Here is a 72,089-nt window from a genome sequence, read left to right on the forward strand (position 1 = left end):
CCCCGCATTTCCTTGCTAATCTTATAGGATTCAAGTGGGCAGGCCACTACAATTCCTATTCCTATGTTTACAAAATCCTACGAATCAAAGAGGCCCGAAGAGTTCAAAGTGTCCATCACAACCGACCGTATAGACCTCTACACTGCAAATGTCCCTGCTCATCTTCACTACAAGGAACATACTGTACTACTATCATACTCCCTCCGTTCCAAAATATAAGTCTTTGTAGAGATTTCCACTGTGGACCACATACAGATGTATACAGATACATTTTAGAGTGTAGATTCACTCATTTTTCTCCATATGAAGTCCATGGTGGAATCTATACAAAGACTTGTATTTAGGAACGGAGAGAGTATTTATTAAAGAAGAACGGAAGAGGAACATGCTAAAGAAGAGCAAGCAGATTTTTGATACTAAAATGTTCGTTGTGCAGTGCCCACACATGATGAACCAGAGCACATTAAGAATGCAACTCCCTGCTGTCTCTCTATATGTTGTGCACGTGCTTTTTGAAAGTAAGTAGGAACATTAGCTGACCAATTAAACGTTATCTGTTTTAGTAATATTAGCATCATATCAGATTCGTATTTGAGCAACAAGTTTGGAATTATGAGTGGCACGTTGTTTAGCTTGATGGATTCAGAAACAGTGCTAAGCAGCTACGATGATGGTACCGAATATAAAGGCATGTTTGCATGCAAGTCGCGTGACTTTTGTCATTTGGGTCAGTCGACCATTTCAGGCGGTTGGATGAAGATCCTACGTCTCCTAACCCTTCTTCTTCCTCGTCTCTGATTCTTCCCATACAGAACACCGCACGGGCCGCCGGCCGAACCACCGGCCCCGATCCCCCCCGCCCTCCCGTGAACCGCCCCCACCGCATGTGTTCCTCCGCCACCCCCAACCCCACCCTCGCCCCAACCGCGTCGAGTTTTCTTCGTTCGGCGAGGCCCCACCACCGCCCCCACAACCACCATCCCCACCCGAGCCCCTTCCTTCGCACCGGCGAACTCCGGCGAGCTCTCAAAAATCGACTGACCCAATTTTGAAATTTAGTCTACTGTCATTTAACTAGTGTGGAATATAAAAGGGGAAAACCATAAGCATTGCGAGTATAGTGTTGAGCGTGCCATGGCAGATCTGAAGGTGCAAACCGGACAAAGGCAACTTCGCAACCAATGTTTGCTTTCAACTAACAAGTAAGTGATGGACAAGAAATCAGAGTAAAGCAGTGGCGATCTATTTTCTTGCTGCGATAAATAAGTTGAGCAGATACGAAAGAGTACCGCCTCCGGTGCGGCGTCATGTATGCATCTGCTGAAAATTTGACGGTGCTGCGGTAGCGATGGCTGTCGGCGGCGTGGAAGCAGATCTAGGAGGGTAGACGGTGGCGGCAGGGTGCGGTGGATGAGACGGTCGTAGGAGCGGTGCCGGCAAGGTGGACGACAGCGGGGATGAAGCGAGAGGACGGGATGCAAGGATCCCGGTCCGAAGCCGTGGATGAGAGAGGTCGATCTCTTGTAATGGACAATGGCGTCGTGGTATCACCTCCAGCATGGTGGAGGAGGACGGCGGTGGATGGGGTGGCGGATGGAGGAGGCTGGGGTGGAGAGGGTGTTTTGGCGCCCACGGAGTACGAATGGGGAAATGGAGGGAGAGAGGAAGGGGGAACCATGTCTTCATGGCGCGCTTGTCTCAAATGCGAGGAAATTTACAAACTTAGCCCCCGTTTAAAATTTCCTACATCACAGCAATATTAGTCGGTTGGGGATAGGACGGTAATCTCGCATACACCGAATATTTGCCGACGAGAGTTTGTTTTTGGCGCCCATCGTGTATGAATCGGGGAGGGAGTCGATTTCGGCCGAGGAGACACTGTGTTTTGGCGCCCACCGTGTATGAATCGGGGTGAGAGGCAGTTATGTCACATTTGAGTGAAATTACAAAGCTACCCCTATCGAAACCTATAGAAATCGAGCCGATAGGCTTTGCGTGGCAGGGATAGGCAGTAATTTCCATCTCGCAGATTTGGTTTCGGGCGGTTACTGCGACTTTCCCCGCTTCGTTCAAATTTTTGCAGAGCAAGAGTGCACGTTTACCGTGCCAACTCAATTCGAATCCAGTTTGTGTTCTATTTTTGTTCAGGCAGGATCCATTTTCGATTGGAATAAAATTCTATATACATCATTTTTTATATATACTTTCAAAAGCACAACACCCTTTATACATAAATATGGTTTACAAATGGCATGATCTCAGATTCATAAGGCTGTATCCATCTTAATTTGGATTTTCAAATATTTGAAACCACTTTATGTTGAAATCCAATGTATGCATTCCTCGCTAACTGTCTCCAATTAATGTGTGTTTCATGCGGTTTTTTTACTTCTCAAACATGTATAATGTGTTTCACACACGCAACATATAGTGTAATCCCGTTTAGACATTAATTGCATATAAACCATGCATTGTCTCTAATTAAAGAATCTATGGATCACTAATATTGATAAACTATATAACATTACACGTGTCCCCAAATTCAAATGAATATGCATGTTTGATACACCAATTTGCGTTATGATATTATCGATGTCGTGATCTCCAGTTTAAATATTTGAATCCCCTTTAATCCAGATATTCGTCTCATATAGCTATCACTCATGCTTATATAGGAGTATCTCTCTAGACCTATACGCGTTCATCGTCTCTCGGGTATCTCTCGTGCTACCTGTATGTCGACAATGATCTTTTATCTTCGTAACACACTGACGGTACTCTCTCCCTCGACCTTCATCACTCTATCTCTCTCTAAGTATATCTCGCTCCCTGCTATGTGTCTCTAACTATGATTCTCCATGTGAAATCTCTTTCTCTCACACAAACACAAACTTCGTCTCCCGGGGTCTCATTTCTCTCTACTATTCCCCTGTGTGCCACTCGCACACCCCCTCTCACACAGAGATGTCTTTCGCTCCTTAGGTATGAGAAGCTACGACTCTTCCTCTTAAATATCTCTTTCTCACACACAAACACAAACTATGTCTCCCAGGGTCTCATATCTCTCCACCATTCTCTTGTATGTCGCTCACACACACTCTTTCTCCCTAGAGATATCTTGCGTTCCCTCATATGTCTCTCTAGCTATCACTCACGTTGTGAAATATCTTTCTCTCTCGCAGACACAAAACTCCGTCTCTCGGGATCTCATTTCTCTCTGATATTTGTTTTTATGTGACTCGCATGCACCCACTCTCTATCTCTCTCACACCCACACACATAACTCAGCCTTCTGATCCACTCGACTCCTATCTCTAACGCACACTAGCTAGCATCTTTATCTTTCTATTTATCTGTTTCTCCATCAACCTTCTTTCTCGCCCTCACTCTTGCTTCCTATCACACACACTATACATGTTTCTCTCTACATGCAGTCAAGTTCCCTCTTTTTATCTTTCTCTCACACACACATAACTTCACCCTCTGAACCACCCGGCGGTCATCTCCAACACTCAAACTAGCTGATGTCCATCTAGCTAGCATCTCTATCTCTGTATCTATCTGTAGTTTCTCCGTCAACATTTCTTTCTCGCACACACTCTTGCTTCCTATCACCCACACTATATATGTCTCTCCATACATGCATTTATAGGTTGATCTCTTTTGCACAATCGTTGTGTCTCGGTCCCTCTGCTCGCCATAGATGCATTCTCCAGCCCACGCCACTATCTCTTAAAGACAACACACATCCCACGTATACATGTATACCTCTCGCACATGCATGTTCAAGGTCTCCTATGTCTCCATACGTAGTTAATTACCCTCAACCCTAACGCCACATCGAATCGTTCTCTTCTTGTGTGCACATAACTTCCGCGTGGATGGGTAAAACACACACTCACACTTAAAAATCTCCTTCTAGCTACCCCCTATCTCACTCTTCCCCTATATCCCCGAAGCCAATAAGACCATCCCTTCGTTTAATTCCCGCCTACATGCACCATCGATATATAGTAGTCTTCCTCGGTGTCTCTCTAACAAACACGTTCTCTCGATGTCGACTCCTCTCACGCGCACACGCCTTCTCTTCCCTCTCTACGGGCCTTTTCTCTCTCGCACCCCCTCGTTGGTGGCTTGTGCCATACACATCACCTCTCTATGATGAAGCCACGCACACTTAAATTACATCCGTCACCGAGGACCCCGCGTCACACACACACACACACACCCCCACGCTCCCAGCCCCCCACACACTAAGACTCCATCTCACACACACATGCTCTAGGCGGAGCATTTGTTCCTACCACACTTCATCCAACCTTACCTGTATGATAAACAATCACCTTAATTTACTTGTATAACATGGACAAATTCCACTTTACTTTTGTAGTTAGCAAACTTATCATCTCTACTCTTATAAAAAACCTAGTTGGTGATGATGGTGTGCCTGCCATCTTGTAATATAGACCGCCCGATCTATATCTGACGGATAGAAAACAAACTATGATAATTTTACAAAAGATACCCGCACCTTTCTCCACATCCTTATCTCCCACAACCTCATTGCCGAGCAATTAAAAAAGGAAGTCTCTGGAACAATCTAGCATGGTGGCCGCTGCCGCCTGCCGGCGCCGTCCATCCCCATGCCTCCACCCAGTCCGACCACCAGTCACCACCACGCTCCACTCCTCCTCACCTTATCTCTCATCTTTCATTTTTTTCGATGAAATTCTCGAGATATCAGTTTTCCGATAAAATTCTCGAGATATCATTAGTTTTTACACATGGGATTACTCCTGCATGGGTCAATCACAACAGATGTTTTGTAAAAAAATGCATATTGATGTTCCGTGCAATGCACGAGCATCTTGCTAGTAATTATATAACGCAAATCACGAGCAGGAAGTGACATTTTTTTACACAACCACGTTAACATGGCCACGTAAATCACTAGCTAAAGTGTAATACCATTATACTTATACCCCGATGCAAAAGGTTTAGTACATGTCCGAAGAGTAGAGTCGCACACGCGCACTCTGTCTCTCAGAATCTCTCACATACACCATTTACGTGACGCCCACTTAAGCAGACACGTATGTTACAATTTGTGCGCCCGCGGGTACACGTGATGGTGCGCATTTATTTAAGCCGGACGGCGAACCCAAACGGTAGCTGTATTCATTCCCCTCCCGCTCCCTCTTCTCTGGTCGCCATTGCCCGGTAGCCATGGCCGGCCGAAGGTAACGACATACGCCATACTCCCGCCGGAGCGGCGCTTTAATCTTGAAATTTTAGTGGTCATGCATGCATCTTTTTGTGCTAGCACTCCTATATAAGGGTTGACCGGTCGCTTCCCGTGAACGTGCGCGGGCGGTGGAAGAGGAAGGAGAGGGGAAGCGGGCTGTGGAGTAATGTTTTTTACCACAATTTCTTAGGAAACTGAGTGCAATAATTGAGTAGTTTTGCAAACTACCAGTACTACACCTAAAACGGTTCAAAACCAATACCACCACCACGCCCACGTCTGACCGCCCTGGCCGACCCAACCCCCTCCCTTGCCGGCGCGCGCTTCCCGCGTGAAACGGTCAGCGTTGCCCCGGAGCGTCAGTGCCGCATTAATGCCCGGCAAGAGCAGAGGCGACCTCTCACTGGCGCTGGCTTTGAAGCAGCGCGACGGCTGAGATAGCGCCGCTTCCTGGTGCACGCGACTGCTCCGCGTCGAGGCTGGCCATAGTTTGGATGAGTCTCCATCGTGGGGAGCCACACTAACTGCGATGATATGGACTCCCGTTGCCCACAGTTATGGATCGTTCCATCTATGAAGAACACGTGGGATTGGAACTACGAGACGGACATGTACCCAGGAGTGGACGTACAAACCTGAGTAATGTAGCGCAGTAAGTGAAGTAGAAAGGCACAAATAGTATGAACATGCGTGGCATATAGGCATTTGTCTCTTACTACCACTAAATGTTGTACGTGCAATGCACGGTGATGTTATGGAGTACGTGCCTAAGTACTCTACTACTAGTACTATATTAATTGGAGGCACATATTAGGTTTCATATTTATTTACGTGTATGCCCCGAGACCTTCCAACTAGACGTGTCTTTATCTTCGGGTCGCACTTTGTATCGTTCATACCACTAGTACTACTATGTGTGATCTCCGACCCAGAAGTGGAAGAAGTGGAGACGCTCTACCACGCTGTTCATGTCCCACTCCTTTCGCTGACGTGTGGGACATCCAGCACGTGCTGTGTTTGGCACTCCTTCGTCGTAAGAGTTGAAACACTAGCATTCATCAGAAATAAAAAATAAATATAAATCAGCAGTGATACTATACCACACGGTTTCCTTGCTCCTCGATATCGGAAAGAATACTTCCGTCCGCTGACATGTGGGACGTCGATCATCCTGGTCCACTTGCCATGCATGCAGAACTCCAAGAGAGAGTCACCCCGGTCGTCGCGCCGCAGTAATAATGACTAATGAGCCGTCAAATCACAGACCCAACCTTTCCCACTATGAAGTTGCTCGGACGAAGGAACCATCATGACTTCGTTGAATTCTGCTTCTTGAAGAAAACTAATGTACTAGCAGTACTGCTAGCTACAATAGTTACTCCAGCAGATGCCTCCTTTGGTTCATAGGATAGGAATTTTATAGGAATATGAAAATCATAGGAAGTGAGATGACATGCATGTCAATTCCTAGAGAAAGAGATGCCATTTGATGCATAGGATTGGAATTTTTCCATTGAGTCTAGGCAAATGTACTGGTAATTTGCTCTAAAAACTACAGTAGCAACTAGTACTGGTACATGCTCGTTCTCGGTGTCAAAACCGGCGGATCTCGGGTAGGGGGTCCCGAACTGTGCTTCTAGGTTTGATGGTAACAGGAGATGGGGGACACGATTGTTACCCAGGTTCGGGCCCTCTTGATGGAGGTAATACCCTACTTCCTGCTTGATTGATCTTGATGAATATGAGGATTACAAGAGTTGATCTACCACGAGATCGTAATGGCTAAACCCTAGATGTCTAACCTGTATGATTGTGATCGCCTCTACGGACTAAACCCTCCGGTTTATATAGACACTGAAGGGGCCTAGGGTTGTACAGAGTCGGTTTACAAAGGAAGGAATCTACATATCCAAACGCCAAGCTTGCCATCCACGCAAAGGAGAGTCCCATCCGGACACGGGAAGAAGTCTTCTATCTTGTATCTTCATAGCCCAATAGTCCGGCCCATGTTACATAGTCCGGACGGCCGAGGACCCCCTAATCCAGGACTCCCTCAGTAGCCCCTGAACCAGGCTTCAATGACAATGTATCCGGCGCGCTGATTGTCTTCGGCATTGCAAGGCGGGTTCCTTCTCCGATCACTTCAAAGTACCTGACCTGAAAAGCTGTACTCGGTTTGTGTTTTAATGTCACACCCTTTGGCTTCTATGCCTCCATTGCTTCTGCTTCCACGTGTCGAGCGAATACGAGAGGTCAGGGTATTTTTGCACATAACACCCCGGCCATGTAAGAAAGGCATCTATTTAAAGAGATTGGATCTCAGATCCCATTCCACGCCAAGCGGAAAATCCTTAGAGCTCGCTAGGAGAAACCATTCCAACATGGCTAGTGTTCCTAGTTCTTCCTCCCGCCCCCACGGCTCCGAGAAAGGCGATTGGGAGAGATGTTCCGTATCCCATGATAAGCTGATTAAGCTTCAAACGCAGGGATTTCTCCCCCCCCCCCCCCCCCCCGCGGATCTGGTCCCTGTTCGGGCAGGATTGTCCTCCTTCGATGGCGAAGCCCAGGCGGAAAATTTCCCCAATCCAACCAGGGGGAACGAGTGTGCTTCGTTTCCTACCTGTTAAGAGGCGTCGGGTTTCCAATCCACCCTTTCCTCTGAGGACTCCTGGAGTATTACGGTCTCCAGTTGCACAACTTCACTCCTGCCTCCATCCTGCATATTGCGGTTTTTTTTGCTCTTTGCGAGCTATTCCTGGGCTGTGAGGCCCATTTTGAGTTATGGAGAAAACTATTCTGCCTCGTCCCTCGCACCCAAAAGGGTTCCATATTCGAGGTGGGCGGTGCCGAAGTATGGCGCATAGCCGGGACCTGATACCTGTCCGGCACGCTGAAGAAGGCGTCCGAGGAGTGGCCCTCAGAGTGGTTCTATATTGAGGATGTCGCTCTACCTGACCTGGTCCGAATGGGTCTTCCTGAATTTTCCAGTGCTCCCTTGAAGAAACGCCAAAGCTGGCGCCCTCGGAGCCTCGAGGAGGAGGATAGTGCGGAAGTCCAACAATTAATGGGCAAGATAAGGATACTCACCCAGTCCGGAATATCAATAATCGAAGTAATGGCCACTTCCATAGCGCGAGGTGTTCAGCCGCTCCAATTCAAGGGGCTCCCTATGTGGCACTATAGTGGGGAAGATGACGCCTCCCGCTGTGGACGTAAAGGTCCGGATTCCCTCACCACCCTGGCTGCAATATTAGCCGACCTGTATAAAGGGGAAAAAGAGGAGTTCACTCGTCTTACGCGTCGAGAGGGATTTTCCATGTAGAATTCTCCCAGCTGGGTGAGTTTTAATCCCACCACTTTGCTTCAACCCTCTCCTCGAGCTATGTTTAATTGACAGTAACTCGTCCATTCATAACAGGAATGGCGGAAAGTTACCGCGGGGATCTATAGCCCCGCCCCACAGCCGGAGGACCATAACCGGGACCTTGACCCCGGATTCAAAGAGGATCCGAACATATTTGTAGAGCTTGAGGAGGGAGTATTCTACCAGGTGAGCTATGATGGCACAGAAGTGGCCATCATGGCCGACTATCCCGGCCTCCTTCCTGCCTCACATGTAAGTAATCAGGAGATATCTCCTCCAAAAGAGCTTCCTCGTTATGCCTCACCCACCGCACTATCTCGTGCTCCAAAGGGGAGGCACTCGGCGCGCCATGCTGCACCAGTGGCGTCTCATAAGAGAACAGCGCCCGCACCGGGCAACTCTTCTAAGAGGAAGGCAAATGACAATACGGCCGAGCCTTCATCAAAGAGGTATGGCTTTTTTAAATGTGCCCTCTAGCAGTCACATCGAACTATGACCCCGCCTGCTGTGTCTTATCAGGAAGAGCGTTCGCCAAACTATGTCCAGGGATCCTGCCGGTCGCACCTCCACCAGTCAGGTTCCAGACCCTGCCTTAAGGACGGAGGCTAACACAGGAGTGACGCCGGATTGTCCTTCCGCAGAGGATTCGGATGACGTGTCCATCATGAACTCTGAAGTGGAGACTGCCATGAATCATCGGCGCCGGAAGGCTGCTCTCCGTGACCCTGACTTTTCAAAAGAGGCATTCAATGCCTTCAGCTCGGCCGATGCATACATCCGAGCTGCACGGGATGGGCTTGCCAGAGCCACGGACCAGCATCTAAAAGATATGCGGGTAAGTACAGATTTGGTAATCATATACCAGTAGCCCCCGAGACTTGAAGCAGTTGATACAACTGATTTAAGGATCATTGTATAATCAGGCACTCACGGAGAAGAATAGCCTGCTGTCTCGAGAGCTGGAAAAGTGTCAGACCCGACCGGCTGCGGTTACCGCCGAACTGGAGAATCCAAGAAGGCAACGTCTGGTAATATTCCCTTCCATCCAGAAAAATGCAATCATATACCAGTAACATACTGTTGCATTTCCGATGAGAGGATCAGCAGATCAACTGGAAGGGGAACTGAAAGTCGCGCAGGCGGGTGAACAAGAGGCCAAAAGGCAACTGGCCGCAGGCGAATGTGTGTTGACACGGGTCAGGGATGAAAAGAACAAGCTGCAGGATTCCAATACCCTGCTGGGCGAAGAACTAAAAGATTGTTGGAAATATGCCCTAGAGGCAATAATAAAATGGTTATTATTGTATTTCCTTGTTCATGATAATTGTCTATTGTTCATGCTATAATTGTATTAACTGGAAACCGTAATACATGTGTGAATACATAGACCACAACATGTCCCTAGTAAGCCTCTAGTTGACTAGCTCGTTGATCAATAGATGGTTATGGTTTCCTGACCATGGACATTGGATGTCATTGATAACGGGATCACATCATTAGGAGAATGATGTGATGGACAAGACCCAATCCTAAGCATAGGACAAGATCGTGTAGTTCGTTTGCTAAGAGCTTTTCTAATGTCAAGTATCATTTTCTTAGACCATGAGATTGTGCAACTCCCGGATACCGTAGGAATGCTTTGGGTGTACCAAACGTCACAACGTAACTGGGTGGCTATAAAGGTACACTACAGGTATCTCCGAAAGTGTCTGTTGGGTTGGTACGAATCGAGACTGGGATTTGTCACTCCGTATGACGGAGAGGTATCTCTGGGCCCACTCGATAATGCATCATCATAATGAGCTCAATGTGACTAAGTAGTTAGTCATGGGATCATGCATTATGGAACGAGTAAAGTGACTTGCTGGTAACGAGATTGAACGAGGTATTGAGATACCGACGATCGAATCTCGGGCAAGTAACATACCGATTGACAAAGGGAATTGTATACGGGATTGATTGAATCCCCGACATCGTGGTTCATCCGATGAGATCATCGTGGAACATGCGGGAGCCAATATGGGTATCCAGATCCCGCTATTGGTTATTGGCCGGAGAGGTGTCTCGGTCATGTCTGCATGGTTCCCGAACCCGTAGGGTCTACACACTTAAGGTTCGGTTACGCTAGAGTTGTTATCGGAAATAGTATGTGGTTACCGAAGGTTGTTCGGAGTCCCAGATGAGATCCCGGACATCACGAGGAGTTCTAGAATGGTCCGACTGTGAAGATCGATATATTGGACGAAGAGTATTGGAGTCCAGAAGTGTTCCGGGGGTACCAGGCTATGGCCAGCATGACCGAAAGGTGTTTCGGGAGCCCCGACAAGTGTTGGAGGGCCTCATGGGCCAAAGGGGAAGGGGCAAACCAGCCCACTAAGGGGTGGTGCGCCCCCCACACCCTTTCCCACGTTACTTGGGGAGGTGGGGCGCCTCCACCTGGCTTGGGAGGCAAGCCTCCACCTGCTTGGCTTGGGGGGCAAGTCTCCCTAGGATTTTCCCTAGGGAGATCCAATCTGCTTGGCCGCCGCCCCCTAGGGGAAACCCTAGGGCGCCTCCCCCTCTCCCCTTGCCCCTATATATAGTGGAGGGGTGGGAGGGCAGCTGCACCTCTTCCCTGGCACAGCCCTCCCTCCTCATACACCTCCTCCTCCTCCTCCTTCGTAGTGCTTAGCGAAGCTCTGCCGGAGAACCACGAGCTCCATTGCCACCACGCCGTCGTGTTGCTGGAGTTCTCCCTCAACTTCTCCTCTCCCTTGCTGGATCAAGAAGGAGGAGACGTCCCCGGGCTGTACGTGTGTTGAACGCAGAGGCGCCGTCCGTTCGGCGCTAGATCGGATCTTCCGCGATTTGAATCGCCGCGAGTACGACTCCATCAACCGCGTTCTTGTAACGCTTCCGCTTAGCGATCTTCAAGGGTATGAAGATGCACTCCCTCTCTCTCGCTGCTAGCATCTCCTAGATTGATCTTGGTGACATGTAGGAAATTTTTGAATTATTGCTACGTTATCCAACAAAGATGTGCGAGCCCATCTAGCTGACGCCGTCAAGGAGAATAGGAGGCTACGAGGCAGCATATTCAGTATGCTTTTGACCTTACCTTTATGTAATTCAGCGAAGAAATGACCTAACAGATTTATGTCTGCAGGTATGCTGACTGGCCTTCCCGAAGAGGAAATGTCCGGTTCTCAAGGCGACCTGCTGCAAGAGCTGTCCCAACTACACGAACGAGCTCGCAAGCAATGCGGAGCATTGCCAAAGCTTTGTGGCCATCCGCCTCTCCTCCAGGAAGTATGGAGGAGCTTGTGAAGCTATTCCAGGGAGCTCGGCGGCGCTTCTGAATATGGCAGATATCGGCCTGCTGAGAAGGTGCGCAAGAGGCCTGGGCCGTGGTAAAAACATGGTACACCAAGCTTGATCCGAATCATATGGCCCGGGTCAGACCTCGGGGGTCAGATGGACAAGAAATTCCAGTTAGTCTGGTATATGACCAAGTAAAGATAGTTGTCAAGTATTCCTAACAGGATTTTAAGCTAGATAGCCTGTTAGATGGCATAGAGGAAGAAGTTTTTGAGTCCAAGTGACTATGTACTTTGATTGACAAATTTGTCCCTAGCCGGATTGTAAAACGATTGTCATGGCGGACCTTTTCGCTTCGACCTCTGGACCCGTAGGCTCGGAGTGTTTCCGAATACCGTACCGGTAATATAGACCGGGGTATGCGTGGAAACCAGGCGTAGGGGTCATAGTTGCTTGAACAGACAAGTTGTATCCGGCTAGCTATGTTATATTACATGTTGATTGTAAGAAACATCTTCCAGGGAGATTAGTTCCGTTAAGGTTCCTTTCCCTGGGTGAACATGCGTTAGTATGCATGTCCGAACTGTGATCAAAAAATCGCAGTGTACGTATCATCTGGGGGTTCATGATGTAAACAGGGTATAACGTCTTTAGTCCGCCGACCGAATATTCCCTTAAGAACGCTAGCTTTCAACTTCACCCAGTCTGAGGTACAAGTCTGGATGGTCCGGTTGTAACAATCGCAGAGGTGCCCCCTTTATGCCCTAGCCGAACAAACGGGAATGTAGGGCATAAGCATAGGAGCCAGGCAACCCAGCTTGGCAAAAACTTAAGTCATAACGGTGCATATAATGGCGAAGAAAAGGTACATGTGAGAAAAAAAGACACATATGTGGGGAGCTTGATGCTCGTAAAATAATAAAAATAAGCTTCTATAAGAGAAGCCCCCAGGTATTATGAGCGTGTACATTTAAGGATGTGTACGTCATAGGTGTGCGGTGTAGCCGCACGAGAGCTTAAAGCTAGAAAAAGGTTAAAGAGAGGAAAAAATGGAGACAGAGGGAGAAGAAAATGAACAAAGAGTCCGGCTCTAGGCGTAGAATCTTTGGAGTCTGGCCGCATTCCACGGGTTCGACTCTAGGCGATTGTCCGATACATCACGCAGGCGGTACGCTCCTCCGGTGAGAACTTCGTCGATGATTAAGGGACCCTCCCAGTTGGGATTGAGTTTGTCCTTTTTCTTTTCTGGCAAGCGGAGAACGAGCTCACCAACATTGTAAGTCTTGGCCCACACTTCTCTGCTTTGGTATCTGCGAGCCTGCTGTTGATAGGATGCAGAACGGGCTTTTGCAATGTTGTGCTCCTCCTCCAGGGTATCTAGACTGTCCTGCCGATCAAGCTCGACCTCTCTCTCTTCATACATGTGCACTCGAGGTGAATCATGAATAATGTCGCAGGGCAAAACGGCCTCTGCGCCATACACCATGAAGAATGGTGTGTATCCGGTAGTGCGATTGGGCGTGGTCCGCAACCCCCAGAGTACGGATTCGAGCTACTCAACCCAGTGCTTGTCTAATTCTTTCAAAGACCACACTAGTCTAGGCTTAATGCCGCTCATAATAATACCATTAGCTCGTTCGACTTGACCGTTTGTTTGTGGATGATAGACCGAGGCGTAATCGAGCCTAATGCCCAATTTGGCACACCAGGATTTCACTTCAGCGTCAGTGAAATTGGAGCCATTATCGGTGATGATGCTGTGTGGGACACCATAACGGTGCACGACACCAGATATAAAGTCTATCACCGGTCCAGCTTCGGCCGTTTTCACTAGTTTGGCCTCTATCCATTTGGTGAATTTATCTACCATGACTAGCAGATATTTTACCTTATGGCTTCCTCCTTTAAGGGGTCCGACCATATCAAGCCCCCATATCGCAAAAGGCAAAGTAATGGGGATTGTTTGTAGAGCAGTAGGCGGCATATGGCTTCGATTGGCGAAGAGCTGGCATCCGACGCAACATTGGACCAGGTCCTGTGCATCTGCTCGGGTCGTCGGCCAAAAGAAACCTGTACGGAAGGCCTTACTTACCAGGGCCTGAGCCACGGCGTGGTGACCGCCGAGACCAGCATGGATTTCAGCCAGGAGCTGCCGTCCCTCTTCTTCGGAGACACATCTTTGAAGGACCCTGGTAACACTTTTCTTATAGAGCTCTCCGTCATGGACCTTGTAGGCTTTCGAACGCTGAACAATGCAGCGAGCCTCATTCTGGTCCTCAGGGAGCTCTCGCCTATTAAGGTAAGCCAAGAAGGGTTCGGTCCAAGGGGCAATTACTGCCATTATTAGATGGGCTGATGGTGTCATTTCGGTGGCTGAGCCCCCGATGATATCGGTATTGTGTTTGGAATCTGGGGGTATAATCGGATCCGGACTAGTGTTGCCGCTCTCGTCTTGCCACACCACGGATGGCTTGAAGAGCCTTTCCAAAAAGATGTTAGGCGGGACGGGGTCACGCTTGGGGCCCATGCGAGCAAGGACATCCGCTGCTTGATTGCTTTCTCGAGCCACATGATGAAACTCGAGTCCCTCGAACTGAGCTGATATTTTGAGTACGGCGTTGCGATAGGCCGCCATCTTCGGATCCTTGGCGTCAAAGTCTCCATTTATTTGGGATATTGTGAGATTTGATTCTCCGCGCACCTCCAGGCGTTGTATGCCCATGGAGGTAGCCATCTGAAGACCGTGCAGTAAGGCCTCGTATTCGGCTGCATTGTTGGAGTCTGTGTATAATATTTGGAGTACGTACTGGACTGTGTCTCCAGTGGGGGACGTTAATACGACGCCTGCTCCTAATCCGGCCAGCATTTTAGAGCCATCGGAGTACATGACCCAGTTGGAATATGTGCCATACTCTTTAGCAAGTTTGGCCTCTGTCCATTCGGCGACGAAGTCAGCTAATACTTGGGATTTAATGTCCCGGCATGGTTTGTATGTTATATCAAATGGCAGGAGCTCAATGGCCCACTTAGCAATCCGGCCCATAGCATCGCGGTTTTTTATTATGTCATTGAGTGGTACTTCGGAAGCCACCATGACCGAGCAATCTTGGAAGTAGTGTCGTAGCTTCTGGGATGCCATGAAGACCGTGTATGCTATCTTTTGGTAATGAGGGTACCGGGATTTGCATGGTGTGAGGACGGTGGATACGTAGTATACCGGTTTTTGAAGCGGGAATTTGTGTCCGTCCTCCTCTCGCTCAACGACGAGCACCGCGCTCACCACCTGGTGAGTTGCAGATATGTATAATAACATTGGTTCACCGACGTTTGGCGCGGCCAGGATTGGCTTGCTCGCTAAAAGAGCCTTTATTTCTTCCAGTCTGGCCGTTGCCGCATCCGTCCACTCGAAGTGGTCGGTGCGTCGGAGAAGGCGATAAAGTGGCAATGCCTTTTCCCCTAGTCTGGATATAAAGCGGCTTAACGCTGCTACGCATCCGGCTAGCTTTTGGACCTGTTTAAGGTCTGTTGGTGTAGCTAATTGTGACAAAGCTCGGATTTTGGCTGGATTTGCCTCAATTCCTCTATTGGAAACGATGAAGCCTAGCAGTTTTCCAGCGGGAACGCCAAAAACACACTTTTCCGGATTGAGCTTGATGTCATATGTACGGAGGCTGTCGAATGTGAGACGCAGATCCTCTATTAATGACTTGACATGCTTAGTCTTGATGACGACATCATCTACATATGCTTCAACTGTCTTGCCGATTTGCTTCTCCAGGCACGTTTGGATCATGCGTTGGTAGGTGGCCCCGGCGTTTTTAAGCTCAAAGGGCATAGTGTTGAAGCAGAAAGGCCCGTATGGGGTAATAAATGCCGTTGCGATTTGATCGGATTCCTTCATTTTGATTTGATGGTATCCGGAGTATGTGTCGAGGAAACACAGTGAGTCGTGTCCTGCAGCAGCATCAATGATCTGATCGATGCGGGGAGGGGGAAGGGATCCTTAGGGCAGGCCTTGTTGAGGTCTTTGAAATCGACGCACAGGCACCAGGATTTATCCTTCTTTGGCAGCATCACTAGGTTTGCTAGCCAGTCCAGGTGTTTTATTTCTCTGATGAATCCGGCCTCGATTAACTTGGCTAGCTCCTCCCCCATAGCTTGTCGTTTGGGTTCAGAAAAGCGCCGTAGTGTTTGCTTCACTGGCTTATAACCCTTCAATATATTGAGGCTGTGTTTGGCCAAACTGCGTGGGATTCCTGGCATATCAGAAGGGTGCCAGGCAAATATGTCCCAGTTCTCGCGCAGGAACGTTCGTAGTGCGGCGTCGACCGCTTGGTCCAGCTGTGCCCCGATGGAAGCTGTCTTCTTGGGGTCCGTCGGGTGGACTTGAAATTTGACTATTTCGTCTGCTGGTTTGAAGGAGGTGGATTTGGACCGCTTATCAAGGATTACGTCGTCTCTATCCACCGTGGAGCGTAGTGCGGTTAACTCTTCGGCCATGAGGGCCTCGGACAGTGCCTCGAGGGCCAGGGATGCGGTTTTGTTTTCGGCGCTGAGGGCTATGTCCAGATCACTGGCGAGAGTGATAATACCGTTAGGCCCGGGCATCTTGAGCTTCATATACCCGTAGTGAGGTATGGCTTGAAAGCGTGTGAATGCATCTCGCCCCAACAGGGCGTGATATCCACTGTTAAAATGGGCCACTTGGAAGGTTATCTCTTCGGACCGATAATTCTCCGGCGTGCCGAATACCACGTCAAGTGTAATTTTCCCCGCACATCGCGCCGTCCGGCTGGGAATAATTCCTCGGAAGGTCGTATTACTTTGCTCGATGCGGCTCCTGTCTATTTCCATTTTATTGAGTGTGTCCTCATAAATGAGGTTTAGCCCACTGCCGCCGTCCATGAGCACTTTAGTGAGCCAAAAGCCGTCCACAATTGGATTGAGGACCAAGGCAGCTGGTGCCCGGACTGACCGGAGTCTTGGTTCGTACTGGCATTGAAAGTTATGGCTGTGTCGTTCCAGGGGTTTATTGCTGCTACTTGGTAGACTTCGGCGAGGTCGCGGAGTGCCCTCTTGCGCCGATTGTTTGAAGCGAAAGTCTCAAAGACCATCAATACTCTGAGGTCGTTGTCCTCCGGGGGGTGTTGCTCTGAGGTATCTTTGGTGAGGATATCCTCGCTGCTCTTGGCCACTTGCCGGAGTATCCAACATGCTCTAAGGCTGTGGGCTGGTACGGTATCCGGTGTCGTGTGTATTTTACATGGCCTATCGAGCCATCCCTCCAGAACGGTTCCGCATCCGTAGTGGGCTTAGTTTTCTTCACTATGTGGTCGGGTGCCCCGCGAGGGTGCATCCTTTTTGCTCGCCAGGGGGGTTGAGTGGAGATCGGTGGTTCCCAGCGAGCTGTCTGAGTTTTCCATGCACTTTCCATTGCGCAGTACTTTTGTACTATGGTTGCCAAGTCAGCGAAGTGTAATACGCAACGGTGGTTTATGGCGTTGAGGATTCATTCGTCCGTGCAATTATTGCAGAATATCGAAATCGCGTCCTCGTCGCGGCAATCTTTAATCTTGTCTTTGACAACGAGGAATCTGGCCCAAAAGTGATGGACTGTTTCCTGAGACTGCTGTCGTACGTACATGAGGTCGCATATATCCGGAGGGCCGGAATTGCTTGGTGAATATTGATTGCGGTGGGTGGGTGGCTTTAAATCCAATCCCTGACCCAATTTTGAGTCCGGAGTTTGAAGAACTTCCGAGCTTAATAGTTCGGGCTCCGGGATGTTGAGTGATTTCCCGGGCTCGACGCCCGATTCTAGATTCGGGAGACTGGGCACGTCATCCCGCAGGCCAGTGTCCGGTTTTTCGAGTTCGGAAATCCGAACACAATTTGTCTTCAACGTAGGGGAATAGTTGTTGTTTTGCTCTTCTACGACCGCTATCTGATGGGTGATCGGCGGAGATTTGATTTCTCTCTGATCGGGCTTAAGCCCGATCCGATCATAGTCTGTAGCGACCCCCAGGGCGGCGATGCGATCCTGGAGTTCATTTAAAGATGACAACTCCACCGGATCCATCCGTTTGGAGTATTCGGAGTCAACACGGAGGCGATTTTCGACGACCTGAGAAGTCATCGTCGGCTTAACGGCCGAGCGGGCGGTCATGGTAAAGTCGCCCAGCCGGAGGGTTTGGCCTGAGGCCAGGGCTCCTCCGGAAGTGATGTTGTCCTTGATAACAAGGCGAGCCATCAATCCTGTCTTCGACGTCATAGCGGAACTCTCAACGGAAGCATCAATGTCATTGTCAAAACCGGCGGATCTCGGGTAGGGGGTCCCGAACTATGCGTCTAGGTTCGATGGTAACAGGAGACAGGGGACACGATGTTTACCAAGGTTCGGGCCCTCTTGATGGAGGTAATACCCTACTTCCTGCTTGGTTGATCTTGATGAATATAAGGATTACAAGAGTTGATCTACCACGAGATCGTAATGGCTAAACCCTAGATGTCTAGCCTATATGATTGTGATCACCTCTATGAACTAAACCCTCTAGTTTATATAGACACTGCAGGGGCCTAGGGTTGTACAGAGTCGGTTTACAAAGGAAGGAATCTACATATCCAAACGCCAAGCTTGCCATCCACGCAAAGGAGAGTCCCATCCAGACACGGGAAGAAGTCTTCTGTCTTGTATCTTAATAGCCCAATAGTCCGGCCCATGTTAAATAGTCCGGACGGCCGAGGACCCCTAATCCAGGACTCCCTCACTCTTACTCAGACACAGACACACACACTCACTAACTACTAGTACTTCTACTTCTCACATGCTGGCCAGACGCCGTCGTTCTCCTTCCCGGCTTTGTCGGCGACACCCCACCGTGCTTGGATCTCCGCCGACCTCTCCGCAGCAGTTCATGCGTCCTCTTCTTTCTTGCAGCGGCGGGCTGCTACCTCTTGAGAATGCATTGGTTTTCCCTTGAACAGGAAAGGGTGATGCAGCAAAGTAGAGTAAGTATTTCCCTCAGTTTTTGAGAACCAAGGTATCAATCCAGTAGGAGACTACATGCAAGTCCCTCGTACCTGCACAAACAAATAAGAACCTTGCAACCAACACGATAAAGGGGTTGTCTATCCCTTCACGGCCACTTGCAAAAGTGAGATCTGATAGAGATAATAAGATAAATATTTTTGGTATTTTTATGATATATATTGGAAAGTAAAGATTGCAAAAAAAAAACGACGGCAGAAATAGCACGTTGGCGGGAGATTAATATGATGGAAGATAGACCCGGGGGGCATAGGTTTCACTAGTGGCTTCTCTCAAGATAGCATAATTTACGGTGGGTGAACAAATTACTATCGAGCAATTGATAGAAAAGCGCATAGTTATGATAATATCTAGGCATGATCATGTATATGGGCATCACGTCCGTGACAAGTAGACCGAAACGATTCTGCATCAACTACTATTACTCCACACATCGACTGCTATCCAGCATGCATCTAGAGTATTAAGTTCATAAGAACAGACTAATGCATTAGGCAAGATGACATGATGTAGAGGGATAAACTCAAGCAATATGATATAAACCCCATCTTTTTATCCTCGATGGAAACAATACAATACGTGTCTTGCTGCCCCTGCTGTCACTGGAAAGGACACGGCAAGATTGAACCCAAAGCTAAGCACTTCTCCCATTGCAAGAAAGATCAATCTAGTAGGCCAAACCAAACTGATAATTCGAAGAGACTTGCAAAGATATCAAATCATACATATAAGAATTCAGAGAAGAATCAAATATTGTTCATAGATAATCTTGATCATAAACCCACAATTCATCGGATCTCGACAAACACACCGCAAAAAGAATTACATCGAATAGATCTCCAAGATAATCGAGGAGAACTTTGTATTGAGATCCAAAGAGAGAGAGAAGAAGCCATCTAGCTAGTAACTATGGACCCGAAGGTCTGTGGTAAACTACTCACACATCATCAAAGAGGCTATGGTGTTGATGTAGAAGCCCTCCATGATCGATTCCCCCTCCGGCGGAGCGCCGGAAAAGGCCCCAAGATGAGATCTCACGGGTACAGAAGGTTGTGCGCTGGAAATAGGGTTTCGTGGTGCTCCCGGATGTTTTCAGGGTATATGAGTATATATAGGCGAAAGAAGTAGGTCGGTGGAGCCACGATGGTGGGGGGCGCGCCTCCCTACCTCGTGGCCGCCTCGTTGCTTCCTTGACGTCCACTCCAAGTCTCCTGGATTGCGCTTGTTCCAAAAATAACTCTCCCGAAGGTTTCATTCCGTTTGGATTCCGTTTGATATTCCTTTTCTGCGAAACACTGAAATAGGCAAAAAAACAACAATTTGCACTGGGCCTTTGGTTAGTAGGTTAGTCCCAAAAATAATATAAAAGTGCATAATAAAGCCCATTAAACATCCAAAACAGATAATATAATAGGATGGAACAATCAAAAATTATAGATACGTTGGAGACGTATGAAGCATCCCCAAGCTTAATTCCTGCTCGTCCTCGAGTAGGTAAATGATAAAAACAGATTTTTTTGATGTGGAATGCTACCTAGCATAATTCTCAATGTAATTTTCTTTATTGTGGCATGAATGTTCAGATCCAAAAGATTCAAGATAAAAGTTTAATATTGACATAAAAATAATAATACTTCAAGCATACTAACAAAGCAATCATGTCTTCTCAAAATAACATGGCCAAAGAAAGTTATCCCTACAAAATCATATAGTCTGGCTATGCTCTATCTTCATCACACAAAATATTTAAATCATGCACAACCCCGATGACAAGCCAAGCAATTGTTTCATACTTTTGATGTTCTCAAACTTTTTCAATCTTCACGCAATACATGAGCGTGAGCCATGGACATAGCACTATATGTGAAATAGAATGGTGGTTGTGGAGAAGACAAAAAGAGAAGATAGTCTCACATCAACTAGACGTATCAACGGGCTACGGAGATGCCCATCAATAGATATCAATGTGAGTGAGTAGGGATTGCCATGCAACGGATGCACTAGAGCTATAAGTGTATGAAAGCTCAACAAAAGAAACTAAGTGGGTGTGCATCCAACTCGCTTGCTCACGAAGACCTAGGGCATTTTGAGGAAGCCCATCACTGGAATATACAAGCCAAGTTCTATAATGTAAAATTCCCACTAGTATATGAAAGTGACAACATAGGAGACTCTCTATCATGAAGATCATGGTGCTACTTTGAAGCACAAGTGTGGTAAAAGTATAGTAACATTGTCCCTTCTCTCTTTTTCTCTCATTTTTTTATTTGGGCCTTTTTCTCTCTTTTTTTGGCCTCTTTTTTTTTCTTTTCGTCCAGAGTCTCATCCGGACTTGTGGGGGAATCATAGTCTCTATCATCCTTTTCTCACTTGGAGCAATGCTCTAATAATGATGATCATCACACTTTTATTTACTTACAACTCAAAAATTACAACTCAATACTTAGAACAAAATATGACTCTATGTGATGCCTCCAGCGGTGTACCGGGATATGCAATGAATCAAGAGTGACATGTATGAAAGAATTATAAAGGTGGCTTTGCCACAAATACGATGTCAACTACATGATCATGCAAAGCAATATGACAATGATGAAACGTGTCATAACAAACGGAATGGTGGTAAGTTGCATGGCAATATATCTCGGAATGGCTATGGAAATGCCATAATAGGTAGGTATGGTGGCTGTTTTGCGGATGGTATATGGTGGGTGTATGATACCGACGAAAGGTGCGCTGTATTAGAGAGGCTAGCAATGGTGGAAGGGTGAGAGTGCGTATAATCCATGGACTCAACATTAGTCATAAGAACTCACATACTTATTGCAAAAATCTATTAGTTATCGAAACAAAGTACTACGTGCATGCTCCTAGGGGGATAGATTTGTAGGAAAAAACCATCGCTCGTCCCCGACCGCCACTCATAAGGAAGACAATCAATAAATAAATCATGCTCCGACTTCATCACATAACGGTTCACCATACGTGCATGCTACGGGAATCACAAACTTTAGAAAAAGTATTTCTCAAATTCACAACTACTCAACTAGCATGACTCTAATATCACCATCTTCATATCTCAAAACAATCATAAAGAATCAAACTTCTCATAGTATTCGATGCACTTCATAGGATAGTTTTTATTATACCCATCTTGGATGCTCATCATATTAGGACTAATTTTATAGCCAAAGAAAATTACCATGCTGTTCTATAAGACTCTCAAAATAATATAAGCGAAGCATGAGAGATCAATAATTTCTATAAAATAAAACCACCACCGTGCTCTAAAAGATATAAGCGAAGCACTAGAGCAAAATTATCTAGCTCAAAAGATATAAGTGAAGCACAAAGACTATTCTAATAAATTCCGATTCATGTGTGTCTTTACAAAAGGTGTGTACAGAAAGGATGATTGTGGTAAACTAAAAATCAAAGACTCAAATCATACAAGACGCTCCAAGCAAAACACATATCATGTGGTGAATAAAAATATAGCCTCAAGTAAAGTTACAGATGGACGAAGATGAAAGAGGGGATGCCTTCCGGGGCATCCCCAAGCTTAGGATTTTGTTTGTCCTTGAATTTTACCTTGGGGTGCCTTGGGCGTCCCCAAGATTAGGCTCTTGCCACTCCTTATTCCATAATCCATCAAATCCTTACCCAAAAACTTGAAAACTTCACAACACAAAACTCAACAGAAAATCTCATGAGCTCCGTTAGTATAAGAAAACAAACCACACCCTTAAGGTACTGTAATGAACTTATTCTTTATTTATATTGGTGTTAAATCTACTGTATTCCAACTTCTCTATGGTTCATACCCCCCGATACTAGCCATATGTTCATTAAAATAAGCAAACAACACACACAAAACAGAATCTGTCAAAACAGAACAGTCTGTAGCAATATGATTTGTTCGTATACTTCTGGAACTCAAAAAATTCTGAAAAACTAGGAAAACCTGGAAAATTTGTAGATTGATGTACTGCAAAAATAATTAGCAATTTATCACATTCTGGTGAATTTTAACAATTATTTTCATGAGAGAAAAGTTTCTGTCTTTTTCAGCAAGATCAAATAATTATCACCCAAGAAGATCTTATTGGTTCTACTTGGCACAAACACTAATTAAAACATAAAATCACACCTAACCAGAGGCTATATGAATTATTTATTACTAAACAGAAGAAAAAAGCAAGGAACAAAAAATAAAATTAGGTTGCCTCCCAACAAGCGCTATCGTTTAACGCCCCTAGCTAGGCATAAAAATAAGAATAGATCTAGGTATTATCATCTTTGGTATGCAATCCATAAGTGGCTCTCATAATAGATTCATAAGGTAATTTAATTTTCTTCCCAGGAAATTGTTCCATGCCTTTACTTAATGGAAATTGGAATCTAATATTTTCTTCTTTCATATCAATAATTGCACCAATCGTTCTAAGGAAAGGTCTACCAAGAATAATAGGACATGTAGGATTGCAATCTATATGAAGAACAATAAAATCTGTGGGCACATAATTCCTATTTGCAAAAATAAGAACATCATTAATCCTTCCAATAGGTTTCTTATTGTGGAATCTTCAAGGTGCAAGTTTAAATAACAATCATCAAATTCACGGAAACCTAACACATCACACAAAGTTTTTGGAATCGTGGAAACACTAGCACCCAAATCACATAAAGCATAGCATTCATGATCTTTAATTTTAATTTTAATAGTAGGTTCCCACTCATCATAAAGTTTTCTAGGGATAGAGACTTCTAAGATTTTCTTCATAAGATTGCATTAAAGCATCAACGATATGTTTAGTAAAAGCTTTATTTTGATCATAAGCATGAGGAGAATTTAACACGGATTGCAACAAGGAAATACAATCTATCAAAGTCATAATTAAATTTCTTGAAATTCAAAATAGTGGGTTCATTGTTATGTAAAGTTTTGACCTCTTCAATCCCACTTTTACCAATTTTTGCATCAAGATCTAAAAACTCCGAATCATTGGGACGCCTTTTAACTAAAGTTGACTCATCTCCAGTCCCATCATTATCAAGATTCATATTGAAAAAACAAAGATTTAATAGGAGACACATCAGTCACTTTTAGATCTTCATCCTTATTATCATGAAAACTAGAAGAACACGCTTTCATAAAGCAATCTTTTTAGCACACATCCTAGCGGTTCTTTCTTTGCACTCATCAATGGAAGTTCTCATGGCTTTGAGAGACTCATTGATATCATGCTTAGGTGGAATAGATCTATGTTTCAAAGAATCAACATCAAGAGAAATTCTATCCACGTTTCTAGCCAACTCATCAATCTTAGGCAATTTTTCTTCAAGCAAAGCATTGAAATTCTTTTGCGAAATCATAAATTCTTTAACACTAGTCTCAAAATCAGAGGGCATCTTATTAAAATTTCCATAAGAGTGTTGTAGGAATTACCATGATTATTAGAGGAATTACTAGGAAACGGCCTAGGATTAAAGTTTCCTCTATACGCGTTGTTACCAAAATTGTTCCTACCAACAAAATTCACATCCATAGATTCATTATTATTCTCAATCAAAGTAGACAAAGGCATATCATTAGGATCAGAAGAAACACTCTTATTAGCAAACAATTTCATAAGTTCATCCATCTTTCCACTTAAAACATTAATCTCTTCTATTGCATGAACCTTTTTTACTAGTAGATCTTTCGATGTGCCATGAGAATAATTAACCATAATATTATCTAGGAGTTTAGTAGCTTCTCCTAAAGTGATTTCCATAAAAGTGCCTCCCGCGGCCGAATCTAAAAGATTTCTAGAAGCAAAGTTCAATCCAGCATAAATTTTTTGTATGATCATCCATAAATGCAAACTATGAGAAGGGCAATTACGTATCATTAATTTCATCCTCTCCCAAGCTTGTGCAACATGCTCATGATCAAGTTGCTTAAAGTTCATAATATCGTTTCTAAGAGAGATGATCTTAGCGGGAGGAAAGTACTTAGAGATAAAAGCATCTTTGCACTTATTCCATGAATCAGTACTATTTTTAGGCAAAGACGGAAACCAAGTTTTAGCACGATCTCTAAGCGAAAACGGAAATAGCTTCAATTTAACAATATCATTATCCACATCTTTCTTGTTTTGCATATCACACAAATCAACAAAGTTGTTTAGATGTGTAGCAGCATCTTCACTAGGAAGGCTAGAGAATTGATCTTTCATGACAAGATTTAGTAAAGCAGCATTAATTTCACAAGATTCAGCATTGGTAATAGGAGCAATCGGAGTGCTAAGAAAATCATTGTTGTTGGTATTGGAAAAATCACACAATTTAGTATTGTCTTGAGCCATCGTGACAAATAAGCCAACACACACGCACACAAGAAGCAAGTAAAAAGAGGCGAACGAAAAAGAGGGCGAATAAAATGGCAAAGGTGAAGTGGGGGAGAGGAAAACGAGAAGCAAATGGCAAATAATGTAATGTGAGGGATAATAGTTTGTGATGGGTACTTGGTATGTCTTGATTTGTGCGTAGATCTCCCCGGCAACGGCGCCAGAAATGGCTAGTTGCCAGGAGATCAAATCTTGGCTTGACTTGGTGCAAATCTCCCCGGCAACGGCGCCAGAAATCCTTCTTGCTACCTCTTGAGAATGTGTTGGTTTTCCCTTGAAGAGGAAAGGGTGATGCAGCAAAGTAGCGTAAGTATTTCCCTCAGTTTTTGAGAACCAAGGTATCAATCTAGTAGGAGACTACACACAAGTCCCTCGTACCTGCACAAACAAATAAGAACCTTGCAACCAACGCGATAAAGGGGTTGTCAATCCCTTCACGACCACTTGCAAAAGTGAGATCTAATAGAGATAATAAGATAAATATTTTTGGTATTTTTATGATATAGATTGGAAAGTAAATATTGCGAAATAAACGGCGACAGAAATAGCACATTGGCGGGAGATTAATATGATGGAAGATAGACCCGGGGGGCATAGGTTTCACTAGTGGCTTCTCTCAAGATAGCATAATTTACGGTGGGTGAACAAATTACTGTCGAGCAATTGATAGAAAAGCGCATAGTTATGAGAATATCTAGGCATGATCATGTATATAGGCATCACGTCCGCGTCAAGTAGACCGAAACGATTATGCATCTACTACTATTACTCCACACATCGACCGCTATCCAGCATGCATCTAGAGTATTAAGTTCATAAGAACAGAGTAACGCATTAGGCAAGATGACATTGAAAGGACATGCGGTGCCCATGTGTGGTTTTGGTAATTGATGACATTCTCTATGGACTAATGGTTGCATTGAGGTATATTTGAAGAGATTGAAAGGACATGCGGTGCCCCCATGTGTGGTTTTGGTAATTGATGGCATTCTCTATGGACTAATGGTTGTATTGAGTTATATTTGAAGGATTTGTCCATAGGCATTTCTTGAAGTCCATGTGTTGGTTTCAAGGAGTTTATGTGTTGACCAAGGTGCTATTAAGGAATTATCCAAAGATTGGTCATGTGAGTGTTGAGATTATTGCAAGCATGTCTTGGAGAAGAAGATTGTGTGATCATTCATGTTTACCTTCAAGACATCATCCAAACGAAGAGAGTTGGAAAGATTCAAGGTTGATCAAGACTAAGTCAAGAGTGAATCAAGTTGATCAACTCACAAAGCGTAAAAGATGTACCGAGAGGGATCAAGTGATCCCATGGTATGGTAAGCATTGTCCATTGCACTTTGTGTACTAACCCATGGTCTATGTGAGAGTACTATGTGGGGTTAGGTACGTGTCCATGGGCTTGCGTCAAGAGGAAGATATCATACAACCCATGGAAAGGATGACATCAAGTGGTGATCGTCATCAAGATTGTCGTGTGCAAGTTCAGGTGGAGTATCACGAAGAGATCTAGTTCTTGAAGCTTGGCATCCATTGTGGTGTCAATGGACTTGTGAAGATGTGCCGAAGAGTGGCTCACCCATAGTGGAGTATGGGGGAGCAATCATCTAGTCTCCATCGACCCAACGCAATTAAGAAAGGTGGTCCATCTTAAGGAGGACAAGATCGTCATCATCTAGCTTAAGTGGATCATGTGCAAGGCAAAGGTTTGCCCTTGATAGGTTTTCTATTACCGGTCTCATGGTGGTAGTTGGGAGACCGGGTTATAGGATCGTTTGCCATACTGTCAAGGGGGGATCTCAAGTTGGTAGGTTGATCGTATCGTTAGTAGAGAGCTCAAACCATTGCATCCTTGCATCATGTTTCTTCGTTCTTGTTTGGTTCTCTTTGTGAGTCTTAGAGCTTATGTTCATCTTGATGACAAGCTCGAGTTCATCGAAAACGGAGTTCACATGCCTCTTCTATTGCGTTTTCGGTGTTGTAGTTTTTACCGGTCTTATTCGAGGAAGGGTTCTCACAATTTTCTCTTGGGACTTTTCTAATTTGCTTCTTATTGTTATTTCTATCAAGATTGTGTTAGCCCTTGTCGCTAGCTTTCCAACAAACTTGGTTTCGTCGAATTCGGAGTCCGTTTGCAGAAGTTGTGGTAGTTTTGGTGTTCTGAAAAGGCTGCAGCGGTACTACCACGGATAGGAGCGGATGTTTTTTTACTATCGCTCTTGGGAGCGGTACTACCGCGGCTACTTGCCTACTTCCGTGGCTACTTCCGCTCTGGACCAAAAACTCGTCACAAGTCCAGCAGTGGTATGCACGGATGTATTTTTTTAGTACCACTCGCAAGCAGTAGTACAGATACCCTTAGCGGTAGTACCGCTACCCCTAGCGGTAGTACCGTGAGGATGAGTGGTAGTACCGCTCTGTGCGGGCTGTGAGCATAACAGTTGGATTTTTTCCCCACCTATAAAAGGGGGTCTTCTTCCCCAATGAACCTTATCCTTTGAGCTCGTGTTCTTCCCCCATTGTTGACCTTCTTCGAGCTTGCTAACTCTCAATCCCTCCATGGATTCTTGCTAGTTTTTGAGGGAAAAGAGAGAGGAGATCTAGATCCACATTTCCACCAATCACTTTCTCCTCTATGTGAGGGGAACCCCTTGGATCTAGATCTTGGAGTTCTTGGTGTTCTCCTTCTTGTTCTTCCTCTCATTTTCCTCCCTAGCATTAGTTGCTTCGGTGGGATATGAGAGAGAAGGACTTGGGTACTCTGTGTGCCCTTGCCATTGCATTTGGTGCATCGGTTTGAGGTCTCCACGGTGATACGTGGAAGTTACAAGTTGAGAAGCTTATTACTCTTGGGTGCTTGGTACCCTTGAGCTTGTTCCTCTTGGGTGCTTGGGCGCCCTAGACGGTTGGTGGTGTTCGGAGCTCAATCATTGTGGTGTAAAGCTCCGGGCAAGCATCGGGGTCTCCAATTAGGTTGTGGAGATCGCCCCGAGCAATTTGACGGGTACCGGTGACCGCCCCCAAGGGTTGCCAAAGTGTACGGGTTCGGTGACCGCCCCCAAGGGTTGCCATTTGTACGGGTTCGGTGACCGCCCTCAAGGGTCCATTACACTACTGGAATCAGGGATTTTGCCGTCTGCCAGTTCTTTGCCGTCCGCTAGCAGAAGACAAAGAAGGTCTTTGCCATCAGCTACCAAAAAGCAGATGGCAGACAACTGGCAGACGGCAAAGAAGGTCTTTGCCATCTGTCACTTCTTTGCCGTCTGCTGGCTGACGGCAAAGAGAGAGGTGGCCCCCACTAACGAGCCGATTAGAAAAAACTTAACGCCCCCCTCTTTGCCGTCTGCTAGCAGACGGCAAAGATAAAAAAGCGGACGACAAAGGCTAACTAACCTAACCTAACTAACGGCCGATCGAGCCCCCCGCCCATTACTCCTCTCTGTTTCTCTCCCTCTCTCCTCCCCGACGCCACGCCACCAGATCCACCCACCGCCGCCCCCGCCGCCGCCCCCGCTTGCCCCGTCGCCCCACCACCCCGCCGTCCCCACCCCACCCGCCGACGCCCCATCGCCCCACCATCCCGCCACCCCCGCCCCTGCTAGCCCCGTCGCCCCACCACCCCGCCGCCCCCACCCCACCGCCGACGCCCCGTCGCTCCACCATCCCGGCGCCCGGCGCCCCGGCACGCCACCACGTCGCCGGCCCACCCGGCCCACTGCCCCGACCGTCCCATTGCTCTGGTGAGTTATTTTTTTTCTTCTGTTTTTTCATTTTTTTGCTGTTTAATTGTTAGTGATAGATTTAGTGCTAGATATGTGTTATATAGTGTTAGTGTTAGAAGAAAAGAAGAAAAGAAGTAGAAGAAAAAAAGAATATGTAGAAGAAAAGAAGAAGAAGAAGAAAAGAAGTAGAAGAAGTAGAAGAAGAAGAAAAGAAGAAAAGAAAAGAAGTAGAAAAAAGATGAAAAAAGAAGAAGAAGAAAAGAAGTAGAAGAAGAAGAAAGGAAGAAAAGAAAAGAAGTAAAAAAAGAAGAAAAGAAGTAGAAGAAGAAGAAAAGAAGTAGAAGAAGAAGAAAAGAAGAAACGAAAAGAAGTAAAAGAAGTAGAAAAAAGATGAAAGAAGAAGAAGAAGAAAGGAAAGAAGAAGAAGAAGAGAAAGAAAGAAGAAGGATAGAAGGAAACACCCGACCCCCTGACCCCGACACCACACCCCGACACCCCGACCCCGACACCACACCCCGACACCCCGACCCCGACACGACACCCCGACCCCCTGACCCCGACACCGACACCACACCCGACACCCCGACCCCGACACGACTCCCCGACCCCCTGACCCCCTGACCCCGACACCCCGACCCCGACACCAGACCCCGACACCCCGACCCCAACACGACACCCCGACCCCGAAACAGCACCCCAACCCTGACACGACACCCCGACACCGACACGACACCCCGACCCCCGACACCTCCCGAAAAGGTGCTCTTTGGCCGTCCAGAGGCCGACGGGGTCATATATTTGTGAATTATGAGTTAGGTCATATATTTTTCGATTTTGTTATGAAAAACATCATATATAATTGTGTTGATCGGGTAGATTTAAATGTGCAGTTGTTTCATCGCTGCGAGGTTTGGTGTTCGACGACCTCGCCGTGCGTTTGACGAGCTCTGCCCCTTCGTTCGTGGGTGAGCACAAATGACATGTCCTCCTCCCCCATTAATTATTTGCTCTGTTCCGGTGTTCGTGCCGATGAAACTTGATAGCTAGCTATATATGTGTCTTGAATCATCAGTATGCATAACCAATATGTGTCTCCCGTTCGAAAGCGTTATAGTTATAAATATGCATGCATCTGCATATTTATAACCTTGATTCTTCGAATTGTCCAACGCTATCCATGGACAGCCTGAGTATGTGTAGATTGGGTTCGTTTTCCCATATGCTTTGCTTCGGATCCGACGCATAAATTTCGTCAGTGCCTCCCCTGTTGTTCTCCGGGTACACATCCTCTCTGTTTATTGCAGAGACGTGTATCAGGAAAACAGCGGGGAGGTGCTGCCGAAATTTTGCGTCGGATCCGGAGCATAGCATGGGAAAATGAACCCAATCTACACATACTCGGGTGGGATTAGGACCTATCATTACCTATTAGAGTGTAGGTTGCATGGACGTAATAAAATTGACAAGGTAGATCAACTGATGAATATATACATGGTGAATTATATATATATATATATATATATATATTTGTTGTGTGTCCAGTAGCTCTGAAAGTCAAGATGAGTGATCGTGCGTGGATGTATACCGGTCACACTGGTCAGAACAAATGGAGCGCTGAATGGTTCACAAAAACCAAGGGGTTTGTGCAAGCCGCATTTGCAAATGGCCAGAGGAAAACCTGGTGCCCCTATTTCCGGTGCAGCAATTGGGAAAAGAGGACAGAGGATGAAATGGGCAAACACCTACAGAAGAGTGGTTTTACGCCCGATTATACGGTGTGGACATATCATGGTGAGTCTGCCCAACGTGACAGAACTGAGGTGGATCGTCGTCGCACCGACGAGCATGTACCGGGATGGAAAACATGGTGCAAGACTGTGATGATGCTCGGGATTCGGACGAGGAGATGGAGGAATCTGCAAAGGCCTTCAATGAAATGTTGGAGTCTTCAAAACGTCCGCTCCACGAGCACACTGAGCTTTGTCAGTTGGATGCCATCTCACAAGTAATGGCTCTGAAGGCTCAGTTCAACTTGGGTAGAGAATGCTACGATGCAATAATGACAGTATTTGGACGCTTTCTACCCAAAGGCCATGTAATGCCTGCAAACCTGTACCAGTCGGACAAAATCCTCCGTGCACTGAAGATGCCCTATGAGAAGATACATGCCTGTGAGAAAGGATGTGCCTTATTTAGGCTTGACTATGCGGACTTGAACTATTGTCCCATTTGCAAGTCTTCCAGGTATGTTGTGGTAGACAACGGTATGGGTGAGAAGACACAGACCAAAATCCCCGTTAGTGTTCTTCGGTATATGCCAATCGTACCAAGACTTCAACGTCTTTTCATGTTCGAAGAGACGGCCAGACAGATGACATGGCACAAAACAGGCAAAAGAACCGAACTAGATGCAGATGGGAATCTGATGATGGTACACACATCGGATGGTGTTGCGTGGAAAAAGTTTGATGAATTACATGCTGACAAAGCGGCAGATCCGAGGCATCCTCGAGTCGGCATCAGCACGGATGGGTTCAGTGTGTTTGGTATGACGGCAGCCCAATACAGTTGTTGGCCCATATTTGTCATTCCACTCAATCTCCCCCCCGAACAGATTATGCAAAGAAAGAACATTTTCCTGACGTTGATAATTCCAGGGCCCAACTATCCGGGGAAAAATATGAATGTGTACATGCAGCCGCTTAAGGACGAATTGCAAGAAGCCTGGGATAATGGGTTCAAGACATACGACGCCTATAACAAACAGAACTTCATAATGCGTGTCTGGTACATGTACTCGACGCATGACTTGCCGGCATATGCGCTATTCGTTGGCTGGTGTGTGCATGGAAGGTTCCCGTGCCCCACATGCAAGGGAGCTCTTGAGTTTCGTTGGCTTCAGGCCGGTCGCAAGTTTTCTTGCTTTGACATGCATAGATAGTTCCTGGATCCTCGCCATAAGTTCAGGAAAGACAAGAAGAACTTCATCAGAGGTAGAGTTGTCAAAAACTCTGCACCACTTGCGTTGACAGGCCAACAGACCCTAGATCAGTTAAACGCTCTCGATCCAGATCCAGAGCATCCAGGGTACTTCAAGGGGTATAATTCTAAGCACGCCTGGACTCACAAGACATGCTTATGGGATCTGCCATACTTCAAAGACCTCCTTTGCCCACACAACATTGACGTGATGCACACTGAGAAGAATATCGCCGAGGCACTTTTTGGTACATTGTTCGGCATAGATGAGAAGTCAAAGGATAATACTAAGGCTAGAGTCGATCTGGAGGCACTATGTGATAGGCCGTTACAAAACATGAAAGAACCGAAAGGAAAGCAGAACTGGACGAAGCCAAAGGCATGGTTCAATCTTGGAAGGCCAGCTATGAGGGAAATTATCTTGTGGGTGAAAATGCAGTTGATGTTCCCCGATGGGTATGCAGCGAATCTAAAGAGGGGAGCGAGTCTTGATAAATTGAAGATATTTGGTCTCAAGAGTCATGATTGGCACATATGGATTGAGCGGGTAATGCCGGTGATGTTGTGTGGCTTCATCCCTGAGGATGAATGGCTAGTACTGGCAGAACTCGGCTATTTCTTACGTGTTCTTTGTGCGAAAGAACTATCGCCTGGCGTGCTAGAAGAAATGGAAGAGTTGGCGCTGGAATTGATCTGCAAGTTAGAGAAGATCTTTCCACCGGGCTTCTTTAATCCAATGCAGCATTTGATTTTGCATCTCCCGACCGAAGCAAGATTGGGGGGGGGGGGGCGTGCAAAATCGTTGGTGCTACCCAACTGAGAGGATGCAGAAGACGCTTCGCCAAAAATGTAAAAATAAACGTAGAATTGAAGCATCGATGGCTGAGGCATTCATCACCGAGGAGGCGGCAAACTTCGTGACAGCACACTACGAAGCCAAAAATCGTCATTTGCATAATCCGAAGCCTCGGTACAATGCTGACGAACCTCAAAAGGGTGGATCCAACCTCAGCCTACTCAAAGGGAATCTCGCACCAGCCAGTGGTTCAAAACCAGTATCTTTGGATAACGAAGAATGGCGGACCATTACGTTTTATATCTTCAACAACCTGACAGAAGTGCGGTCGTACATTGAGTAAGTTCTCGGTACATTGTTTCGCAACTTCTATTTCTTTTGAACTGCTCTTATTCCTGGATATTTCATACAGTCGATACGTCGCCATATTCTCGTATGGAGCGGTAATCCAAAAGGATTCCGTCGAAGAGTATGAGCTTCTCGTAAAGCAAGGAGGCGGCTATCCCGGTTTCATCTCTTGGTTCAAACAAACGGTAATTTCTATTAGACCATTTCATTACATTCGCTAATTTCCGCCTAATGCAACAATCCTTTCGTATTAAACTTGTAGGCTAATTCAGAGTCTATGGACGCCGAATTGAGACAAGTCGCTAATGGTTTTGACTATAAGGTCCGTTCATTTGACAAATACGACATCAACGGGTATCGCTTTCGTACCTATGGCAAAGAGCTATCTATGGCCGACCGAAAGTCTACAAATTGTTGTGTATCTGCTATCGGCGAAGGAGGTACCGAGTATTATGGGAGAGTTGAAGCAATTTATGAACTTATATTCTATGGTGACAACCCACCGAATGTCGTACTCTTCAAATGTTATTGGTTTCAGCCGAAGGAGACTAGAAGGACTCATGAACATATAGGGCTAGTTGAAATCAAACAAAGCACCCATTTAGATGTTCCTGATGTCTATATTACGGCTCAACAGGCGACCCAAGTATTCTATCTACCGTGGGCCTGCCAAACTAATCCAAATCTGAAAGGTTGGGATGTCGTTTATGAAGTGCCGCCACGTGCTAGACTATCTCCCCCAAAGGAAGAGGATTATGAACCTCACATTAACCCAGACACATATGAAGGAGAATTCTTCCAAGAGACACGTCTTTCCAAAAAGCATTTCAAGAACCGCTATACTTCACCCCAAAATATTAAAGTAGACAGCGACAGTGAATCCGACATCAACCCAGAGGAGGAACAAGAAGAGCCGGAACAAGAAGAGGTTACTGCTGCGGATGACCTGTCAATGCTTGACCGATTACGTCAAGGTGGCCTTCCACATGTTGATGCCACCGAACCCTATGAGCCCGTCATTGATTATAGTGATGATGATGATTATGCATTTATTGATGATAGTGATCGAGATTATTAGTAGTGTCAGGTATATAATTTTTTTATGTTGTACTTGATGATGATACACTTAAGTGATATACATATTAGTATTCATGTCGGTATTTTTTTATGTTGTACTAATTTCGTTTACTCTTTGTCATGGCAGGTGTTCAAAGATTGTGGGCGCTGGTAAGTTTCTTCTAGTGTTTTGCTTAACAAATGCATAAAGACCTAGACTTAGCCTTATTTCCTCCAATATGCTTACCACAATGACCTAGAGTTATCTTCTTTTCCTCCAAAATGACTTAATAAGCTTACTGACCTCCAAAACCATCCATTTTACCTAAGTTAGCTCTAAAATGATCTATACTTAGCTTTGTTTCCTCCAAAATGACCTAAGTTAGCTCTAGTATGCTTAGTTAACTAGGTTTGCTCAATAATGACATGTACTTAGCTTACTTATGTCAAAAATGGCATAATTAGCTTAGTTAGCTCATAAACAATCCATTTTACCTAAGTTAGCTCTAAAATGACCCATTATACCTTAGTTAGCTCATAAATGATCCATTTTACCCAAGTTAGCTCTAAAATGACCCATTTTACCTAGACTATCTCCAAAATGATCCATTTTACCTATGTTAGCTCTAAAATGACCCATTTTACCTAGGTTAGCTCCAAAATAACCCATCTTACCTAGGTTAGCTCCAAAATGATGCATTTTACCCAAGTTAGCTCTAAAATGACCCATTTTACCTAGATTAGCTCATAAACGATCCATTTCACCTAGGTTAGCTCACAAACGATCCATTTTACCTAGTTTAGCTCCAAAATGACCCATAACACCTAGGTTAGCTCTAAAATGATGCATTTTACCAAAGTTAGCTCATAAACGATCTATTTCACTTAGGTTAGCTCATAAACGATCCATTTTACCTAACTTAGCTCAAAAACGATCCATTTCACCTAGGTTAGCTCCAAAATGACCCATCTTACCTAGTTTAGCTCCAAAATGACCCATAACACCTAGGTTAGCTCTAAAATGATGCATTATACCTAAGTTAGCTCATAAACGATCTATTTCACCTAGGTTAGCTCATAAACGATCCATTTCAACTAAGTTAGCTCATAAATGATCCATTTCACCTAAGTTAGCTCATAAATGGCATATACTTCTTCTTCTAGTCACCTTTTTCTAACTTTCTTATTTGCCTTTTTGCAGATTTCATTCACTTCACGGAAGCTAGCTTGCTATGATGGAGTGCTTGTTTTTTCTTTCATTCTCCTCTAGTATTCTTCTAGCTTGCTATGATGGAACTTGCTATCTTGATGAAACTTTGCATTGTAATATGTATGGATGGAACAATGTGTATGTGCAACTTGCTATGTATGAATGGATGGAACTATATATGTATGCACGATGAAACTTATGTGCTGGATATGTCATATGTTTGCTGTTAAATAGCCCTGTGAAATATATATATATGTCATATATTTGCTGTGAAAATTGCTGGATTTAAAAAAAAACAGAAAAAAGAGGCACCTTTGCCGTCAGTCGCTAATTGCAAAGGCGCCTTTGCCGTCCACCGCGGACGACAAAGAAGCCACGCGGCGGCCACCAGTGCTCCTTGGGAGCTGACCCATTTGGTCAGTTTGCCTACAACGGCGGACGGCAAAGGCTTTGCCTACAGTGGCAGACGGCAAAGACTTGTCCTGCAGTGAAGTTCAGCTGACGTCATTCGGCGGACGGCAAAGGCCAGATGCTATTTTCCGTTAGCGGCGGACGACAAAGGCTGTCGTTAGCCGCCTAACGGACTAACAACACATTTATTGCCATCGGCTTTCTTTGCCGTCCGCCGCTGATGGAAAAGGCCCCTTTGCCGTCCGCTTCAGAAAGCAGACGACAAAGAAGCTCTTTACCGTAGCCTACTTTGCCGGAGCCTTTTGCCATCCGCGGCAGGCGACAAAGTAGCTGATTCCTGTAGTGTTAGTGGAATCACGACATCTTGCATTGTGCGAGGGCGTGAGGAGATTACGGTGGCCCTAGTGGCTTCTTGGGGAGCATTGTGCCTCCACACCGCTCCAAACGGAGATTAGCATCCGCAAGGGTGTGAACTTCGGGATACATCGTCATCTCCGCGTGCCTCGGTTATCTCTTACCTGAGCCCTTTACTTATGCACTTTACTTTGTGATAGCCATATTGTTTTTTGTCATATATCTTGCTATCACCTAAGTAGTTTTTCTTGCTTAGCATAAGTTGTTGGTGCACATAGGTGAGCCTAGTTGTTGTAGGTTTTGTGCTTGACAAATTAACCGCTAGGTTTATTCCGCATTCGTTCAAGCCTCAACCGTAATTATTTTAAAGCGCCTATTCACCCCCCCTCTAGGCGACATCCACGATCTTTCAATTGGTATCAGAGCCTCGTCTCTCTTTATTAGGCTCTACCTCCTAGAGAGTAAAGATGTCGACTAGGGGTTTAGGATTCTCTAACACTCTTAGTTTCGATGGCACAAATTTTGATGTTTGGGTAATTCGCATGCTTAATCTCTTTAGGGTCATGGACCCAAATTTAGAGCGAATTGTAGATACGGGTTTTTCTCCTCCAAAGGATCCCCAAATATTATCTTTAGAGGATGAGAAAAACTCTTATCTCAATGTTCAAGATTCTAATGTGCTTTTCGATGCTTTGAGCAATGTAGTTATATTTCAACTCATGCCGTTCCGGGATGCTCATGAGTTGTCGACAAAGCTAGAAGATAAATATGGTGTGTCCAAGAATTGTGGGGATTGATACATCTCCAACATATCTATAATTTATGAAGTATTCATGCTATTATACTATCCTTCTAGGATGTTTTATATGCATTTATATGATATTTTATATGATTTTGGGACTAACCTATTAACCTAGAGCCCAGTGCCAGTTTGTGTTTTCTCCTTGTTTTAGAGTATCGCAGAAAAGGAAAACTTAACGGAGTCCAATTGACGTGCCACTTGACGGAGATCATTTTTGGACCAAAAGAAGCCCACGGAGTACCAGAAGCAGGCCAGCAGAGTCCCGGGCTGCTCACGAGGGTGGGGGGCGCGCCCACCCCCCAGGGCGCGCCCCCTGCCTCGTGGACAGCCCGGAGACCTCCCTGACGTGAAATCAACGCAAAACTCTTCTATATATACCCAAACTTCCAGAAAGAAACCTAATCGGAAGTTCTGCCGCCGCAAGCCTCTGTAGCCACGAGAAGTCAATCTAGGCCCTCTCCGGCACCCTGCCGGAGGGGGCCATCATCACCGGTGGCCATGGAGGAGTATCCCGGAGGGGCCATCATCACCATGATGGCCAAGGACCAGAGGGTGGAGGCCATGGAGGAGGAAGCACAAGGGGGAGAACCTCTCCTCCTCTCTTCCGGTGGTGCCGGAGTGCCATCGGGAGGGGAATCATCGCCACGGTGATCGTCTTCATCAACATCACCATCATCATCACCATCCTCATCTCTTTTACGCGGTCCACTCTCCCGCACCCCGCTGTAATCCCTACTTGAACATGGTGCTTTATGCTACATATTATGATCCAATGATGTGTTGCCATCCTATGATGTTTTGAGTAGATATCTTTTGTCCTTGGGTTGATTGATGATATAGATTGGTATGAGTTGTATGTTTTATTTTGGTGCTGTCCTATGGTGCCCTCCGTGTCGCGCAAGCGTGAGGGATTCCCGCTGTAGGGTGTTGCAATACGTTCATGATTCGCTTATAGTGGGTTGGTGAGTGACTGAAACACAAACCCGAGTAAGAGGGATTGTTGCGTATGGGAATAAAGAGGACTTGATGCTTTAATGCTATGGTTGGGTTTTACCTTAATGATCTTTAGTAGTTGCGGATGCTTGCTAGAGTTCCAATCATAAGTGCATATGATCCAAGTAGAGAAAGTATGTTAGCTTATGCCTCTCCCTCATATGAAATTGCAATGACGACTATCGGTCTTGTTAACAATTGCCTAGGACAATTCCGCACACCGATCCACCATTATTCCACACTCGCTATTTATATATTTAGTAATATATTCTAACTTTATGATAACAGCACCTACTTTTATATTTTAGCTCTCCGATATTATACAAAGTTATCCTCTTCATACCCACAACGTAGTTTTATTTCTCGTTTCTAGTTGGAAGCAAACGCTCGGTGTACGTAGAGTCGTATCAGTGGCAGATAGGGCTTGAGAGAATATTGATCTTACCTTTAGCTCCTTGTGGGTTCGACACTCCATACTTATCACTTCCACCTTTGGAAATTGCTACGATGATTCCCTGCACTTGGGGATTATCAAGCTCTTTTCTGGCGCCGTTGCCGGGGAGCAATAGCGTGGGGTTGATATTCTCATGTGTGCTTGTTTGCTTTCTTCACTAAGTAGATTTTGTTTTTCCTTTTTGTTTCTGTTTAGTTGTGGGTGAAACATACAAAAAAATTAAAAGAATGAAAATACAAAAAAATTACTTGCCTTTCATGCCTAAAAAGTTTTTCAAAAAGAGAAGTGATTGGAAAGTTATGCATTGAAGAAGTGAGGGTCGACCTTGAGCACTTGTGTTCATGCTCACGGAAACAATGTAGAATTTTTCATGGAAGTTTCTCTGTAAATAATTATCCCCTTGTGTATATCCATTGTATTATAAAAATAATGTGCCAAGCTTTGGTTTTAGGATGATTAGATTGCTTGTTTACTATGTGCAGAACAAAAACAGAAACTTTGGCTGTAGTGCGTGAATTTACATTTTTTACTGGAAAGTCAAATGGGTCTGAAACCTTTTGCACATTACTTCTTTACAAATTGTTCAAATTTTGAAATTTAGTTAATAATTTTAGGAGTTACAGAAGTTTGCTAAACTTCCAGATTACTACAGACCGTCCTGTTTAAGACAGATTCTGTTTTTGATGCATTGCTTGCTTGTTTTGATGAAACTATCGATTCCTATCAGTGGATTAAGCCATGTAAAAGTTATATTACAGTAGCTATAATGCAAAAATAAAATATGAATTGGTTTGCAACAATACTTATAGTAGTGATTTGCTTTGTTATACTAACGGATCTCACAAAGTTTTTGTTAAGTTTTTGTGGATGAAGTGTTCAAAGAACGAGGAGTTACCGATGTGAGAAGAATAAAGAAAGGGCAAAAGTTCAAGCTTGGGGATGCCCAAGGCACCCCAAGTAAATATTTCAAAGGATACTCAAGCATCTAAGCTTGGGGATGCCCCGGTTGGCATCCCATCTTTCTTCTTCAACAATTATCGGTGTACCTCGGTTTTTGTTTTGTTCACATGATTTGTGTCCTTTGTGTTTTTGTTTTTCCTTTAAGAACCATGCTAGCATGAGATAGCCCTTCATTGATTTACAGAATACTTCATGTGCTTCACTTAAATATTTTAAGTATGATCTTATAGAATTGCTCTTTGTGCTTCACTTAAATCTTTTGAGTATAGTTTTATAGAATGCTTCATGTGCATCACTTATACATTTTGAGCTTGGATATTGGTTAGTCTATGTTAATTGTAGAATGCTCCATGAACTTCACTTATATATTTTGGGGTATGAATAATTCTATCATTTAAAGTGGGTTTGGAAGAGTGTCAACTTTAGGAATTAGTGATCCCACTATTTTGGAGGGTGTTGAATCTTAGTGTGATATTTATGAAAGTGGATTTGGAAGAGTGTCAACTTTAGCTAGTAATGATTCCACTATTTCGGAAGAGGTTCCAATTGAGTATGAGAACAAAGTTGCTATCCATGATGCTACTGAAAATTATTATGAGGGAGGAATACATGCTTGTAGGAGTTGCAATAATATCAAGTTTCCTCTCTATGTGCTTAAAGTTTTGAAGTTATACTTGTTTTGCCTTCCTATGCTAGTTGATTGTTGTTCCTATAAATTGTGTGCTCACAAAATCCCTAGGCATAGGAAGTAGGTTATATTTAAATGTGCTAGTCATATTCTTCAAGATGCTCTCTTTGTGCTTCAATTCCTATCTTTTATGTGAGCATCATTGAAATCATCATGCCTAGCTAAAAGGCATTAAAGAAAAGCGCTTGTTGGGAGACAACCCAATATTTACCCTTACTGTTTTTGTGTGTATAAATGATTAAGCTACTGTAGTAATCATGTTTTATAGCTTTTGTTTCAATAAAGTGCCAAGTAAGACCTTTGGGAAGACTTGGGTGAAGGTTATTGTGATCTTGCTGTAAAAAACAGAAACTTTGCGCTCACGAGATTAGCTGTAATATTTTACAGAAGAGTGCTTTTGAGTTGATTCTTTTTGCAGAAGATTAATAGACAAATTCCTCACGTCCACCAATTTATTTCATAATTTTTGGAGTAGCAGAAGTATGGTTTATGTTCAGATCATTACAGACTGTTCTGTTTCTGACAGATTCTGTTTTCATTGCATAGTTTGCTTGTTTTCTAATTTCTATGACTTATATTTCTCAATATAAATTGTAGAAATGATATGGTACAGTAGACATTGTGTGAGAACAATTATGAACCTTGTCTTTGACAGTACCAAAGTGAATGGTTTACTCTTTACCATACTAACCTATCTCACGAAGTTTGGTTAAGTTTTGTGTGATTGAAGTTTTCAAGCTTTGGGTGAGATATCGATAGTGGAAAGACCCTAAGCTTGGGGATGCCCAAGGCACCCCAAGGTAATATTCAAGGAAGACTCAAGTACCTAAGCTTGGGGATGCCCCGGAAGGCATCCCCTCTTTCGTCTTCAAAACTATCGGTATACCTTACTCGGAGCTATATTTTTATTCGTCACATGATATGTGTTTTGCTTGGAGCGTATTTTCAATTTTACTTGCTGTTTGAATAAAATCATTGGATCTGAAATATTGAATGAAAAAGAATCCTCCCATGGCTAGTTAATTATTTGACTACTCAGTGTTCTTCACTCATATCTTTTGGAGTAGTTTGTCATTTGCTCATGTGCTTCATGTATATCCTATGAGTAAATGGTTGAATAAATTGAATGTCATAAATCTGAATTTATATATGTTTCGTATGCTTATAACATGGGGAGTAATGACTTCACACATAATAAGTATAGGTAGTAAACTTATTGAAAGTTAGCAAACGTAGAATTGGTCACTTGAACAATTCATGAAAGAATATTGAAGGAAGAGAGGTTTCACATATAAATACACTATCTTGGACATCTTTTATGATTGGGAGCACTCATTAAAATATGACATGCTAAAGAGTTGATGTTGGACAAGGAAGACAACGTAATGGGTTATGTTTTCTTATATCTGAAATAAAGTATATTGTCATGGATCATCCAACATGTTGAGCTTGCCTTTCCCCCTCATGCTAGCCAAATTCTTTGCACCAAGTAGAGATACTACTTGTGCTTCCAAATACCCTTAAAACAAGTTTTGCCATGAGAGTCCACCATATCTACCTATGGATTGAGTAAGATCCTTCAAGTAAGTTGTCATCGGTGCAAGCAATAAAAATTGCTCTCTAAATATGTATGATTGATTGGTGTGGAGGAAATAAGCTTTATACGATCTTGTGATGTGGAAGAAATAAAAGCGACGGACTGCATAATAAAGGTCCATATCACAAGTGGCAATATAAAGTGACGTTCTTTCGCATTAAGATTTTGTGCATCCAACCCTGAAAGCGCATGGCAACCTCTGCTTCCCTCTGCGAAGGGCCTATCTTTTACTTTTATCTTCTACCTTATGCAAGAGTCTTGGTGATCTTCACCTTTCCTTTTTACATTTTATCCTTTGGCAAGCACAGGATGTTGGAAGGATCCTGATATATATATCTAATTGGATGTAAGTTAGCATGAGCTATTATTGTTGACATTACCCTTGAGGTAAAAGGTTGGGAGGCGAAACTATAAGCCCCTATCTTTCTCTGTGTCCGATTAAAACTCCATAACCACAAGTATTGCGTGAGTGTTAGCAATTGTGAAAGATTAAATGAGAGTTGAGTATGTGGAGTTTGCTAAATCAAAGCTCTGACATAGACTCTTCCTGAAAATAAGATGAATTGCAATTGTTTGATGACTGAGAATATTGTTTGTTAGCTTTCAAGAAAGTTTATGATCTATACTTTAACTTGTGATTTGCTTGTTACTTGATCATGAAAAGTTTTATGAGATGAGCTATTGTTATGACATAATGATGCTACAAAAAGTGACTGGAATTATCATTGATCAAACTTATGCACTTGCTAGCATTCACACTTCATAAATTATTTCTTTTATCATTTACCTACTCGAGGACGAGCAGGAATTAAGCTTGGGGTTGCTGATACGTCTCCAACGTATCTGTAATTTATGAAGTATTCATGCTATTATACTATCCTTCTAGGATGTTTTATATGCATTTATATGATATTTTATATGATTTTGGGACTAACCTATTAACCTAGAGCCCAGTGCCAGTTTCTGTTTTCTCCTTGTTTTAGAGTATCGCAGAAAAGGAAAACTAAACGGAGTCCAATTGACGTGCCACTTGACGGAGATCATTTTTGGACCAGAAGAAGCCCACGGAGTACCAGAAGCAGGCCAGAAGAGTCCCGGGCTGCCCACGAGGGTGGGGGGCACGCCCACCCCCTAGGGCGCGCCCCCCTGCCTCGTGGACAGCCCGGAGACCCCCCTGACGTGAAATCAACGCAAAACTCTTCTATATATACCCAAACTTCCAGAAAGAAACCTAGATCGGAAGTTCCGCCGCCGCAAGCCTCTGTAGCCACGAGAAGTCAATCTAGGCCCTCTCCGGCACCCTGCCGGAGGGGGCCATCATCACCGGTGGCCATGGAGGAGTATCCCGGAGGGGCCATCATCACCATGAAGGCCAAGGACCAGAGGGTGGAGGCCATGGAGGAGGAAGCACAAGGGGGAGAACCTCTCCTCCTCTCTTCCGGTGGCGCCGGAGTGCCATCGGGAGGGGAATCATCGCCACGGTGATCGTCTTCATCAACATCACCATCCTCATCTCTTTTACGCGGTCCACTCTCCCGCACCCCGCTGTAATCCCTACTTGAACATGGTGCTTTATGCCACATATTATGATCCAATGATGTGTTGCCATCCTATGATGTTTTGAGTAGATATCTTTTGTCCTTGGGTTGATTGATGATATAGATTGGTACGAGTTGTATGTTTTATTTTGGTGCTGTCCTATGGTGCCCTCCATGTCGCGCAAGCGTGAGGGATTCCCTCTATAGGGTGTTGCAATACGTTCATGATTCGCTTATAGTGGGTTGGTGAGTGACCGAAACACAAACCCGAGTAAGAGGGATTGTTGCGTATGGGAATAAAGAGGACTTGATGCTTTAATGCTATGGTTGGGTTTTACCTTAATGATCTTTAGTAGTTGCGGATGCTTGCTAGAGTTCCAATCATAAGTGCATATGATCCAAGTAGAGAAAGTATGTTAGCTTATGCCTCTCCCTCATATGAAATTGCAATGACGACTATCGGTCTTGTTAAAAATTGCCTAGGACAATTCCGCACACCGACCCATCATTATTCCGCACTCGCTATTTATATTATTTAGTAATATATTCTAACTTTATGATAACAGCACCTACTTTTGTATTTTAGCTCTCCGATATCAGATAAAGTTATCCTCTTCATATCCACAACGTAGTTTTATTTCTCATTTCTAGTTGGAAGCAAACGTTCGGTGTACGTAGAGTCGTATCAGTGGCAGATAGGGCTTGAGAGAATATTGATCTTACCTTTAGCTCCTTGTGGGTTCGACACTCCATACATATCACTTCCACCTTTGGAAATTTCTACGATGATTCCCTGCACTTGGGGATCATCAGGGATGATTGTTCTCCCTCCACCTCCGGTCGTGTTGCCTTCTCAACTCTTCTACTTCACCTACATGTGGATTGCCACAAGGTAATGCTATGGTGAGTAGTGTTCGTCATTGCAATGATGATAGTGTGCTTGTTCTTGGTGATCCTTCATCATTATCTTATTGCAATGGTCTCTCTTTGGACTTTAACACTTCGAGCACCTTACATGTTTCACATGCTTGTGTTGGTAGTCCTTGAATATCATGTAGAAATTGCTTGACTAAATCTCATGATGATATGCTTGCTATATCTTGTTGCCATAATAAAAATGCATGTATTTCCTCGAGTTGTTGTGCTAACAATGTAGAGGAAACCCAACACTCCATGGAACAAGATGTGGTCTTGAATGGTGCTTCAAGGGATCCTACATCATCATCTATTGCATTTTGCCTTATGGCCAAGGCTTCAAAGGTATCTCCCACTTTGAATCCCAATATATCTTGTGATGATATTGACGAAGGCAAGAGTGATGATGATGTTGATTATGATGAAGATAATGATGATGTTGCCTCCTTAAAAATTAAGGGGGAAATGATTTTCAAAGCTCTTCTTAAGAATAAAATTGCTCGTTCCAACTTCATGGAAATCATGTCTATTGCTATTGAGGGCAAGAAATATATTGATGAGTTGGAATCTCGTCTTGAGGAGCATGAGGTCACCATTGATAAAATGGAAGGTCATGAGCGTGATTACGCTAATGAGATTGTGGACCTCTCTCAAGCTCTTGAACTTGAACAAACCACCAAGGAATCTCTTGAGGAGACTTTTGCTCTATAATTATCTAGAGTGAAGGAATCTCATGATAGAGCTCTTAAGGTGCCCAATGTTTTTGAAACTAAAAAAGAGAAGCTTGAAGTTGCGCATGCTAAACTTCTTGAGGACTTTGGGCACCTCAAAAATGGCTCAAGAGTCATTAAGAGTGAGATCATCAAACTCACCGAGTCTTATGCACAACTTAAAGCTTCATATTCAAAAGAGGTTGCCAAGTTGCCTTCTCCTCTTGCTATTATTGATGATGCTTGTGCTACTAACTCTATTACTTGTGAAGCATCCATTTTGAAGGAGAATGTTGAGCTTCGGACTCAACTTGAGTTGCTATCTAGTAATTATGGGAAATTGGAAGAAAGTCATGAAAAGATCTCAAGCTCTCATGATGATGTTCGATTATCCCATAATGTGCTAAAGACAGATCATGAGTACATGATTGCTAAGGTAACATCTAGTGAGCCTCATGTGGATACTAGCACCACTTCTAGTCAAAATAGTATATTGCCATGTCCTAGTCCTTGTAATCCATCTACTCACAATGTTGGTACATCATGTGATGAATTGCTTTCCTTGCCTTGTTGCTCTAACGATGAAGCTTATACTTCCTCTAGTACTTGTGTTGAGACTAACCATGTAGAGGAAATCAAAGATCTCAAGGCACAAGTCACTTCTTTGAAGAAAGACTTGGAAAAGAGTCATGAAGGGAAATCCACACTCAACAATATCTCGAGTGTGCAAAAATCCCCCAATGACAAAGGTGGACTTGGATTCAACTCCAATAAGAAGAAGTCCAAGATAAACAAGAAGAAGGGCCAAGAACAAGTCAAGAATTCGGCCAAGATTCTTTGCTTCAAGTGCAAAATTGAAGGGCATCATGTGAGATCTTAGCCATTATAGAAGAAGGCCATTAGTGACAAGCAACAAGTGAAGAGGCCACAAGTTCAATCTCATGCTCAACCACAAGTTGAAGAAATGCCTCTTCCCAAGAATACTCAAGCTAATGCTTCTCAAGTTGAGAAATCAAGTGAGAAGAAAGTGAAGAGTAGACGTTGCTACTTATGTCGTGAGAAAGGTCACCTCCCTTCTTCATGCACTAGTGGTAACTTATCCAACCCAATTATTATTGATTATATCTATTCTCTTGGGAAGGATAAGGTTGGCAATGTGTTTGCCAAGTTTGTTGGTACTCAAAATGGTGTCAAGAAAAGAACCATTTGGGTTGCCAAGCCTATTGTGACTAACCTCTTAGGACCCAACTTTGTTGGGGACCAACAAGCTCAAACTTGATCAATAGGTGTTGTTGGAGGGCATTGGAGACTTAGCTACATTATGAAGAATTAAGGGGTCTTCATCATTCATATTGCCTCAAGCCAAGTCATTCGGATTATCAAGTTTCTATCTCATATCCAATGTGCCTCCTTGCGGTAACTTGTACTTTAATTGTTTACATTGAAAGTTACTTGCCCCTTTGCATATTTTGGTTTTGTTCCTTGCATGTGTTTGTATATGTTGTGCCTCCAATTTTCTTATCTTGAGTAATCAAGTATATGTGTGTTGGTTTGCACATCATGTACGTGTGTGTAGTGCGTTGAGCCTTTTGCATCTTGTTTGTATCTTAATTGGCTCTTGTGAGAGATTAATGGAACATCCCATTTTGGGGGAGTGATGTGCTTTGTGCACCTCACGGTCCCACAAATGTGTGTACACGAAGAATACCACCTAGTGTTGATATTGCAAGCTTATCTAGATACTATGTGTTATTTCTTCTCATGAGAAATTCAAATTCTAAATAGTCCATTAGTTATCTCTTGTTGGATCCTTTTATTTGCCTCTTGTTTATCCTTAATTGGTATCACAGTATGGGGGAGTAATATGCTATGTGTATATTACTAGCCTAGAAAATGTGTACATTTGAGATATTGTCACCTAGAGTTGATATTGTAAATTATCTTGTTCCTAGGTGGCATGTTATCTCTAAAAGTTGCATATTTTCTTATGTTTGGTGTCAAGATGATGTTGGATATCCTTGCTATCTACCACCGGGAATTATCTCCAAATACTTCTTGTCTTTTGACAATTGGTACTCACATATGTGGTAGAAATTATTGATCATCTTTACATTGGCTTTTGCTTTTATTTGCCTTATCTCTTGCCTAGGTTTGTGTCAACTCCCATTGTATTCCATACCACTTGTGGATCTTGTTATTTCCTTGAGATTGTCTAGTGTTTGTATAGATATAGTGAAAGTGGTGATGCCATCTTGTGCTTTTTGTATTCAAATGCAATTTCTCTATAATGCACAATGCTTGGGGGAGCTATCCTATTTTTCTTGGAACGCTCACCTTGTGATCATTATCAAGTGTGTGTTGGTGGAATGCAAACCGTTTCTTTTTGGTACTTTGTGCCATCATGAAACTTTGTAGAGCACGTGGTTTGTTTGGAACCATTCTCTCTTTTGGGAGTTTCACATCTTTCTTTTTGAGTGTGCCAATGGATATTTCATTCCTTGATGTATATCTTCCAAGTGATGGTTTCTCCTTTTGGTATCCTTTTCACTTGGTATTCCTTTTTCATTTGGTGTTGGTTCTTGAAAGTCTTTAGCTTGCATATTTACTTCATGTATTTTCTTTGGCATGGTTTCTTTCTTTGACCCAATATATAAGGGAAACTCCACCAAGTCTCAAATTGGATGAGATGTGCATGATATTTAAGTTCAAATCTATATGCACATATTTATGTGGAGTTTGTCCTATGTATTGTTGGTGTTTCTAACTCTTTGGTCCCAATGAGTTTGGGTACCATTTTGTTTGTGTTGTTGTTCTAGGAACAATTGGAGATGCATTGGATGCTCGGCTCACTCACAAGGAAGGTGGTGTCACCATGTTCTTATTGGAGTCAAGCTAGGATGCTCAATGAACTACTATCTATTACCTTCAATTGGTTTCTTCTACATCCTTCCAATGATATCTCGGTAACAAGTATCTATTCATGCATTCTTTTCTTGCATTCAACCTTGTGTAGGTTGCATCTTGGCATGATATTCATTCCATCTTGTGATACTTGTTTCCTTTCTCAAAGCATCTCAACGATGATCTCATGTTGCTAGTTGTGATGTCTTTGATGGTTGTATGGTAGGAATTCATTTATATACAATAAGACCATATCTAGCCATGTGCTATGCTTCCAAGCAAATATCTTATTGGTATATCTATGACTTCCTTTTGGATATCTTGTTCCTTCGTGTTGTAACTATTTCGGGTGTACATCCTTCTTTGTAGATATATATCATCATGATTTCGTCTACCTAGAACCTTATACACTTGAGAGAAATTACATCTCTAGATGATATCCTTTCTTTCATGTCCACCTTGTCTTTCTTATGTTATTTCTTTGGTGGCTCCGTGAAAGCTTTTGCCTTGAGTGCGTATCTTATCTCGTTGCATCTTGATGCACTCTTGTGTGGTGAAGATTATTTTCCTCATGCTTGTCCTTATGAGGCTTTTGCCATCTTAATTGGTATCCCTCGTCTTGATGAGGCTTTCTTCTTCTATCTTCACCATGGGTTGTCGCAAGCTTTGTTGTTATCTTTTTAGTGAGCTTGTGAACCCATTTGCTAGTTGGGTGTGTGTGGGGAGGACATGTCATGCACCGTGTATCTCATTTATCCAAGACTATGTTGATGCTTAATGCTCATCCTTATTTTAGTCTTCTCAAGTGCTTTTCCATGACTCACACACATCATTTTGGTTGAGCCTATTCTTAAGTTGCCTCTTTTACATGTTGCTCAACCATGTGTTTATTGCAAGTGCTAGGCTTTGTTTCCTATTTGCTACCTTGCACTTGTTGTAAGTTTCTATTGATTTTGGGGGAGCTATGATCCTATTTTGTGCACTTTGTATCCAAATACAAAAATTCTTATGTGTGCACAAATCATGGGGAGCTCCTCTAGTTTTCTTTAGAACACTCCTTTACTCATATCGTAATATCCTTATTCATGTGGCTCATAGGATCTTCAGTCTAGTTGGTTCAATTGATATCCTTTGTTTGCTTGCTTCAATTGGTATCTTTTGATTGCTTGATTGCTTGTTTCTCTCTTTTTATGTCTTTGTGGCATAGCATTCTTTTGCTATCTTTGTGCCTCACTATAGTTTGTGTTCCTCCAAGTATTTACCTTTGGATATGTGTGTTGCATTCCACTCACTTGTTGAGAAATACACAATTTATGGAGGACCACAATTTATATTGGCCTTCTAAGCTTTTCGCCCATTTTGGCAATCGATGCCAATGGGGGAGAAGTTTCAGAGAGTTTTGTGGAGAAGTTTAGAGAGTTGTCTCTTCTAGCTTTGGTTTGTTCCTAAGCATACGCATCTCCTACGCATGCATTATTGGTTGTTGCATGGCATGGTGATGCATAATTCCTTATATAAACTCTCTTGAAAGTGATTGTCATCAATTACCAAAATGGGGGAGATTGAAAGGACATGCGGTGCCCCATGTGTGGTTTTGGTAATTGATGACATTCTCTATGGACTAATGGTTGCATTGAGGTATATTTGAAGAGATTGAAAGGACATGCGGTGCCCCCATGTGTGGTTTTGGTAATTGATGACATTCTCTATGGACTAATGGTTGTATTGAGTTATATTTGAAGGATTTGTCCATAGGCATTTCTTGAAGTCCATGTGTTGGTTTCAAGGAGTTTATGTGTTGACCAAGGTGCTATTAAGGAATTATCCAAAGATTGGTCATGTGAGTGTTGAGCTTATTGCAAGCATGTCTTGAGAAGAAGATTGTGTGATCATTCATGTTTACCTTCAACACATCATCCAAACGAAGAGAGTTGGAAAGATTCAAGGTTGATCAAGACTAAGTCAAGAGTGAATCAAGTTGATCAACTCACAAAGCGTAAAAGATGTACCGAGAGGGATCAAGTGATCCCATGGTATGGTAAGCATTGTCCATTGCACTTTGTGTACTAACCCATGGTCTATGTGAGAGTTCTATGTGGGGTTAGGTACGTGTCCATGGGCTTGCGTCAAGAGGAAGATATCATACAACCCATGGAAAGGATGACATCAAGTGGTGATCGTCATCAAGATTGCCGTGTGCAAGTTCAGGTGGAGCATCACGAAGAGATCAAGTTCTTGAAGCTTGCCATCCATTGTGGTGTCAATGGACTTGTGAAGATGTGCCGAAGAGTGGCTCACCCATAGTGGAGTATGGGGGAGCAATCATCTAGTCTCCATCGACCCAACGCAATCAAGAAAGGTGGTCCATCTTAAGGAGGACAAGATCGTCATCATCTAGCTCAAGTGGATCATGTGCAAGGCAAAGGTTTGCCCTTGATAGGTTTTCTATTTTACCGGTCTCATGGTGGTAGTTGGGAGACCGGGTTATAGGATCGTTTGCCGTACTATCAAGGGGGGCTCTCAAGTTGGTAGCTTGATCGTATCGTTAGTAGAGAGCTCAAACCATTGCATCCTTGCATCATGTTTCTTGGTTCTTGTTTGGTTCTCTTTGTGAGTCTTAGAGCTTATGTTCATCTTGATGACAAGCTCGAGTTCATCGAAAACGGAGTTCACATGCCTCTTCTATTGCGTTTTCGGTGTTGTAGTTTTTACCGGTCTTATTCGAGGAAGGGTTCTCATCATTTTCTCTTGGGCCTTTTCTAATTTGCTTCTTATTGTTATTTCTATCAAGATTGTGTTAGCCCTTGTCGCTAGCTTTCCAACAAACTTGGTTTCGTCGAATTCGGAGTCCGTTTGCAGAAGTTGTGGTAGTTTTGGTGTTCTGAAAAGGCTGCAACGGTACTACCGCGGACATGAGCGGATGTTTTTTTTACTACCGCTCTTGGGAGCGGTACTACCGCGGCTACTTGCCTACTTCCGTGGCTACTTCCGCTCCGGACCAAAAACTCGTCACAAGTCGAGCGGTGGTATGCACGGATGTATTTTTTTAGTACCGCTCGCAAGCAGTAGTACCGCTACCCTTAGCGGTAGTACCGCTACCCCTAGCGGTAGTACCGTGAGGATGAGCGGTAGTACCGCTCTGTGCGGGCTGTGAGCATAACGGTTGGATTTTTTTCCCCACCTATAAAAGGGGGTCTTCTTCCCCAATGAACCTTATCCTTTGAGCTCGTGTTCTTCCCCCATTGTTGACCTTCTTCGAGCTTGCTAACTCTCAATCCCTCCATGGATTCTTGCTAGTTTTTGAGGGAAAAGGGAGAGGAGATCTAGATCCACATTTCCACCAATCACTTTCTCCTCTATGTGAGGGGAACCCCTTGGATCTAGATCTTGGAGTTCTTGGTGTTCTCCTTCTTGTTCTTCCTCTCATTTTCCTCCCTAACATTAGTTGCTTCGGTGGGATTTGAGAGAGAAGGACTTGGGCACTCCGTGTGCCCTTGCCATTGCATTTGGTGCATTGGTTTGAGTTCTCCACGGTGATACGTGGAAGTTACAAGTTGAGAAGCTTATTACTCTTGGGTGCTTGGTACCCTTGAGCTTGTTCCTCTTGGGTGCTTGGGCGCCCTAGACGGTTGGTGGTGTTCGGAGCTCAATCATTGTGGTGTAAAGCTTCGGGCAAGCATCGGGGTCTCCAATTAGGTTGTGGAGATCGCCCCGAGCAATTTGACGGGTACCGGTGACCGCCCCCAAGGGTTGCCAAAGTGTACGGGTTCGGTGACCGCCCCCAAGGGTTGCCATTTGTACGGGTTCGGTGACCGCCCTCAAGGGTCCCTTAGTGGAATCACGGCATCTTGCATTGTGCGAGGGCGTGAGGAGATTACGGTGGCCCTAGTGGCTTCTTGGGGAGCATTGTGCCTCCACACTGCTCCAAACATAGATTAGCATCCGCAAGGGTGTGAACTTCGGGATACATCATCGTCTCCGCGTGCCTCGGTTATCTCTTACCCGAGCCCTTTACTTATGCACTTTACTTTGTGATAGCCATATTGTTTCTTGTCATATATCTTGCTATCACCTAAGTAGTTTTTCTTGCTTAGCATATGTTGTTGGTGCACATAGGTGAGCCTAGTTGTTGTAGGTTTTGTGCTTGACAAATTAACCGCTAGGTTTATTCTGCATTTGTTCAAGCCTCAACCGTAATTATTTTAAAGCACCTATTCACCCCCCTCTAGGCGACATCCACGATCTTTCAATTGGTATCAGAGCCTCGTCTCTCTTTATTAGGCTTTACCGCCTAGAGAGTAAAGATGTCGACTAGGGGTTTAGGATTCTCTGACACTCTTAGTTTCGATGGCACAAATTTTGATGTTTGGGTAATTCGCATGCTTAATCTCTTTAGGGTCATGGACCCATATTTAGAGCGAATTGTAGATACGTGTTTTTCTCCTCCAAAGGATCCCCAAATATTATCTTTAGAGGATGAGAAAAACTCTTATCTCAATGCTTAAGCTTCTAATGTGCTTTTCGATGCTTTGAGCAATGTAGTTATATTTCAACTCATGCCGTTCCGAGATGCCCATGAGTTGTGGACAAAGCTTCAAGATAAATATGGTGTGTCCAAGATTTGTGGGGATGATTGTTCTCCCTCCACCTTCGGTCGTGTTGCCTTCTCAACTTCTTCTACTTCACCTACATGTGGATTGCCACAAGGTAATGCTATGGTGAGTAGTGTTCGTCATTGCAATGATGATAGTGTGCTTGTTCTTGGTGATCCTTCATCATTATCTTATTGCAATGGTCTCTCTTTGGCCTTTAACACTTCGAGCACCTTACATGTTTCACATGCTTGTGTTGATTGTCCTTGCATTCATGTAGAAATTGCTTGACTAAATCTCATGATGATATGCTTGCTATATCTTGTTGCCATAATAAAAATGCATGTATTTCCTCGAGTTGTTGTGCTAACAATGTAGAGGAAACCCAACACTCCATGGAACAAGATGTGGTCTTGAATGGTGCTTCAAGGGATCCTACATCATCATCTATTGCATTTTGCCTTATGGCCAAGGCTTCAAAGGTATCTCCCACTTTGAATCCCAATATATCTTGTGATGATATTGATGAAGGCAAGAGTGATGATGATGTTGATTATGATGAAGATAATGATGATGTTGCCTCCTTAAAAATTAAGGGGGAAATGATTTTTAAAGCTCTTCTTAAGAATAAAATTGCTCGTTCCAACTTCATGGAAATCATGTCTATTGCTATTGAGGGCAAGAAATATATTGATGAGTTGGAATCTCGTCTTGGGGAGCATGATGTCACCATTGATAAAATGGAAGGTCATGAGCGTGATTACGCTAATGAGATTGTGGACCTCTCTCAAGCTCTTGAACTTGAACAAACCACCAAGGAATCTCTTGAGGAGAGTTTTGCTCTAGAATTATCTAGAGTGAAGGAATCTCATGATAGAGCTCTTAAGGTGGCCAACGTTTTTGAAACTAAAAATGAGAAGCTTGAAGTTGCGCATGCTAAACTTCTTGAGGACTTTGGGCACCTCAAAAATGGCTCAAGAGTCATTAAGAGTGAGATCATCAAACTCACCGAGTCTTATGCACAACTTAAAGCTTCATATTCAAAAGATCTTGCCAAGTTGCCTTCTCCTCTTGCTATTATTGATGATGCTTGTGCTACTAACTCTATTACTTGTGAAGCATCCAGTTTGAAGGAGAATGTTCAGCTTCGGACTCAACTTGAGATGCTATCTAGTAATTATAGGAAATTGGAAGAAAGTCATGAAAAGATCTCAAGCTCTCATGATGATCTTCTAGTATCCCATAATGTGCTAAAGACGGATCATGAGTACATGATTGCTAAGGTAACATCTAGTGAGCCTCATGTGGATACTAGCACCACTTCTAGTCAAAATACTATATTGCCATGTGCTAGTCCTTGTAATCCATCTACTCACAATGTTGGTACATCATGTGATGAATTGCTTTCCTTGCCTTGTTGCTCTAACGATGAAGCTTATACTTCCTCTAGTACTTGTGTTGAGACTAACCATGTAGAGGAAATCAAAGAGCTCAAGGCCCAAGTCACTTCTTTGAAGAAAGACTTGGAAAAGAGTCATGAAGGGAAATCCACAATCAACAATATCTTGAGTGTGCAAAAATCCCCCAATGACAAAGGTGGACTTGGATTCAACTCCAATAAGAAGAAGAAGTCCAAGATGAACAAGAAGAAGGGCCAAGAAAAAGTCAAGAATTCGGCCAAGATTCTTTGCTTCAAGTGCAAAATTGAAGGGCATCATGTGAGATCTTGCCCATTGAAGAAGAAGGCCATTAGTGACAAGCAACAAGGGAAGAGGCCACATGTTCAATCTCATGCTCAACCACAAGTTGAAGAAATGCGTCTTCCCAAGAATACTCAAGCTAATGCTTCTCAAGTTGAGAAATCAAGTGAGAAGAAAGTGAAGAGTAGACATTGCTACTTATGTCGTGAGAAATGTCACCGCGCTTCTTCATGCACTAGTGGTAACTTATCCAACCCAATTATTATTGATTATATCAATTCTCTTGGGAAGGATAAGGTTGGCAATGTCTTTGCCAAGTTTGTTGGTACTCAAAGTGGTGTCAAGAAAAGAACCATTTGGGTTGCCAAGCCTATTGTGACTAACCTCTTAGGACCCAACTTTGTTGGGGACCAACAAGCTCAAACTTGATCAATAGGTGTTGTTGGAGGGCATTGGAGACTTAGCTACATTATGAAGAATTAATGGGTCTTCATCATTCATATTTCCTCAAGCCAAGTCATTCAGATTATCAAGTTTCTATCTCATATCCAATGTGCCTCCTTGCGGTAACTTGTACTTAAATTGTTTACATTGAAAGTTACTTGCCCCTTTGCATGTTTTGGTTTTTTTCCTTGCATGTGTTTGTATATGTTGTGCCTCCAATTTTCTTATCTTGAGTAATCAAGTATATGTGTGTTGGTTTGCACATCATGTACGTGTGTGTAGTGCGTTGAGCCTTTTTCATCTTGTTTGTATCTTAATTGGCTCTTGTGAGAGATTAATGGAACATCCCATTTTGGGGGAGTGATGTGCTTTGTGCACCTCACGGTCCCACAAATGTGTGTACATGAAGAATACCACCTAGTATTGATATTGCAAGCTTATCTAGATACTATGTGTTATGTCTTCTCATGAGAAATTCAAATTCTAAATAGTCCATTAATTATCTCTTGTTGGATCCTTTTATTTGCCTCTTGTTTATCCTTAATTGGTATCACATTATGGGGGAGTAATATGCTATGTGTATATTACTAGCCTAGAAAATGTGTACATTTGAGATATTGTCACCTAGAGTTGATATTGTAAATTATCTTGTTCCTAGGTGGCATGTTATCTCTACAAGTTGCATATTTTCTTATGTTTGGTGTCAAGATGTTGTTGGATATCCGTGGTATCTACCACCGGGAATTATCTCAAAATACTTCTTGTCTTTTGACAATTGGTACTCACATATGTGGTAGAAATTATTGATCATCTTTACATTGGCTTTTGCTTTGATTTGCCTTATCTCTTTCCTAGGTTTGTGTCAACTCCCATTGTATTCCATACCACTTGTGGATCTTGTTATTTACTTGAGATTGTCTAGTGTTTGTATAGATATAGTGAAAGTGGTGATGCCATCTTGTGCTTTTTGTATTCAAATGCAATTTCTCTATAATGCACAATGCTTGGGGGAGCTATCCTATTTTTCTTGGAACGCTCACCTTGTGATCATTATCAAGTGTGTGTTGGTGGAATGCAAACCGTTTCTTTTTGGTACTTTGTGCCATCATGAAACTTTGTAGAGCACGTGGTTTGTTTGGAACCATTCTCTCTTTTGGGAGTTTCACATCTCTCTTTTTGAGTGTGCCAATGGATATTTCATTCCTTGATGTATATCTTCCAAGTGATGGTTTCTCCTTTTGGTATCCTTTTCACTTGGTATTTATTTTTCATTTGGTGTTGGTTCTTGAAAGTCTTTAGCTAGCTTGCATATTTACTTCATGTATTTTCTTTGGCATGGTTTCTTTCTTTGACCCAATATATAAGGGAAACTCCACCAAGTCTCAAATTGGATGAGATGTGCATGATATTTAAGTTCAAATCTATATGCACATATTTATGTGGAGTTTGTCCTATGTATTGTTGGTGTTTCTATCTCTTTGGTCCCAATGAGTTTGGGTACCATTTTGTTTGTGTTGTTGTTCTAGGAACAATTGGAGATGCATTGGATGCTCGGCTCACTCACAAGGAAGGTGGTGTCACCATGTTCTTATTGGAGTCAAGCTAGGATTCTCAATGAACTACTATCTATTACCTTCAATTGGTTTCTTCTACATCCTTCCAATGATATCTCGGTAACAAGTATCTATTCATGCATTCTTTTCTTGCATTCAACCTTGTGTAGGTTGCATCTTGGCATGATATTCATTCCATCTTGTGATACTTGTTTCCTTTCTCAAAGCATCTCAACAATGATCTCATGTTGCTAGTTGTGATGTCTTTGATGGTTGTATGGTAGGAATTCATTTATATACAATAAGACCATATCTAGCCATGTGCTATGCTTCCAAGCAAATATCTTATTGGTATATCTATGACTTCCTTTTGGATATCTTGTTCCTTCGTGTTGTAACTATTTCGGGTGTACATCCTTCTTTGTAGATATATATCATCATGATTTCGTCTACCTAGGACCTTATACACTTGAGAGAAATTACATCTCTAGATGATATCTTTTCTTTCATGTCCACCTTGTCTTTCTGATGTTATTTGTTTGGTGGCTCCATGAAAGCTTTTGCCTTGAATGCATATCTTATCTCCTTGCATCTTGATGCACTCTTGTGTGGTGAAGATTATTTTCCTCATGCTTTTGCCTTGTGCGCCTATTCACCCCCCTCTAGGCGACATCCATGATCTTTCGGACATGATGTAGAGGGATAAACTCAAGCAATATGATATAAACCCCATTTTTATCCTCGATGGCAACAATACAATACGTGCCTTGCTGCCCCCTGCTGTCACTGGGAAAGGACACCACAAGATTGAACCCAAAGCAAAGAACTTCTCCCATTGCAAGAAAGATCAATCTAGTAGACCAAACCAAACTGATAATTCGAAGAGACTTGCAAAGATATCAAATCATACGTATAAGAATTCAGAGAAGAATCAAATATTGTTCATAGATAATCTTGATCATAAACCCAGAATTCACCGGATCTCGACAAACACACCGCAAAAAGAATTACATCGAATAGATCTCCAAGAGAATCGAGGAGAACTTTGTATTGAGATCCAAAGAGAGAGAAGAAGCCATCTAGCTAATAACTATGGACCCGAAGGTTTGTGGTAAACTACTCACACATCATCGGAGAGGCTATGGTGTTGATGTAGAAGCCCTCCGTGATCGATTCCCCCTCCGACGGAGCACCGGAAAAGGCCCCAAAATGGGATCTCACGGGTACAAAAGGTTGTGGCGGTGGAAATAGGGTTTCGTGGTGCTCCCGGATGTTTTCAGGGTATATGAGTATATATAGGCGAAAGAAGTAGGTCGGTGGAGCCACGAGGGTGGGGGGCACGCCTACCCCCTGGGCGCGCCTCCCTACGTCGTGGCCGCCTCGTTGCTTCCTTGAGGTCCACTCCAAGTCTCCTGGATTGCGTTTGTTCCAAAAATAACTCTCCCGAAGGTTTCATTCCGTTTGGATTCCGTTTGATATTCCTTTTCTGCGAAACACTGAAATAGGCAAAAAATGGCAATTTGCATAATAAAGCCCATTAAACATCCAAAACAGATAATATAATAGCATGGAACAATCAAAAATTATAGATACGTTGGAGACGTATCACGGGCTTCTCTTTTCTTGAGTGCTTTCTGACTTTTCCACTCCCTCTGTGCGGTTTTTTGGCCGCCTCTTGCTCTACCGCCCATTCGGCCTTGGCAGCTTCAAATTCCGCCCACGTAGGTGTGAGGTCGCGAGCGGCGATGAATTCAGCACGGCGGGATGCCATCGCTTCACTACCATTTTTTGTGTGGTCGTGGGCGGCGAGGAACTCGGCGTGGTGGGATGCCATCTCTTCCTTACCGGTTATTGTGCGGCGCGGTGGCATGAACGATGCTTGGTGACAGCTCTGGGGTGGACTGGCCGGACAACCATATAGTGCATTGGTTTGTCAAGAGCTCAAGGACAGAAAACGAAGGAAATTTGGATTCCCCTTAAATCCTGGTCATTTATTACCGAGTAAAATGCATTGGCGGTCATCGAACTTGTCTTGATAGCTCACTTTGATCATTGTATACGAGATATGGTGATTATACAGTCACTGGCTCAGCGTATAGCTCCGTATTTGTCTGGTTGACCAGTCAAACAGTCCGCATGCGCCTCATCAACTCGTGTTCTTTATCTATCTATCTATGTGGGCCTACCTATCACTGGAGAAAGAAATAAGAACTAATATTATGTGTATGTGAGGAATCAAACCACGGACTCGTCGCTGCAACGCACACTCGCCAGCCAAATGAAAATGAAATACTTTGCGTTAAATGCACAAACGGATTTTTTATATTATACGTGATGCACATATTAGCGCACACTGTCCATAGAGGCAAGTAGCATGTACGCGTGCAGACACTCACGCTCACGCTGTCAAACCATGCTAATGCATGCACGTCGCCCTCTCAATCAAAGTCCTGCTCATGGCGCAACGCAAATGGCGAGCCTGTCACCTGCGCGCCCTGGCGGTGCCTCACATTACTGTTTAGACGTTTGCTGGAGGCCTCTGCAGACACCGAGGATGTATTCACCTGGCTCAACACCAACGGTCATACTCGTGACTCGGTGCCTTGCTCATGTATATCGTCCATCACAATGACAATCTATAAAACAACCTAGCTAGAGAGGGTACTATGGTACCGAGTATGTACTATCGTGAGCGACTGATCATAGTCCCACTGCACACGAGTGTGTGTCTGATCGATTCGTCCATTATTCGTAAGTTATGCATAGTTGTGTGTTGTCTAATGGTGGTCGTCGAAGGCTAGCTGGTGACAGGAGCGGTCGCATGGACGCCTGGTTGTCAATACGTGCCACATACACTTCAAAGGCTCGTCATCCATGAGTTCACATTTTACCAGAACGCCAGCGTCTGACCGCCCTGGCCTACCGAAACCCCTTCCATCGCTAGCGCGCGCTTCCCGCCTGAAACGGTCACCGTCTCTCCAGAACATCAATGCCGCATTCACCGGACTCCGCCGCACATAAATATATTATAACATCACAGTACGGTAGCTACATGAAAACATCACAGTACAACATATAGCTAGTTCAACTTCATAAGAACAATATATTCATTTCCCTAATCGAGACCATCCAGGCTCGTCTTATCCACCTCTGCTTTCAGTTCGGTAAGAACCCGTTTTGCACGGGCCAACTGGGAAAGTGCCTCCTCCTTCGCCAACACCATCTTAGCAAAGTCTGATTTAAAAAAATCTGAGCTCATTCTCCACCTTCAACTTTTTATCCTGCATCTTGAAATATGCTTCAGCGTTGACAAGAGTTTCTCTAAGCCTACGTGTGTTCTCTTCCTCATACATGCTCCAGAGCTTCGTTAGGCACATCTTCAAAGACTGTGGCTACTCTTGATCAACCCAACCCACTCCAAGTAAGAACACTTCCGTTCATCCTATAATATTTAAAACTAGATTAGTAACAATTGTAGGGGAAATGGGTTTACAACAACATAGAAAATCACCAATGCTTATCTTGAAAAACTGAAGAAACATGTTAATTATGACATATCTTCTCAAAAAGATCATTGTGCAAATGAAATAATTGGTACTGAGACAACAACCAAATTCTGGGACATCAAAAGCTATAATTAACTACAACGATGCTACAAGTTCTTACTCATGTACAATAAATAACAAATTGAACATTTTATGAGGAAGGTAAATATAACTGCAACAGCATAGTGACAGTGTTTGGATGACAGCAAATTGATACTAACAGGTGTGTACATGCACAAATTCAGTAACATAGAACTAATAGCACTAAGGCCGTCCACTATGTATGCCAAAACTGGGGTAAAGACAACTGTTGCTACATCTCGCACCGGTGCCCTGCTGTAACATCCCAAATTTTCAATTTGGTATGTTATACATAGATCATCATTGCATATCATATTTTATTGCATTTTGACAAATCCTCGATAAATCCTAAGCAACTCAAGGACCCTCGGAGAGAGTTGGGGATTTTCTCGAATTTTCATATTTGATTTTCATCAAATAATAAAGCGAGGATTTTGGTTTTAAATATTTTCTCTCCGGAAAAATATTTCATTTTTAAATGAGAGGAGAAAATATGACTTCTCCAAAACAATTGAAATACTGGAGGAAAAATGTTAAAATCATTTATTGGATTTTATTCGGATTTTATTTGCAATTTTAATTGCATTAAAAATATTGCATGTTTTCAAAAATTTATTTTGTGTTAAAAAAATGTTCACCCTATTCTAGATTTTCTAACTAGACGGGGAAAATTTGTTTTATCTTTTTTGGATTTTTATTTAATTTTCTACGAATTATTTTCCGCGGAACGTATTTAAAAAAAATGCGCAGCGCCCGACTGGGCCGAGGCCCAGCCGAGCCGCCGGCCCGCCCGCGGGATCTCCTCCCCGCGCACGACGCTCGCCGCCGCCGGAGTCCGCCATGGACACGGGAGCCCCGCCGCCGCCTAGCCCCTCCCCCAAGCCACCTTCCCCCCTTCTATCTATACCCCCCTCTCCTCCTCCCTCTCACCCCGCCGCCGGAGCCGCACTCGCCGCCGCCGTTCGCCGCCCCTCGCCCCCGAGCCGCCCGATCCCCGCCGCCCCCGCCGCCCCTCGCCGGAGTCGCCGGAGCCCCGCCGGAGCCCGTCCCCGAGGTAACCGCACCTCGCCTCGTGTGCCGGTTTTTGTTAAAAAAAACGTTCGTTTAAAAAAACCCTAGATCGGTTTTTTTTCGGTTTTGTTATTTTGTGAGCGTTCACCGACTCGTTCGTTTTAACGAACGCGTTCGTCAGATTTTCTATGTTAACGAACGTCCGTTTTTCTTTTTCGTCGGATTTTTTCCTGATTTTCTCAGATCTCGATTTCTGATCGAATCTTCGTTTCTGTTTAACTTCTCGCTCGTTTATCGGAATCAGGCGATTCAAGCGCCTAGAGTTTCGTCTCGAAATTCTCTTTCCGTTTAACCTACTCAAACAAGTTTTTGCTACTGTAAAATTTGACCTAGATCCAGATTAGTAAACGAAGCTTGTTTCTTTCACCGTTTGACTTTCGTTGCTTCGTTCGAGTTGATTCTTTTTGCAAACCGGAGTTCTTAAGTTGAACTTTCTGGTTGGATCTTTCATTCGAGTTTTACCTGTGCATTAGATGAGTACTGATTGTCTGCTTTTTTGTTTGAGATAGAGTACCCGGAGTGTGCCGCTTGTTACTTCGAATCGCTAGGTTTTGCGGATCATCAGCAAGGCAAGTAACACTTTGATCATACCTTCCATACCTAGTTTTTATTGCATTAGATCTATTCCTCAAACATTGCATGATTAGGATCTAATTAAATTGTGGGTACTGGGAAGTAGTTGAGATAGTACCTATTACCTGTTTTCTTATCAAACCCTTGGGAGTTACTTCTACGTTGCTATTATATTGCCATGCTATGCTCGTAGACGTGGATTTGGGTTTGAGTGATATTCATGACAGATGTGAGATTGTTAATAATGGTTTACCTAAGGTGGCAACTAAAACTCACATCTGGGTGGATTGCGGCACCTGGAGAATCCAGTGTTGTCTGTTTGTATAAGGACCGCCACCCAGGCTCAAAGGGATCATAAGATTATTCATGCTAGAAACTTCCGTGTGCAGCCACAAGCTATTATGGGCTCTAGCATAGTTGAGTAGGTTACATGATCTCTTGAAGAGGTGGGCTAGCAGATGTAGGGGAAAGTAGGTGTACCGGTCCATCCAGAGTAAAGAGTGATTGTTCCTGAAAGACTGTGTCTCGGTCATCCGTTTCTCAAACATCATGCAGTGCGAGAATCAAGCGGAGGCGATCGAGTCTTGTGGGGAAAGTGCGCAAACCTCTACAGAGTGTACAAACTAATCATGGTTAGTCCTGTCCCCGGTTATGGACAACTTGAGTATCTAGTACCTGGATTATCATTTGAATCTCATCACCATGTTACTTTTAATTAATTTTGTGGGTTATGATGACACTTAATTGGGATTGAGTTGGAGGTACCTTCTCAATGTTTAACAACCACCATGATAGTTAAATAAAATTTATTCCTTTGAAGTAGGGAAAAATTGGCTTTTCGCAAAACTGTAACCATAGAGCTTTCCACCAGCCATAAATGCATGTAGTATAGCATTATTATTGTTCATTATTCTCTATGTGTTACTTTGCCAGCATATTCTATGTGCTGACCCGTTTTCGGGCTGCAACGTTTCATGTTGCAGACCTTTCAGACGACGAGTAAGGTGCCTTAGGTCGTGGTCTTATACTCAGTGATGCCGCTGGAGTTGATGGACTCACTTATCTTCCAAGTCTTCCGCTGTTATCGTATTTAGATGGCCTTAAGCCATATTTATCATACTTAATCTCTTTGGAGATATTCGATGTAATAAGTGTGTGATTGCTACTCTGTTATAAATCCTCCATTTGTACTGTGCGTGTCAGCATTACTGATCCAGGGATGACACTGGTGCACAGCAGCACAGACCATTTGAGGTCTGGTCGCTACAAAGTTGGTATCAGAGCACACGCTGACTGTAGGACACGACCACTAAGCTTAAGCCCTAGAAAGCTTCTCTCTTCTCATTTCTGACCCCTCTCCTTTTTCTACTCTTTTAGGAATGGCGGATACAAGGAGCAAGTTCATGCAACCAGATGAAGACACGCCTTTTGGTCGACACTTGAAGGAAGTCACTAAGTATTTGAACATAGGAATACCAAGCATCACCGGAACCTACAACGCCACATTACCCGAAGAGGAGAGCTGGAAGATTCAAGTTCACATTCCAGGAAGGACGTTTGTGCCAGTTACTGAACCCATAAGATTGGTTTTCGAAGCCCCAACCTGGAGTTTAGGGAAGAGCATGGCCGCACACATCGCTATGGGACGCATTGGAGAAGTCTACCACCATGAGCTTAAGGATACAATTTATCAGATTTGTGGACGCCGAGACGCGCAATGGGAGATGATCAGAACCAAGAAGGATGGATCAATCGCAGCTTTCATCCAGGAGCAAAACCAACATATTCGTCGCCAGGAGAACCAGATGTGCACGGACAGGGAAGAACTGAAGAAGGCATTGACGAAGATCAAGGAGCTGGAGGAAGAACTCAAGGCTACACGCGAGGATTATATGGAGGAAATCATCGCACTAGTAGGGAAGAATGACGACCTGGAGAAGAAGATTGGAGTATTCATGGGAAATCCAGTGCCAAAAGCAGAAGTTGACGAATGCACTTGTCCGGATAACTACATCATCATCGACGACACCGGCTCAGAACCAAGTGAAGATGACTGGGTTGACGAAGCTGGAGCAGACATCATGGAGTCTTCAACGGATCAGAATTTCTAGTAGACCACCATATCAGTAGTAGTTTTCCCCCATTTAATAGTATAGTTCAAGCACTTTGTAACGCTAGTTAGATCGATTGTTATGCCTTGTTTGAATTGATTAAGTGATATTGATTGTATTTGCCTCATGAGCATATGGGTAGTGTTTTCTCTCTAGACCTCATTCTATTCTTAACTCTCATCTTTTCTAAACCTATCAGATGCCTCCGAGACGCGACACCGGATTTGTTTTCCCACCGGAGATCACCCAGTTGATTCAGCAACAGAATGCCCTGATGCAAGTGTTAGTGCAGAACCAAGGCAACAACAACAACAACCCACCGCCACCACCACCTGTTGATCACCTAGCCCGTTTCTTGAGGCTAACCCCGCCGGTGTTTTCCAGTAGCATCGAGCCGATTGTTGCAGATGATTGGCTCCGCAAAGTTGGAAGGGAGTTGACCACTGCAGGATGCACAGATGCGGAAAGAGTGCGTTTTGCCGCACATCAGCTTGATGGACCCGCAGCATCATGGTGGGAGAATTATACAGCCACGCACCCCATTGACACTGTCACATGGGATCAGTTTCAGCAAGCTTTCCGTATCGCACATGTTTCAGCAGGAGCTATGGCTATGAAGAAGCGTGAGTTTTGCAACCTACGCCAAGGAGGACGCACCGTAGGCCAGTATGTGGAGGATTTCAGTAAGTTAGCACGTTATGCACCAGATGACGTTGCTACAGATGCAGCCAAGCAGGAGAAATTTTTGGAAGGACTGAATGATGAACTGAGTATGCAGTTGATGGTAGAAACATTCAACAACTACCAGGAGCTGGTAGATAGAGCTCTCATGATTGAAGGGAAGCAATAGCAGATTGAAAATTGTAAGAGGAAGTATGGACAAGGGAAGTACAATTCTGGAGCTCAGCAGAAGCCACGATTTGCCCCGAAACCGGGAGGACAGTTTCAGCATACCCATGGAGGAGGTAGTTCGCACAACCATAATGGCTCCAAGAATTGTAATGGGAATGGAGGAAGCAACGGACAGAACCGTACCAACCCATCTACCCCAACCAAGAGGGATCTAAGTCACATTACTTGCTTCAAGTGCCATAAGACTGGACACTATGCAACTGATTGTCCTGAAGCCCAAAATGGAAATGGCAATGGAAGCTCTGGGAAGAAGCCGAACCCGTTCAACAAAGGACATGTGAACCACGTGAGCGTGGAGGAGGTTGAAGCTCAGCCTGATGCAGTAATAGGTAAGTTTTTGGTTAAGTCATTTACTGCAACCGTTCTTTTCGATACTGGTGCATCGCATTCATACATATCAAGGGGATTTGTGAATAAGTTTAAGATGTCCACCCAAGTTCTCAAAACCCCTATGTTAGTAACCTCGCCAGGAGCAGAGTATATGGCCAGCCAAGGATGTTTTCAGATACCATTGGCCATTGGAAGGCATGTTTTCCCCTCAGACCTAATAGTTTTGGAGTCGCAAGGTTTGGATGTGATTTTGGGAATGGATTGGCTATTGTTGTATGGAGGAAACATCGATTGTGCTAGCAAGACGATTTTGCTTACCACCCCAGAAGGAAAAAGGATCAAGTATGTATCCCGGCATATGCCGAAGAGGACTCAAGTAAATTCCTTATCAAGAGTTGTATAGGAGGAAGTACCAGTGGTGAAGGATTATCCGGATGTATTTCCAGAAGAGTTGCCAGGCATGCCACCAGATAGAGACATTGAGTTCTTGATTGAACTTTTGCCAGGCACAGGGCCAATATCTAAGAGACCGTACAGGATGCCCGCAAAGGATTTGGAGGAAATTAAGAAGCAGATCAAGGAGTTACTGGATAAAGGCTATATTCGCCCAAGTTCGTCACCTTGGGGATCACCAGTACTTCTAGTGGAGAAGAAAGATGGATCGCTGAGGATGGTTGTTGATTACCGAGGATTGAATGAAGTGACCATCAAAAACAAGTACCCACTGCCGATGATCAATGATTTGTTTGACCGCCTACAAGGAGCTAAAGTATTTTCCAAGATCGATCTACGATCAGGATACCATCAGTTAAAGATTCGAGAGCAGGATATACCTAAGACGGCTTTTACCACCAGATATGGATTGTATGAGTATACCGTTATGTCATTTGGTCTGACTAACGCACCTGCCTATTTCATGAACCTGATGAACAAAGTGTTTATGGAGTTTTTGGATAAGTTCGTCGTGGTGTTCATTGATGATATTTTAGTCTTTTCCAAGAATGAGGAAGAGCATGAGGAGCATTTGCGATTGGTACTTGAGAAGCTCAGAGAACATCAGTTATACGCCAAGTTCAGCAAGTGTGAATTTTGGCTGAAGGAAGTTGGATTCCTTGGACATGTTATTTCTGGAGAAGGAATAGCAGTAGACCCTGCCAAGGTTGATGCAGTGACAAGTTGGGAATCACCCACGACAGTTGGAGAAATCCGGAGTTTTCTTGGACTTGCAGGATACTACCGGAGATTCATCGAGAATTTCTCGAAGATTGCTAAGCCCATGACTGAGCTATTGAAGAAGGACACCAAATTCAATTGGACTGAGGAATGTGAAGCTAGTTTCCAAGAGTTGAAGAAACGATTGGTTACATCACCAGTGTTGATTCTGCCAGATCAACGCAAGGATTATGAAGTTTATTGCGACGCTTCTCGTCGAGGACTTGGAGCAGTGCTTATGCAGGAAGGAAGAGTTGTGTCATATGCTTCACGACAACTAAAACCCCATGAGAAGAATTATGCTACGCATGATTTGGAGTTAGCAGCCGTGGTGCATGTATTGAAGACATGGAGACATTTTCTCATCGGAAACCATTGTGAGGTGTACACGGATCACAAGAGTTTGAAGTATATTTTCACGTAGAAGGAGTTAAATCTCAGACAGAGGAGATGGTTGGAGCTCATTAAGGATTATGATATGAGATTGCATTATCACCCAGGAAAGGCTAACGTAGTAGCAGACGCGTTGAGCCGCAAGAGTCATGTCAACACCCTCATGACAGGAGAGCTACCTCAGGAGTTAGCCGAGGACCTTCGCGAGCTATGTTTGTAGATAGTCCCAAGAGGCTATTTAGCGACATTGGAGATTCAGTCTACCTTGATGGAAAGGATCAGAGAAGCTCAGAAGACAGACAAGGAGATTGAAGAGATAAAGGAGAAGATGAGCAAAGGAAAAGCCAAGGGATTTCGTGAGGATGAGCACGATACCTTATGGTTTGAGGACCGAGTATATGTGCCAAATGATCTGGAGATCAGGAAGTTGATTTTGCAAGAAGCCCATGATTCACCGTACTCGATTCACCCAGGGAATACCAAGATGTATTTGGATCTGAAGAATACTTTCTGGTGGACCGGAATTAAGAAGGATATTGCAGAGTATGTAGTAGTTTGTGATGTGTGTCAGAGAGTGAAGGCAGAGCATCAGAAGCCAGCAGGATTGCTACAACCATTGCCGATACCCGAATGGAAGTGGGATAAAATAGGCATGAATTTTATCACAGGATTACCCAGGACTCGTTCAGGCTATGACTCAATATGGGTTGTAGTCGACCGTTTGACGAAAGTGGCTCATTTCATTCAAGTGAAGACCACTTACACCAGCACTAAGTTGGCAAAGATATACATGACCAGGATCGTATGTTTGCATGGAGTTCCGAGGACCATTGTATCAGACAGAGGAACCCAATTTACCTCGAAGTTTTGGAAGCAGTTACATGAAACATTGGGAACCAGGCTGGAATTTAGTACAGCTTTTCACTCACAGACAGATGGACAGACCGAGAGAGTCAACCAGATTTTGGAGGACATGTTGAGAGCTTGTGCACTAGATTATGGATCTAGTTGGGACGACAATTTGCCATATGCGGACTTTTCGTATAACAACAGTTATCAAACCAGTTTGAAGATGGCCCCTTTCGAAGCTTTGTACGGAAGGAGGTGTAGAACACCGTTGTTATGGGACGAAGTTGGAGACCGTCGGTTGTTTGGACCAGATTTGATTAAGGAGTCTGAACAGAAAGTGAGGTTGATTCGCGATAGACTCAAGGTAGCCCAATCCAGGCAAAAGAGTTATGCTGATTCTAAATGAAAGGAGACAGTTCACGAAGTCGGAGACCGAGTTTATCTTCGAGTATCACCACTTCGAGGAGTGAAGCGCTTTGGAGTTAAGGGAAAGTTAGCACCCCGTTTTATCGGACCATACAGAGTTGTGGGACGTATGGGAGAGGTTGCCTACAAGCTGGAAGTGCCCGAAGGATTGTCTGGAGTTCATGATGTATTTCACGTTTCCCAGTTGAAGAAGTGCCACGCAGAGATGGCTGAGATACCACTGAGAGATATTGTGCCACTGGAAGCGATTCAGCTGGAAAGTGATTTGACCTATGAGGAGAAACCAGTTAAGATTCTTGAGTATGCCAGCCGAGTTACCCGCAGTAAGGTTATCAAGTTTTGCAAAGTCCAGTGTAGTCACCACACGGAAGATGAAGCCACCTGGGAGCGAGAGGAAGATCTACTGAAGGACCACTCCCACCTGTTTTCTAGCCAACCCGAATCTCGAGGGCGAGATTCATCTTAAGGGGGGTAGGTTTGTAACATCCCAAATTTTCAATTTGGTATGTTATACATAGATCATCATTGCATATCATATTTTATTGCATTTTGACAAATCCTCGATAAATCCTAAGCAACTCAAGGACCCTCGGAGAGAGTTGGGGATTTTCTCGAATTTTCATATTTGATTTTCATCAAATAATAAAGCGAGGATTTTGGTTTTAAATATTTTCTCTCCGGAAAAATATTTCATTTTTAAATGAGAGGAGAAAATATGACTTCTCCAAAACAATTGAAATACTGGAGGAAAAATGTTAAAATCATTTATTGGATTTTATTCGGATTTTATTTGCAATTTTAATTGCAAAAATATTGCATGTTTTCAAAAATTTATTTTGTGTTAAAAAAATGTTCACCCTATTCTAGATTTTCTAACAAGACGGGGAAAATTTGTTTTATCTTTTTTGGATTTTTATTTATTTTTCTACGAATTATTTTCCGCGGAACGTATTTAAAAAAAATGCGCAACGCCCGACTGGGCCGAGGCCCAGCCGAGCCGCCGGCCCGCCCGCGGGATCTCCTCCCCGCGCACGACGCCCGCCGCCGCCGTAGTCCGCCATGGACACGGGAGCCCCGCCGCCGCCTAGCCCCTCCCCCAAGCCACCTTCCCCCCTTCTATATATACCCCCCCTCTCTTCCTCCCTCTCACCCCGCCGCCGGAGCCGCACTCGCCGCCGCCCGCTGCACCCGCACCCGCCGCCGCCTTGCACTCGCCGCCGCCGCCCCTCGCCCCCGAGCCGCCCGAGCCCCGCCGCCCCCGCCGCCCCTCGCCGGAGTCGCCGGACCCCGCCGGAGCCCGTCCCCGAGGTAGCCGCACCTCGCCTCGTTTGCCGGTTTTTGTTAAAAAAAACGTTCGTTTTAAAGAAAAACCTAGATCGGTTTTTTTTCGGTTTTGTTATTTTGTGAGCGTTCACCGACTCGTTCGTTTTAACGAACGCGTTCGTCGGATTTTCTCTGTTAACGAACATCCGTTCCTTAACCGTTCGTCCATTTTTCTTTTTCGTCGGATTTTTTCCTGATTTTCTCAGATCTCGATTTCTGATCGAATCTTCATTTCTGTTTAACTTCTCGCTCGTTTATCGGAATCAGGCGATTCAAGCGCCTAGAGTTTTGTCTCAAAATTCTCTTTCCGTTTAACCTACTCAAACAAGTTTTTGCTACTGTAAAATTTGACCTAGATCCAGATTAGTAAACAAAGCTTGTTTCTTTCACCGTTGGACTTTCGTTGCTTCGTTCGAGTTGATTCTTTTTGCAAACCGGAGTTCTTAAGTTGAACTTTCTGGTTGGATCTTTCATTCGAGTTTTACCTGTGCATTAGATGAGTACTGATTGTCTGCTTGTTTGTTTGCGATAGAGTACCCGGAGTGTGCCGCTTGTTACTTCGAATCGCTAGGTTTTGCGGATCATCAGCAAGGCAAGTAACACTTTGATCATACCTTCCATAACCAGTTTTTATTGCATTAGATCTATTCCTCAAACATTGCATGATTAGGATCTAATTAAATTGTGGGTACTGGGAAGTAGTTGAGGTAGTACCTATTACCTGTTTTCTTATCAAACCCTTGGGAGTTACTTCTACGTTGCTATTATATTGCCATGCTATGCTCGTAGACGTGGATTTGGGTTTGAGTGATATTCATGACAGATGTGAGATTGTTAATAATGGTTTACCTAAGGTGGCAACTAAAACTCACATCTGGGTGGATTGAGGCACCTGGAGAATCCAGTGTTGTCTGTTTGTATAAGGACCGCCACCCAGGCTCAAAGGGATCATAAGATTATTCATGCTAGAAACTTCCGTGTGCAGCCACAAGCTATTATGGGCTCTAGCATAGTTGAGTAGGTTACATGATCTCTTGAAGAGGTGGGCTAGCAGATGTAGGGGAAAGTAGGTGTACCGGTCCATCCAGAGTAAAGAGTGATTGTTCCTGAAAGACTGTGTCTCGGTCATCCGTTTCTCAAACATCATGCAGTGCGAGAATCAAGCGGAGGCGATCGAGTCTTGTGGGGAGAAATGCGCAAACCTCTACAGAGTGTACAAACTAATCATGGTTAGCCGTGTCCCCGGTTATGGACAACTTGAGTATCTAGTACCTGGATTATCATTTGAATCTCATCACCATGTTACTTTTAATTAATTTTGTGGGTTATGATGACACTTAATTGGGATTGAGTTGGAGGTACCTTCTCAATGTTTAACAACCACCATGATAGTTAAATAAAATTTATTCCTTTGAAGTAGGGAAAAATTGGCTTTTCGCAAAACTGTAACCATAGAGCTTTCCACCAGCCATAAATGCATGTAGTATAGCATTATTATTGTTCATTATTCTCTATGTGTTACTTTGCCAGCATATTCTATGTGCTGACCCATTTTCGGGCTGCAACGTTTCATGTTGTAGACTTTTCAGACGACGAGTAAGGTGCCTTAGGTCGTGGTCTTATACTCAGTGATGCCGCTGGAGTTGATGGACTCACTTATCTTCCAAGTCTTCCGCTGTTATCGTATTTAGATGGCCTTAAGCCATATTTATCATACTTAATCTCTTTGGAGATATTCGATGTAATAAGTGTGTGATTGCTACTCTGTTATAAATCCTCCATTTGTACTGTGCGTGTCAGCATTACTGATCCAGGGATGACACTGGTGCACAGCAGCACAGACCATTTGAGGTCTGGTCGCTACACATGCACTGGCGAGCCGATGCAGCGAAAAAAATCAGGGACCCGTACTCCGGAGCACGTAGTTGCTCCGATGCCCAGTTCCTTCGTGCCATAAAGATTTAGTATTTTACTGCTTGGCTGCTCAGATGTGTGGACCAAAGTTGGCTGCACAAACTGCTAAAGCAGTGCCATATAATTTTCTAATGGCACCACTGATGAGATGGCAACAATTTAAGATACTAGGTACAAACTGTGACACTGTCTTAGGATGCGTTTGGTTGAAGGTGTGGTATGAATGGGTTGGGACCGTGACAGTGTCTACAAATGATTTTTAACAATGAAAGAGGGTCTAACCGTCTCTGCACATGCCAGAAACTTCCTCCCACTGTCCACAGAATCAAACGCAACTAGCTTCACGCATGGAGATCGATGGTGACAACGAGCAGATGGATCTTCAGCCACCCCGCTCCATTCGTTGCCACTGATGGTCTTAGGGATCTACAAGAGGAAGAAACGACTCAAATCGACCTCCGGGTAAAGAGAGAGAGAGAAGGAGTAGTTGCCGGAGGAGGAACCGCTGGAGATGTCTTTAAAGAAGACCATGGCGACCCCGGCGGTAGGATGCGAGACGGCGAGAGCGAGGAAGCGGCTATAGCTTAGCAAGGAAGGAAGGAAGGAGGAAACAGGGGAAATGTGACTTGTGGTCAGGGAGAAAAGGGTTGGGGAAGGGGGGAAGGGGGGCGGGGGTAGATATTTTGGCGGTAGGCCAAAATTTTGGAAATGTGGAGGGAAACTTTGCGTGCGGTGCCGCTGGACCATTCACTTTGAACGATTGTGTGCATCGCAAATGATTCTTCTGCTTTATGCGCATGGGATGAGTTTGATAATTCAAATTTTGGTCTCAAGGCATGGGCACATTCACTTTGAACGCGCGTGGTGCTGCCGGACCATTCACTTTGAATGATTGTGTGCATCGCAAATGATTCTTCTGCTTTACGCGCATGGGGTGAGTTTGATAATTCAAATTTTGGTGAAAATTTCCCCGGGTACGTCATTGCATAATTTAACATCGCTTGCTAATTTGGGCACACAAAAGAGCGTACCGCAGACAGACCACACTTACTGAATCAAGCAATTTTAGTAATTACACAGAGCCAGTTGACCTAAACATTGCTCTAACAAAAGACCAGCATTAAAAACAAAGCCTAAGTACGCATAATTAAAAATCCGCCGCCGCGCCGGCCTATGCATCGCCGGTGTGAGATGAGACGTCGATGACTTGTCCTGGCGACATGATGCCATTGGTGGACTCCGCGTCCCCCTGCTGAAGTCGGCCGCGTCCTCGT

The sequence above is a fragment of the Triticum aestivum genome, chromosome 6D (assembly GCF_018294505.1).
Source record: "Triticum aestivum cultivar Chinese Spring chromosome 6D, IWGSC CS RefSeq v2.1, whole genome shotgun sequence".
NCBI classification, from domain to species: Eukaryota; Viridiplantae; Streptophyta; class Magnoliopsida; order Poales; family Poaceae; genus Triticum; species Triticum aestivum.